The sequence below is a fragment of the Corvus moneduloides genome, chromosome 5 (genome assembly GCF_009650955.1).
Source record: "Corvus moneduloides isolate bCorMon1 chromosome 5, bCorMon1.pri, whole genome shotgun sequence".
In the NCBI taxonomy this organism is placed as follows: domain Eukaryota; kingdom Metazoa; phylum Chordata; class Aves; order Passeriformes; family Corvidae; genus Corvus; species Corvus moneduloides.
Window position 1 is genome coordinate 1,391,761 of NC_045480.1, and position 71,114 is coordinate 1,462,874.

Genomic DNA, 71,114 nt, shown 5'->3' on the forward strand with positions numbered 1-71,114 from the left:
CCACCCCATCCCTGTCCTGTCTCATCCATCCCTATCCCATCTCATCCAACTCCATCCTGTTCCATCCATCCCATCCCACACATCCCATCCCATCCCATCCCATCCCATCCCTATCCCATCCCATCCCATCCCATCCCATCCCTATCCTGTGACAATGAGGCCACACTTCAAATCCCAGGAGCAGTTTTGGGTTCTCCAAACAAAGACCTGGAGGTTCTGGAGTGTGTCCAGGGAATGGAACGGAGCTGGGAAAGGGGCTCAGCCTGGAGAAAAGGAGGATCCAAAGGGATCTTTTCCGTCTCTGGAATTCCCTGATGGGAGGGGTCAGCCAGGGGAAGGTTGGGATCTCCGGGAACAAGGGAGAGGATGAGAGGGAACGGCCTCAAGCTGTGCCAGGGAAAGCTTAGGCTGGAAATTAGGGAATATTCCTTCATGGAAAGGGCTGTCCAGCTGTGGCACAGCTGCCCAGGGCAGTGGTGAAGTCCCCATCCCTGGAGGGATTTAAAATCCACATGGAATTTAATCCATATTTTTCCTTTCATCTGGAAAGCACAAGGAAACTTCCAAAGGAGGCTCTTCTGCCCAGGGGAAACTGAGGCACGGTGAGCAAACTTCTCCACATTCCATTCAGCAGAGCTGGAATCCCATGGAATCCCATGGAATCCCATCCTTCTGAGTCCAATTCAATTTTCCAAACCCAGAGCAGACAAAGCCCTCCCAGGATTATCCCAGGAATGCCACCCAAATCCTCTGCTAATTTGCCCCGTAAAGTTCATGGAATGAGGCTTCCTCTGGAAACGTTCCTTGCATCCAGCTGGGTCGGGAACACCTCCCAGAAAATTCTTTTCCCCAGGCTGGTGATTCTGTCCCAGGCAAAGCCTGGATGCAGATTTCATGGAATCCTGGAATGGTTTGGGTGGGAAGGGACCTCAAAGATCTTCCAGTTCCACCCCTGCCATGGGCAGGGACACCTTCCACCATCCCAGGTTTTTCCAAGCTCCATCCTTTTGGTTGGAATCCTGCACCCACATCCCGAGGTCTGCACCACACGTGGCTGAGTTTCCACGAGCTTGGAAGGAATATGAGGAGGGAGATTCTGGATGCCCCTGGATCCCTGGAAATGTCCAAGGCCAGCTTGGATGGGGCTTGGAGCAGCCTGGGATAGTGGGAGGTGTCCCTGCCCATGGATGGGGGTGGAATGGAATCATCTTTAAGGTCCCTTCCAATCCTTAACGTTCCATGATTCCATGACTGCGACATTCCAGAAGAATTCCCAGCCACAACTCATGGAGGTGCTTGGAGATCTCTTCTGGGCTCATCCATGCAAAATGACCGGGTTTGGATTCATTTTCCACCTTCCTCCAGGTCCTTCTGGAGACCTGCTCCATCCTCAGCTCCGTAAGGACAACAGCGGGGACGGATTCCAGGCGGGAGAGGTCGGAGCTCTGGATCATGGAGCTGCTGGAGTGCCCGGAGGATCCCACCACCACTCCGGGCTTCCCACCCTGCTCCCTGTCAGATCCATGACTTTGTTCCTTCCCCTTTGGAAGGCCCTTTGGAATGTCTCAGCCGCTCTCCATCCCCGCATCCACCTCTCCGCGAACATTCCAGCTGCTCTGCTCCTGCTTCCAGGGAAACTCCCATGCGCTGGTGCCCCTGGGAGCAGGGATTTGCCAGAGCAGTAGCTCATGAGAACCTCGGGATTGTCCCAGCCCGGAGCAAACGCGGCCACGGCTACTTATCCGTGGCTGCTGTTTCCCATTACAGCCGCCCGAAAATGAGCGGGATATGAGCTCTGGGATTCCAGCCGGGATTTTAGGCCTCCGGAGCTCGGCTGAGGCTCTGAATTGCTTCCAGCTCCTTCTTCTCTGGACTCGGAGACGATCCCACTCCCGGGCTCTTCCCTTCTCCACTTGTTCCATGCCAGAAAGTTCAAACCAACCCCCAAGTTGTTCCCGTTCCATGAGAGAGGGGAAGACTTTCCCAGATGCTTGGGAATGGTTCTGAAGGTTTCCCGAGGTTTCTCAGGCCAGGAAATGCAGATGAGCTCCATCTCTCCACAGGCTCCCAAACTGGAATTACGCACAACTGGAAGTTCAGGAATACTCAGCATTCCAAAAGAATCCCGTCCTTCCTGGACCTGGGAATGGCTTCATCCCTGTTTAATTAAATTTTAACCTGGCAGCGGACCGGGATTTTTCCAGGGAATTTTGGGAGCCATTAGGAGCTTCTCCTCCTGTATCCCCTTTTTTGGAGCAATGGATGTCCTGGAACACAAGTTCAGAGGGAAAAGCCATCATGGATGAGGTGTCTGGTGACATTCCTTTAATTCGGCATCCAGGAATATTCCAGAAGGGGGAAAGGCCACGTTATTCCACAGGTGGAAATATTCCCGGGAGATCTGTGAGTCCTGAGGATCCCCTGCTAAAATCTCAGGGAAATTTCTCTGATCTGAACATATCCAACATTTTGGACCCTCAGGACAAGGACATGGAGGGGCTGGAGCGTGTCCAGGGAAGGGAGCAGAGCCGGGAAGGGGATCAGCCTGGAGCAAAGGAGGATCCAGAGGGATCCTTTTCCCTCTATCTGGAATTCCCTGACAGGAGGGGGCAACGGGGGGGGGATTTGGGATCTGCTCCCAGGGAACAAGGACAGCATGAGAGGGAACGACCTCAGGCTGTGCCAGGGGAGGCTCAGGGTGGATACTGGGAAAATTCCTTCCTGGAAAGAGCGATTAAACATTGGAACAGCCCAGGGCAGCGGTGAAGTCTCCATCCCTGGAAGTGCCCAACAAACGAGCGGATATGGAAACCCAAAGGGGCTCCAGGAGAGCCGGGAATGTTGCCCTGGAGAAGGGAAGGAGCCAGGGAGAGCTGCGAGCCCCTTGCAGGGCCTAAAGGGGCTCCAGGAGAGCTGCAGAGGGACTGGGGCCAAGGGCTGGAGGGCCAGGAGGCAGGGAATGGCTTCCCAGTGGGAAAGGGGAGCTTGGGCTGGGATGGTGGGAAGGAATTGCTGGCTGGGAGGGTGGGGAGGGGCTGGGCTGGAATTGCCAGAGCAGCTGGGGCTGCCCCTGGATCCCTGGGAATGTCCAAGGCCAGGCTGGACACTGGGGCTTGGATCCACCTGGGATAGTGGGAGGTGTCCCTGCCCATGGAATGGGGTGGCACTGGATCATCTTTCATTCCCTCCCAGCCCAAACCATTCCATGATTCCATGATTATTTCCACCGGGTCTGCACTGCTCCCTCTCCCAATTCCACACGGAACTTGGGAGAAATGCGAAATTCCATTTATTTATGGGACAACTTTGACATGGACACAATTCCCCACCTGTATTCCCTCGTCAGATTCTCCCCCTCCTCATCCCCACTTCCCGTGCCAGCAAAAATCACCTTTATCCCTAAAATCCTACAGTTTTCCCAGCAAAAAGTGGCCAGAGCTTCAGCTGAACTTCAAAAAAATCCAAGATTTATCCCTGTTTATATTGTGGGGAAACAAAGGGCTCTGGATTTTGGATCCTGGAGCATCTCCGAGTGTTTTGTTCCACTCCAAGGTGCTTTGTTTTGCTTTCAGCTCCTTTAATCCTCACAGGGAATTCTTTAAATTCCATGCTGAGACCAGGAATCAGTTTGAAACCGAGAATTCCAGAGGGTTGCGTTATTGTACTTTTAATTTTTTTTTTTTTTTTCCCCAAAAAGGCCTCAGTGCTATCTTTTTTCCCCAGAGGAAAGAATTCCCTGAATTTCTGTATCATTGTAGTGCCAGGAAAAAAAAAAAGGCCCCGATCTCTCCCTGGAAAAATTAACTCCAGATGTGGCTGAACCCCAAGGGGTGTTCCCATTGGATTGTCCTTAGGAAAGCACCTTCTTTCCTGGAATTCCTTCATCTCTGAGTGCACAACATCCTCACTGTCCCAAAAACTCAGGAATGGCTTTTAAAAGAAGGAAAAACGGGATACAAAGTCTTGGAGGCAAAGGCTGGGAATCATGGAATGGTTCAAGTGGGAAGGGACCTTAAATCCCATCCCATTCGCACCCCATCCATGGGCAGGGACACCTCCCACTGTCCCAGCTGGATCCAAGCCCCAGTGTCCAGCCTGGCCTTGGGCATTCCCAGGGATCCAGGGGCAGCCCCAGCTGCTCTGGCAATTCCAGCCCAGCCCCTGCCCACCCTCCCAGCCAGCAATTCCTTCCCAACATCCCAGCCCAAGCTCCCCTTTCCCACTGGGAAGCCATTCCCTGCCTCCTGGCCCTCCAGGCCTTGGCCCCAGTCCCTCTGCAGCTCTCCTGGAGCCCCTTTAGGCCCTGCAAGGGGCTCGCAGCTCTCCCTGGCTCCTTCCCTTCTCCAGGGGAACATTCCCAGCTCTCCCAGCCTGATCCAGAGCAGAGGGGCTCCAGGCCTGGAGCAGCTCCGGGGCCTCCTCTGGGCTCTCTCCAGCAGCTCCACGTCCTTCTGCTCTTGGCCCCAGGGCTGGGGCAGCTCTGCAGGTGGGCTCTCACCTGAGGGGGCCCAGGGACACAATTCCCACCTTTCCTGCTGCCCACACTGCTTTGGGGCAATCCCGGTGGGAAGGCTCAGAAGTTCCTCAGTGGGCAGAGGGAGAAGGTTTGGCAGGGGAGCCGTGAGCTCACAAAACCCTTTTGTCGGGAACGATCCCGGGACAGCCAACGGCTCCCACCCAATCCCTGGGAAAAGCCAGGAGGAGAAGATGCATTAGGATTGAATTATTTTCCTGTCAAAACCTCCCGTTCCTCCAGGTGTGGCCATTCCCCCTTCCCAGAAATCCTGACGGACGGGAAGCCTCTCCCCAGCCAGGCCGATGCTCTTGGAATATAAATATCCCTGGAAAAGAGACAGCCTGAATGTCAACGAGTGGAAATGACCTTTCCCTGCTGAGGCTCCGGGTATCCACTCGAATTTCTGGATCCAAGAACAAATCCAAAGCCTCGTCCTGCCACGGGAAGGTGAATCCAAAGAAGTGTCCAAACTTTGGTAGTGGCACCGAGTCCTGGCTGCAGCTTCCAGCCTGGATTTGCTCCGTGAGACTTGAAGGCACCAGGATTCTGTGTTTGGGTAAGGAAAAGGCCACGGAGCAAAGGGGACTTTGTTTTATCCGTGTTGTTTTTATGGAAAGGGAAGGGAAAAACAGATTAGGGTCGGAAATGAGGGAAGTGGTTATTTCTGGAAGCAGCTCCGTGCCGAGTGTTCCCTCTCCGGGACGGAAGCGGTGTTTTCCCTGCAGGGCTTGGAAAGGAGAAGGGAAAGGGGGGAAAAGGTGCTATCCCAAGGGATTTTCCAGGCCTTTGGGGGTTGGGATTAGATCATCTTTAAGGTGCCTTTCATCCCAAACCGTCCCACGATGCTGGAGGAGATTCCGGAGGGATACAGCAGTGGGAAAGGGAAGGATTCCATGTCCCAGAGTAATTCCAGAGGATGTCACAGGCTCCTTTCCCAGGATCGTTCCAGGGTTGTTGTCAGCATCTCTGGGATAATTCACCTCCAAGGTGGGACCATTCCCTGACAGCTCTTTATCCTTGTATCCCTGTTTGACCATAATTCCTGGAATCATGGAATGGTTTGGCTTGGAAGGGACCTCAAAGATGATCTAATTCCGACCCCAACACCTCCCACTATCCCAGGTTGCTCCAAGCCCTGTCAAGCCTGGCCTTGGACACTCCCAGGGATCCAGAGGCAGCCACAGTCCCATCCTTTTGCAGGAATTCTTCCACCCTTTCCAGTCAGGACTGGGAGGAGGTTCCAATTCCAGCCTCACTGCTGTGGACAATTTTCCTGGGTTTTTCCAGCAGCAGAATAAAATCGGAGCATCCTGGGATAGTGGAAGGTGTCCCTGCCCAAGGGGTGATCCCGAAGATCCCTTCCACAGCATTCCATGATTCCATGTTTCTCTGAACCAGGATCCCAGGAAGTTTCCTAAAAAAAATCAATCCATCAGTGCATCTTCATCTGTCCCCCTTCCTCCTTCCAACTTCCAAACCTTCCCAAAATGGGATAAATGAGCCCCGGGATGCCCAGCCCATGGAATAAACCAGCTGCTGTTTATCTGGGCATCAGGGAAAAATTCCAAGCCCTAAGGAAAGATTTGGCTCTCCCGGATAAACGATTTTCCCCCCCTGCTCTGGAATTGTTTTCACCCCGTTTCAGGGCTGGGTGTGAACCTTGCACCTCATTCAAGGACAAAGGAGAAAAACGTGGAAGAAAAAGCAGGAATTTTTTTTTAAAAAGGGATTTTTTTTCCTAGGGAATTGCTCCAGCAGCGCAGAGCTGTGCTTGGCACGGAGCTGGGCAGAGCTGGCATTCCCAGGACCTCCAGACTGGTCTCCAGGGAATCCTGAATTGTGCTCACAGCTGGGATTAACTCCATCCGGGAATGCTCTGGCAGCCGAGGATCTGCAGGGTCCAGTGAGTCACAATTTCACGGACACGGAGGAGCCCATGGGTGCCAGAAGGTGTCCGGGAGAAGCCCATGGATCACGGATGGTGTCAGGAGGAGCCCAAGAGCTTCTCCTCCTCCCTGGTGCCTGCTTTGGGCAGGCTCTGGAGTCATGGATCGGGATATGAGCATGGAAGTTTGGCAGATCCTTGGTGCTGGTCCAAAATTAATCCAGGGTGGGGATGAACAGCTGGAGCAGCTCTGGGAGGAGGATTTGGGATGTTGTGGATGAGGCTGGAATGGCCCAGCCCAGAACTCCCCATGCCCTGGGCTGATCCCAGCGTGGGCAGCAGGAAAGGTGGGAATTGTGTCCCTGGGCCCCCTCAGGTGAGAGCCCACCTGCAGAGCTGCCCCAGCCCTGGGGCCAAGAGCAGAAGGACGTGGAGCTGCTGGAGAGAGCCCAGAGGAGGCCCCGGAGCTGCTCCAGGCCTGGAGCCCCTCTGCTCTGGATCAGGCTGGGAGAGCTGGGAATGTTGCCCTGGAGAAGGGAAGGAGCCAGGGAGAGCTGCGAGCCCCTTGCAGGGCCTAAAGGGGCTCCAGGAGAGCTGCAGAGGGACTGGGGCCAAGGCCTGGAGGGCCAGGAGGCAGGGAATGGCTTCCCAGTGGGAAAGGGGAGCTTGGGCTGGGATGTTGGGAAGGAATTGCTGGCTGGGAGGGTGGGGAGGGGCTGGGCTGGAATTGCCAGAGCAGCTGGGGCTGCCCCTGGATCCCTGGGAATGTCCAAGGCCGGGTTGGACGCTGGGGCTTGGATCCAGCTGGGATAGTGGGAGGTGTCCCTGCCCACGGAAAGGGTTGGAATAGGATGATCCCTAAGGTCCCTTTCCACCCCAACCATCCCATGATTCCATGACTACGTTGTTGGGGGTTTTTTTTAACGTGATCCCACAGAAAACCAGGCAAAGAAAAATCTAAAAGCCAAAAATTCAGGCAGAATCCAAGAGAGCTCCGGCCTTTCCAGCCCCAGAGCCGGACACAGGGAAAGAAGGAGCTGCTGGAATGTCCCCATTCCCTTCTCCGCCCAGCGAACACAACCATGGGAAAACCAGGGAAAATCCATTTGTGCAATGATCCCAAATCCCAGATTGGATTGCCACTAACCACAGCCACAGGGATGATTTGATGGATTAAGAATTCCCAGGAATACCACAGCTCGAGACCGAGGGATATTTGAGCTGGGGATTAAGGTGGGAGAGCTTCTCTGTCCTGTTAAAGCCCAGTTTAGGAAAGGCTCAGCCTAAAGCCGAGTCTTGCAGGAATGGGAACAATCCCAGCCACCCTGGAGGAGTGATCCCTCCATCCCAAATCCTGCTCCCCAAGGAAATCAGTCCTTAGTGCTGGATTAGACTAAATATGGGATGGGGCTGGGAATGGGTGAATTTTTGTGGATTTTGGGAAGTTTGGAAGATCCCAGTGGGGCAGCCCAAAGCTCCCAGTGGGAGTCAGAGCCCCGTGGGATGAGGAAGAAGAGATTTGTGGGATCAGGATGGAGCAAACATCCCATTCCAAGGGGAGGTCAGCTATGGAAAGCTCCATAAATCTGGGCTCTTCCTATCCCAATCCCAGTCCCAATCCCCGATCCTTCCACTCATCCTCTTCTTCCTCGGCCTGGTGGATGCCACCAGCCAGGAACGGATATCCCAGTGTTGTATCCCATTATCCCACATTTGAGCATTCCCAAGGCACTGCTGAGCTCCATCCCCATTTTCCCAAGAGGGCATTACTTATCCCAGCTCCAGGGCTGTTTCAGGAATAAAATCCCATCAGCTGGAAGTGGCCAGATGAGGTGAGGACCAGGGAATGATGCCGATGGAATTTTGCAGGAGGCAGAAGCCCCATGCTCCTCCCACGCTGGCAGAAATGGGAATTTGCTCGGGATTTTCGGGACTGATGATTGGAGGACTCTCCCAGGTTCCCAGGAAATATCTGGGGAGGGTCAGTCCCATTCCTGAACCATCCCATCCCATCCCATCCCATCCCATCCCATCCCATCCCATCCCACCCCATCCCATCCCATCCCATCCCATCCCATCCCATCCCACCCCACCCCATCCCACCCCATCCCATCCCACCCCATCCAATCCCTGCGTAGGCAGCAGAATCAAGGAATCATGGAATGCTATGGGGTTGGAATGGACCTTAAGGATCATCCAGTCCCAGCTCCCTGTCATGGGCAGGGACAATTCCCACTATCCCAGGTTGCTCCAGGCCATCCAGAAGAAGTTAAGGAAGTTCTAATACAGGCAATGTGATTTCCATGTGGAATTCCCCACCAAAATGGAAAGTATTTGGGATCCTGGGTGTGCCAGAAATTCCCAGAGGTGCTGCACAATCCCTGTCCTTGGAAGTTTTCCAGGTGGGGCTGGATAAATCCCTGAGCAATCCGGTCTTGGAGAAGGACCTGGACCCGACACCTCCTGAGGTTCCTTCCTGTCTGAATTATCCCTGGGAATTCCCAATCCCAGAACAACTCCCCCCTCCACATATCAACCATCCCGACCTGCTGTATCCCACAAATCCAAATACCTCCATCCCAAAAAACAGCGGTGCTTGGCTGCCATTTGCCATTCCCTGCCTTATTCCCTGTGATTTTCCCTTGACATCCAGGAAATTTGGGATAAATTGGATTCACGGTCATGGACAAAGTCTTGCTTTTCCCTCTGGGATTTATCCAGAGCTTTGCTGACCCATCCTTGAGAATTCTGGGATGTGCGAACGCTGCTTTCGCTCCTGATCCAAGAAAAACATCGGACCAAACATCTCCGGCTTCACCATCAGCCATATCCCATTCTTTCATTTTTTCCCATCAAAATCTCCCCCCTGCTCCAGGGAAAATTCGCGCATTCCCAAAAATCCTTCACCACTCTCCCTTCCTTCCATAATCCCTAAGACAGCGAAGCATTTGATCTCTTCCTTTTGGAAAAGCCAAAGGATAAATCCTTGGCACGCAGGGTGGAAAAGCTCCCAATCCAGGTAATCCTATTGTTCCTCCTCTCCCTACCTGCCCCAATCCCAGTGTTTTCCCAGATCCCAGATGTTCCGGGATGAGAGAGGGAAGCTCAGCTCCATGCTGGCAGCTCCAAACCCATCCTTATTAAATTCCCCCACAATCCAAAGTGCCTGGAAAACAAAGCCGTGGATTTACCTGGTTTGGATGTTCTTGGCACGGGATAACGGCCTGGGATTTTCCAACTGAATGGACTCGTTGTAACACCAGGAATTCTGTCTCTTTTTTTTTGGAATGTTCACTGGTTTTCCCGCCTGCCAGATTTCCTGAGTAATGCCAGGGCCCAGAGCCAACTCCCGGCTTGATTGGAGTTCTCCAATCCTCCAGGAAAACGAGACAGAGGTCCCACGTTTCCCTTGGAAGAGGGAAAGCTTCAAAAGGCCCTTTTTGGAGGGATCCGATCCCAATCCTCCAGGAATGACCTCATTCCACTAATGAGGAGTCGGCTCCGGGCTGGATGGAATAAAGGGCTCCTTCTGCCTCTGGATTTTGGAGGTTTAGGGAGAATTGTCCAAACAAGTTCTCCTGGATTCCAGGTTTATCCGTCCTTTTCAAGGACAGTTCTAAAAGGGGAGTCATGGAATCATGGAAAATCCCAGCTTGGGAGGGTTTATTCCAGGTTTATCCATCCTTTTCAAATGACAGCTCTCTGATCATGGAATCACAGAATATCCGGAGCTGGGAGGGATATTCCAGGTTTATTCGTCCTTTTCAAAGGACAGCTCTCTAAAGGGGAGATCATGGAATCCTGGAATGGTTCAGGTGGGAAGGGACCTTAAATCCCATCCCATTCCAGCCCATCCATGGGCAGGGACACCTCCCACCATCCCAGCTGGATCCAAGCCCCAGTGTCCAGCCTGGCCTTGGACATTCCCAGGGATCCAGGAGCAGCCCCAGCTGCTCTGGCAATTCCAGCCCAGCCCCTGCCCACCCTCCCAGCCAGCAATTCCTTCCCAACATCCCAGCCCAAGCTCCCCTTTCCCACTGGGAAGCCATTCCCTGCCTCCTGTCCCTCCAGGCCTTGGCCCCAGTCCCTCTGCAGCTCTCCTGGAGCCCCTTTAGGCCCTGCAAGGGGCTCGCAGCTCTCCCTGGCTCCTTCCCTTCTCCAGGGCAACATTCCCAGCTCTCCCAGCCTGATCCAGAGCAGAGGGGCTCCAGAATCCTGGAATGGTTTGGCTTGGAGGGAACCTTAAATCCCATTCCGTTGCACCCCATCCATGTTCAGGGACACCTCCCACTATCCCGGGTGGATCCAATCCCAATCCCACCCGGCCTTGCAGAGTCCCCACATTCTGATTTGAAAGTTTTATTCCAATTTTTCCTCTTTTTCAGGATAACAAATCCCACTAAAAAGGCCTTTCCTTGCCCACACCACTGCAATTCCCGCTCTCCCTTTTCCTTCGTGGATATCCACCAAATCTGAGCTCATGTTGGATTCATTTCCTCTCTGGATACCTCAGCTCCAAACACTCAGCACAAGAGCGGCACTGACCTTCTCCTGTTGGATCCGGCTTGGATCCCAATACTCTTGGAATATAGCGGCATTGACCTTCTCCTGTTGGATCCGGCTTGGATCCCAATACTCTTGGAATACAGCACTCCGAGGAAAATCCATGTGAAAACCAGGAGTCAAATCCTCTTGGATCTGAGGGCCTTCAAATCTTCCCAGTGCTTCCAACTCCCTCACTTCCAACTGGAGCCAGTTGGAGCAGCCGGAAGTTGTTGAGGCTCTCCTGGGTTTCCAGGAGCTGGGATGAATTCCAAGGGATGCAGACAAAACTCAGGATAAACCCTCAACAGTCCCAGATTCCTGGAAAGTTTTGTCTCCGTGAGAACCCCACAAAATGGAGTCGGGACAGGGAATCATTGATGGATGTCAGAGCTGGAGTCTGGATACCGGAATTGGCAATTCCCGTTCTGTGTGGGAAGGTTTCCCAAGTAAAAGTGCTGGAAAGCTCGGGATGGATGGATTTGGATGGTCTGAAAAGCAGGAGAAGGGTTTTGTTTGGATCCAGCACTCCTGACTGGATCCTGGCTTTGGAGCAGCCCCCTCTGCCCAGCTTGGATCACACCTCTCTCCCAAAGAAAGAATCCATGGATTGAATCCTAGAAAAAAGAGGGAAGTGACTGCTGGATGATCCCATTGTCCCTTCAAGATCCGCCCTTGGAAAAAAGATAAGAAACAATCTCCAAAATCTGGTATTTTGGAGAAGTTTGGATTCAAATCCTGATATTTTGGCTGAATTCCAGTGGTGGAAAATCAAAAGCAGCTTTATGGAAGTAACATAAAAAATTCCTTTTCCCAGGATTTAAGGAGTGGGGTGATGAATTTAAGGATTTTTCATGCAAGGGGTAAATCTTGGGAATTTGGGAGGTTTAGGTTGGGAAAAATGGCAGATCCGGACAATTTACCCCAGCTGGGAAAATCAGACTGGGAATATTTTCCAGTGTCCAGCAATTCCCGAGCCGTAGGGAGCAGAAATTCCACAAAACCAATTCCTCCTCCTGGAATTATCCTTCCTCAAGGCTTAATCCAGGGGATCACAGGATCCAAGGGAAAAGCGAAAGATTTCAAACCCTTGGCTCGCCACCAGCTTCAGCTGGAATTCCCGGGAAACCAGGACATGGATATTCATCCATGGAGCGCTCCTGAACACATTCAGGAATTCCCTGTATCCTTGGGCTGTCCATAAAAAGAGTGGGAAGAGGCTAAAGGGTGGGAGCTGGAGAGGAACCAGGAAAAAGACTGGAGGGCCAGGAGGCAGGGAATGGCTTCCCAGTGGGAAAGGGGAGCTTGGGCTGGGATGGTGGGAAGGAATTGCTGGCTGGGAGGGTGGGGAGGGGCTGGGCTGGAATTGCCAGAGCAGCTGGGGCTGCCCCTGGATCCCTGGGAATGTCCAAGGCCAGGCTGGACACTGGGGCTTGGATCCAGCTGGGATAGCGGGAGGTGTCCCTGCCTGCGGATGGGGTGGGAATGGGATCAGCTTTAAGGTCCCTTCTCATTCCACGATTCCATGAGTTTCCCAAGGAGCGATTCTCCCTCATGGAAGCTCCCTCGCAACTCCGTTCCTACAGGGAATTCCTGCTGGATAAGATGTGGAGAGGGTGGGATGAGCCAATCCTGGCCGGGTTTGGGCAGTTCCTAGGACAAAGGGTCAGACCAGGGAGGCGCTCTGGGAATGCAAAAATCCCGTTTTCCAGTGGGATTTTCCTTGAACTCCAGTGCCTAGAAAATCCTTTGGCTGTGACATCCGAGGGAATCTCATGGAGAAAAGATTGGGAGCCCGAGGGGACGGAGTTTCCTTGGAAAGCCCATCGCGGGCGTGGTTACAGCACTGCTCACACACATGGAATATTCCCAGCTATCCGTGAGCTCTCCCAGCACATCCCGGAAAGGAAAATCCCTCAGAGCTTCCCATTGGGAAGTTTCCCTAATGCCAAACTCAGCCAGCTTGGATCTGGCCATGGATTCCACTCTGAGCTGCGGCTGTGGTTGGGAAGCGCTGCCTGAGGCTGCTCCTGGAATGTCCCTCTGGAATTTGGGATGCCGAATTCCAGCCTGTCCCAACACAAACATTCCACACAGAGCTTCCCACACCGCCATTCCCTGGCACATAGACACGGTCCGTACCTTCCAGAATCATTCCAACCACCAGGATACCCGAGGGGCCAGCCCAGCATTCCCAGTGCCCGTGGGATGGTATGGAAAAGTCTGTGGGGCATCCCTGGAATGGGATGTGGGACACATTCCCAGGGATTTGGGGTCAGACAGGGCAGGGAGATCCCAGGAGCCCAATTGCTCCCTAAACCAGGGAACAGCTCCGAGCAAACAGCTCCAGCTCGGAGCTGCTTCCCTGGATGGAAATATTTGTCAGAATACCCTGAGGGAACAACAGCCACTCTCCAAAGGCAGGGATCAGCGGAGACCCTCGGCTGCTCCCGGAGAAATCCGGGTTTAGCCCTGGATTTTCCTGTTTAAAGGAAAACACCTGATCCCAGCCTGCTCCATCCTGAGCCCCGAATTCCCTCTGGGAATTGTTTTCCTTCCTCTGTGTCTGTCTTGGTCTCCATCCCTGTGCTGGGATGCAGATCCCAGAAAATCCTGGATGCTTGTGCTACTCTGGGAATGTGGAGTGGCTCCGGGAAGGGAAGGGAAGGGAAGGGAAGGGAAGGGAAGGGAAGGGAAGGGAAGGGAAGGGAAGGGAACGGATTTTGAACTCCATGGTTTTTAGGGCCTTTTCCAACCTAACCAGTCCCATCATTCCATGGATCTCTGATTTCAGGCTGTGCACTTGGATCATCAGATTTCTAGGAATAAGTCAGGGCTTTGCTGGGAAAAGCTCTGGATCTGGAATGTGTTCCCTGCGCTGAGGTCAAGGTTGAGGAGCCGGAGTTTCATCCCTGATTTTTAGAAGCAGGAAAAATTCTCCCGAGTTTTATTTCATGGGAAATGCATCCGAGGAGAGATTGTTAAGAACAAGGAAAAGAAAAGAGAATCGAAAATAATAAATAATTTATGGAAATGTGGGAACAACCCATTGGGATGACGAATCCGGCTGCTCCCAGGGAACACTCCCGCTTTTCCAAGAATATGGATTTCAGAGAAAAATGGATAAATTTCCATTAAAAAAAAGACTTCTGGATGCCCTCCTGTCTCATCCCGCCCGGATCCGTGCTTGGCTCAGCCTATGGATCATCAGGCACTGAGTCACCTCCTTATGGATGCGGGATGAGGTCCTGGGGGGGAGAGAATTCCTGCTGGGAGCTGGATTTTTGGGATGCTGATGTCGGAGACTGAGTCAGAGCCGCTCCGGGCCCATCTGGTTATGATTTTGGGAATGGCAAAGATCGGAAGAATCCCTGGCAGGGAAAGGCGGGAGGATTCCCAGTGGGAATAGGGGCTGGGAGGGCGATTGGGATCCATATGGGAAACGCCGGGATAGAGGGAAGATTCTCTTTTCCTGCTTCCCCCCCTCCATTCCCTCCTTAAATGGGTGAGAAATTCCTGGAAGCCACTCCAGCCTTATGGTGGTTCCAGCAGGAATTCTGGGCTTGTGGTGCTTCCCTGGATTTTCTCCATTCAGGGATGAATCTGGAGCCTTCTTATGGAGACCAGCATTCCCAGTGGGAATCCTGGCTGGATAAATGCTGCCATCCTTGGATTACACAAAAACATTGGATTTGTGCCTTGGAGAGGAGTTTCAGGATGGAGCTTGGATCCCAAATCCTGGCAAAAACCTCAAGTGTGGCCAAAGGAAAAACAGGGATGAGTCAGAGGTGGGAATGCCACATCCCATTCCCACTGGGATGACAGGGAAGAGAATCCCCCAATCCCATGACATTCCAAAGGATTTCCAGGTCCTTTGGGCTGTTCCCAGGAACAACACTCACCTCGTATCCTCTTCCGGAGAGCGGTGACGGAAGTTCCGGCATTCCCAAAAATCCCTTGGCTCGGAGCTTTCCCAAGGAGCCAATTCCATGCAGCAGCTGCTGAGGGATATTGGATTCTTTGGCTCCAAGGCTGGGAATAACCCACAGGAAAAGGGTGGATGGAATTTGGGATGGGCTCAGAGGGACACGGGGCCTCTTGGACACCAAAATTTGGGATTGAAACGAGCTGAAAATCCCGTTTTTTTCCTTGGAGATCACAGGGAATTGGTAATTTTGGAAGATTCAAGGAACGTCTCTTATTTTTTATTCCCTGTTCCTTTTTTTCCTGTTTTTTCCCAGGTTTTATCCATGCAGCTCATTCCGAGCAGATGTTTTGACGCCGTCAAGCTCCAGGCTTTGGATGCTCCGGATGAATTCCCATCCGGGTGATCCAAGGCTGCTGGAGCCTGGCAAGGTCCCACTCTGGAGCCGGATGGAGAACATTCCCTCCCGGAGGTGCCAGACTTGGATCAGCCTCCCTCTTCCCTAGGGCTTTCCCAAGAAAACTCCTGGAGCAGGGAATCTCTCCGAAGGGATTTCCCAGAGCCTGGTTTTCCCTGGATTCAGCAGGATGGGATGAAGACACTTGGAAAGGTTTGTTCCCACGAGAGAAGTGTCCCTGTCCATGGAGGGCTTGGAATTATATTGTCCCTGAAGTCCCTTCCAAGCCAAACCATTCCAGGATTCCATGGACTCTCCCACGTTTCTGCTCCATGGAATTCCCACAGCCAGAGCATCTCCAGGGAAATGCTGGAGAATCCCAATGAAGCTGGAAAGGGAATTGTGCCATTAGGATTTTCCTTAGGGAGGTTTTCCATAGCATCAATCTCTGGGAATTCTCTTTCCAACACCAGACCGAAAGGGAGAGGCTGAGATCTCCGGACAACATTCCCGAATCCTGTCTTTTATAGGGAGCATCATTTCCTATTCCTTCACAAAATTCCGAAGCTCTTCTCCATCCGTAGTTATTCCGCTGTCACATTCCCTGTGGGAAAACACCATTGAATGGATTCATCCAAAATTCCAGTCCCTTGTCCCCTCAGTCCCTCTGTACTTAGGGAATCCCAGAATTCCCGACTGGTTTGGTGGGAAAGGACCTTGATCCAATTCCCTCCCACTATCCCAGGTTTATCCAACCTGGCCTTGGACACTCCCAAGGATCCAGGGGCAGCCCCAGCTTCTCTGGGAATTCCATCCCAGGGAAGAATTTATTCCCTCTACTTGTCCTGAATTCCAAGGAAACCCCTTCATTATGGATCCCGATTAAAAGGGGGAAGAAATCCCAGCGAGGAAATTCCAAAGCAGGATAAGGAGGTGGACTGGAAAAAAGAACGGGAAAAGAAAGCACAAAATCTTGGAAAAAAACCCAAAAAACGCTGGAGAAAGAGGACCTGAAACAACTCCGAAAAATAACCTGGAAGGATTTGGGATTTGGGATTTGGGAATTACAGGAGAAGGATCAGCTGGGAGCAAATGGAGCAGGAACAAGGCGTTGTCCACCCCCTGGAATTCCATGTCCCCGGAATGGGGGTGACACCCAGGCCAGGCACCAAACATTCCCTGGCAGTTGTTATTCCTTGGAAAATGGGATTTGTGACACAAATGATGGGATTTGTTTTCCCTGAAACCCGGCTGCGTTTTTCCTTTCCTTCTTTAATGGATTTATGGATTCAAAGGTCGGAAATTCCTCCTTTGACCTTTAATTTATGGATTTTAATTATGGATGGATCATTTATTGTGCTCTCGGGATTTGGGGTTGGAGAAATCCTTTGGCAGGCAGGGATCCCACAAATTCTCAGGGAGAAAAACTCAGGGATTTAAGGAATTGTTTTATGAGGCATTGGAATTCCCTGCGGATGATTTTGGAATATGGTCCTATGGAGGGAAAAGGAGGCCTAAGAGGGAATTTGGGACTTCCCAACCTGATTTTCTGGCCTAAATCATGGATAAGGGTGTCAGCCATTCCCGAGGAATGGAGACTCCGAGGTCATGGAAGATGCTGATTTTAAGGGAATTTAGGGAATGATCCCATCCCACCCATTTTAATCCATTTTAATATGGATGGGCCAATCCCGTCACTCTTCCCACATCCCACATTCCCTGTGCCACAAATCCCATGGAAAAATGACGTTGGAGCCTCTCCCGGCCATCCCAACGCTTGTGGTGGAACAGTCAGGAACGGTGATGAGGAAAAATCAGCAAAAAAACCCCAATCCTGGAAATCCTGGAAGTGAAACGTTTCCCTGTGGAGAGACAAAGTCAGGAATGGGAAGGAGGAAAAGAGGGAAGGCGGGAGGGAAGAGAGGAGGGAAAAGAATCGATTATCCAAAGTCACCTTCAAAGAGATTCCAGAATCCAGGAATTGCTGTGGATCTGGCTGGAATTTGATGGAAGTACCAATCCCCCGATCCCACAAGAGCTGTTCCCACTTTTTCCTCAGTTTGCTGTGGAGGAGGGCTGGAGGCAAGGCTGGGAGAGCCGGGAATGTTGCCCTGGAGAAGGGAAGGAGCCAGGGAGAGCTGCGAGCCCCTTGCAGGGCCTAAAGGGGCTCCAGGAGAGCTGCAGAGGGACTGGGGCCAAGGGCTGGAGGGCCAGGAGGCAGGGAATGGCTTCCCAGTGGGAAAGGGGAGCTTGGGCTGGGATGTTGGGAAGGAATTGCTGGCTGGGAGGGTGGGGAGGGGCTGGGCTGGAATTGCCAGAGCAGCTGGGGCTGCCCCTGGATCCCTGGGAATGTCCAAGGCCAGGCTGGACACTGGGGCTTGGAGCCACCTGGGATGGTGGGAGGTGGGATAGGGATAGGGGGTGGGAATGGAGGGAATTCCCAGGTCCCTTCCCCCCAAACCATTCCGTGATTCCTGGGACACACCTTCAGGATGCAGAGGATTCTCCTCTGGGCACGGGATCATCCTCACCACCCAATTTTTCCCTGGATAAGAGAATCCCTTTTCCCAATTGCCCTGGCCCAGCTGAGACACCCAGGAATGACAATCCCAGTGGGAAAGGGAACATCCCCCACTCCCTCCCCAATCCCAATAATTCTGGGTTTGAATTTGGGAGTGGGCGTGGGGGATCCTTATCCAAAAAAACAAACAAGGAATAGCCCAGTCATTCTTCGGGAATGCTGGAAAAGGGACAAGTATTAACCTGAGAGCTGCTGGAATCCTGGGATTTCTTCCCACTGCCTCATCCCAGTTTTCTTCCCATTCTCCCAATCCCAGCTCAGCTGTTCCCTGCAACCTCGAGGTGAATCAGAGCTCCTCCCCTTAAATCCATAGGAACGGGGAGCTCCCACTTTTCCAGATATTTTCTCCTCCTCCGGCGCGTGTGAATCCAGCTCCAACCCCACCGCTCCCAAATCCAGGCAAATCCATCCAATCCCAGCTCCTTTTGGGCGGTCTCCCAAAAATTCCGGAGCTTTTGCAAGCGCCTTCGTCAGGGAGAAAAAATTTCCTGGAAACCTCAGCGAGCCGGGGAAAAGCGGGATCGGGATGGGGGTTGGGAAGAGAGGGGAGGAGGGAGAGCGGTCAAGGCCGGGGCAGGAGTTCATGGAGTTGGAGCTTTTGTGGGAATGTTTTGTTTTTTCTGGATTAGGCTGCGGATTCCTGAAGGAAAACACGCTGGAGTTAAGCTCGGCTCAAATCAGGAGGGGGAGAAGGGATTTGCGTCGGGATGGAAAGGAGGGAAAGGATTTGGGAGTGGGGAAAAGTCGGGATTGAGGCCGAGGGAGACAAATCCCGGTGGTTTTACTGCCCTGGAATCAAAAATGATGGATTGTAGCCCCAAAAATTCCCACAGAGAGGGAGGATCTCAGGGCAGGAGCAGCAGCCCCGCTCCAGGAATTTCTGGATGCAGGAGGATCCTGTTATCCCAGCTCCCAGAAAATCCTTGGAATACAGGAGGGGCTCCTCTCCAGGGATCTCTGGATACTGCTGGGTTATCCCAGCTTCCAGAAGATCCTTGGGATACAGGACCAGCCCCACTCCAGGGATCTCTGGATCCTGCCAGGCTCTCCCAGCTCCCAGAAAATCCTTGGGATCCAGGAGCAGGTCCCACATCCAGCATTTTGGAAGCTTTTCCAAGCTACGAGCCTGAGGGAAGGCCAGCTGGAATTGTCCTGGAATTGTCCTGGAAATCCTGACACGTCTGGGGCTGAGGGAGGAGGGAAAATCCTCCTTCTCTAAATTCCTGAAAATCCATTTGTGATCCCAAAAAACCCTTGTGGGCTCATCCCCTCCCTGCCTCCCGGGAATGGCAGGAAAGTGTCAGAAAAAAGGGAATAAAGGAATGGAATTCGTGGGCAGGCCTGGAGAACTCATGGAAGCAGGAATATCAGCAGGGTTGGGAATACGTGAAGGAATCACCTGGAGTTCATCCCAGTGATCGCACGGCCACTTCCATGGACCCAAAGGCCACATCCATGATCCCAAAGGTTTCTTCCATGATCCCAAAGGTTTCTCCATGGTCACTCGGATTGAAAAGGTGGGACAAGATGAGGAGCCCTCCGGTCAAAGGATTCCACGGAAAATTCCCTGGAAAACAAAGACCTGGGCCATTTCCATGCTGTATTCCCGATTCCATCTGCCCTCCCTTTGCCTCTCCTTCTTTTTTCCAATCCTTCCTCCTCCTTTCCCAAGGTTTTTCCTGGCCATTCTCCCTGTGGATCATGGGGGAGTTTGCTTTTCCTTATTTTTCCCTTTTTTTTTTTATAATGGATTTTAAAATCCAGAGGAATCCCTGTTTGGGAATGGGGAGGTAACGGACGAGGCCTGGAGCAACTGCTGGGACGGAGTTTGGATACTCTGTGGGATTTTCCCTCTGGGAATCATGGATGACTCCTTCCAAGACATCCAGGAACATGAACCTCCCCCCTCCAAATCCAGGGATCTGCGCTCATCCAGTGGCTGTTCCAGAGGGTGGGATCCAGGTTAAATCCACCAGGATGGAGGCTGGGAAGGGAGATATCCACAGGAGGAATCCTGCAAAGATCCCTTGGGAATTCCGGCCTCTCACCTTGGTTTCCATCAATCCTGACGGATTTGAACAGTTCCTCCCAGCTAAGCGAGGTCAGCCTGGGTTTTCAGGGAAGGAATTCGAGGAACGGGAAGGGGAAAGCGGAATCTGTGCTGGAATGGGAAAAGTCTGGGTGGTCGAGCAGCATTGGCCGAAGGAGAACATCCAAGGTGTCCAAGGTGTCCCTGGGCTTCCAAAGTGCTTTTCCCAAAATTATTTGTCCCTCTGTCCCTCCTGAAAGCCCCCAGGATGGATTTGGGATGTTGGAATTATATTTGTTATATTCAGGGAATCCTGGAATGGTTTGGGATGGAAGGGACCTTAAATCCCATCCATTCCCATCCCCATTCCATGGGCAGGGACACCTCCCACTATCCCAGCTGGATCCAAGCCCCAGTGTCCAGCCCGGCCTTGGACATTCCCAGGGATCCAGGGGCAGCCCCAGCTGCTCTGGCAATTCCAGCCCAGCCCCTCCCCACCCTCCCAGCCAGCAATTCCTTCCCAACATCCCAGCCCAAGCTCCCCTTTCCCACTGGGAAGCCATTCCCTGCCTCCTGGCCCTCCAGCCCTTGGCCCCAGTCCCTCTGCAGCTCTCCTGGAGCCCCTTTAGGCCCTGCAAGGGGCTCGCAGCTCTCCCTGGCTCCTTCCCTTCTCCAGGGCAACATTCCCAGCTCTCCCAGCCTGATCCAGAGCAGAGGGGCTCCAGAATCCCTTGGAAGATCTCCATGGCCTCCTCTGGATTTGCTCCAGCAGATCCACATCACATCCTTCTGCTGTCAGGATAACTCCAAACAATGGATCAGTGGCACTGAGCTCTCCCTGGCACCTGGAGCAGCATCCAGGTGGGAATTCCCAGCACATGGGGAATCCCCAGCCCTGTTTAACCCCTCCCAGTCCCTCCCATCCCCCACTCAACCCAGCACAGGTGACCTGGAATCTCTTTGGGAATAAAACTCCCTCCTCTCCCTGCCTGGAATTCTTCCCACCAGGAATTCCCAATCCGTGTTTCCCTGGGGTTTGCTCTGTCCCTAGGTCCTGCCCTCTCCCTGGAAGTTGGGATCCTGCAGGGAAGGAAAGGAATTGTTCCATTTTTCACATATTCCCAATTCCTGCCCTCGCACGCTCCGAGGCAGCCGCAGCTCCAGGATCCCGGAGTGTTTATTTAGGAGCGAGAAGCCTGAAATCCGACGCTGTCTCCACAAAAATCCTCCAATCCCTTGAACAACGGTCCCTGTTTATCAGCACGGATCCCTTTGTTTTCCTGCTTTTCCTCCAGGGATGCAACAGCCGCTCCTGAGGAATTCGCTCTCCGAGCCAGAGGTTGGATTTTGGGAGCGTTGAAAATCCACGGAGGTTGTTGGGGTTATTTCCACGTTTACAGGGAGCACATTCCGGCCCCATGGGAAACATTCCATCCATCCTGGCCTCTCCAGGGGGTGACTCATCCCTGCTGGAGTTCGTGTCCGAAGCGGGGCAGAAATGGAACTCGGGATCGAGGATGGGAAGCAAGAACGTGGATTTTTAGTCCTGCATTCCCAGATTTCCTGCAGAGCCCTCAGCTCTTCTCCTGATCCTATTGGGAGAAGCTCCACCTTCCATGGGAAATGAGGAGCCCCTTGGGAATTCTGTTGGCATCTTCATCCTGGTGTGCCCAAAAAAGAGTGGATGCACTTCCAGGGCCTAAAGGGGCTCCAGGAGAGCTGGGAATGTTGCCCTGGAGAAGGGAAGGAGCCAGGGAGAGCTGCGAGCCCCTTGCAGGGCCTAAAGGGGCTCCAGGAGAGCTGCAGAGGGACTGGGGCCAAGGGCTGGAGGGCCAGGAGGCAGGGAATGGCTTCCCAGTGGGAAAGGGGAGCTTGGGCTGGGATGGTGGGAAGGAATTGCTGGCTGGGAGGGTGGGGAGGGGCTGGGCTGGAATTGCCAGAGCAGCTGGGGCTGCCCCTGGATCCCTGGGAATGTCCAAGGCCAGGCTGGACACTGGGGCTTGGATCCACCTGGGATGGTGGGATTTGTCCCTACCCATGGAATGGGGGTGGTCCTTAAGATCCCTCCCATCCCAACCCATTCCATGCTCTATCACGGACACCATTCCTCATCCCTGGAGGGGAAAAATTCCTCCAGGAAAAATTCCTTCACTCAAAGAGTGGTCAAGCACCGGAACAAACCTGGAATCACCATCCCTGGAAGTGTCCAGGTGGATATTTCAGGATACGGATTTGCAGATGTAGTGGTGTTTGCTCAAAGGTTGGATTTGATGGATTTGGAGACCTTTTCCAACTTTATCCTAAAATTCCTAAGCTTTGGCACTCCAGCTCTTCCAGAGCAGCATTTTAAGGGACAACACTCTGGAAAAATGGGAGCAATCGGCAATTCCAAATAAACAACAAAATAATTCCTTCCTATGAGTAAAATCCGAGTAAAATTCCCAAGCTTTTAAGACATTTTAAGGATTGAGGCTCTGGATTCCACAGGGAAAATCCAGCAAGTCCAGCAGAAAGGGGGGAAAAGAGCCACAAATTCAGGGATGGAATTCCAAGTCCTAGAAATAGATTATCCAAACCACTGGGAGGCCTAAGACACAGGGATGATCCTCTGGGAAGGACACAATTCCAGGTGGCCTCTCAGAGACTTTTCCAGGGATATTTTCTCAATTCCTACAGCAGGAAGGAAGCTGAGGAGCTGAGCAGCAGGAATTCCAAGGATCTGGGATATGGGAATGGAGGCATGATGTCACAGGATGGAGTTTCTGTGTTTTTTGTGGATCCAAAGGAATTCTGACATCACAAATGGAATAAAAACTGGGCTAAAAGGGCGGCAAAGTCAAACGAATCCCAAAATTCCCGTTTCCTTTCTTTTCCCTGGATTAAGCCACCCCTGGGTCATCACGAGCTGTGCTTTGTTACCCAAATCCATTTTATAGGATTTCTCTTCCCAGTTTTTTTTGAAAGGACACAGAGCCCTAAATCCACAAGATGTCAACTAATCCCTGTCCCAGCCCCGGAGCGGAAAAATTCCCTCGGTGTCCCAGGGGTCGTGACCTTGTTTATAAATCCCGGGATAGAACAGCAGCTGCTGACTCATTCCCAACATGACTCATCCCAAACCCCGGATCCTTCCCCTCTGGCTCTTCCCGGCCTCCCTCCAGGGTTTTTTTTTGGCTGCTTAACCTCACTCCAGCCCCTGGCATTTTGGGACCGTGCCCTTGGAATTGCGGCGCAGTTTTCCAGCCTGGTTCTCCTGCTGGCGGAGTTTGTTTTGGAGAAGATTCCCGGTCAGTGCCACCTGCAAATCCCTCACTGAAATTCCTGGTTTTTTATGGAGGTCATGAGTGGAGATGGGGGAATATAAGAGGGATGTGGAGGTGTTGGAGCGAATCCAGAGGAGGCCTCGGAGTTGCTCCGAGGGTTGGAGCTCCCCTGCTCTGGAGGCCAGCTGGGAAAGCTGGGAATGTTCCCCTGGAGAAGGGAATTCCCAGAAGTGTCCAAGGCCATCTTGGAATGGGATTCTCCACCAAGAGGTGCCTGAGGGCTCAGGGAATCCGTGGAAGGAGGGCACGGAGTCACCTCAGCAGGGAAAAGTCATTCCAGGATGAAAGAATTCCATGACAAAATCCATCAGGGTGGCAACAAACCTGGTCCACGGATTTGTCCAACAAAATCTTCCTACAGCCTCTGAATCAGCCACGGGGAGCTGGATTTCTGTGGGAATAGCAGAGGGAATTTTGTAAGACAGGGAACAACAGAATGGCCTAAATTGTTGAGATTAGGAGGAGTTCGATTTAAAATGAAAAAGGAGGAGAAAAGGGGGAAAAAAGGAGGAAAAAAAGAGGGGGGAAAAAAAAAGGAGAAAAACAAAAATGAGGGAGAAAAAGGAAAAAAGAGGGGAGGAAGGAGCCGGGAAATAGGGAGGGGCGGAAAAGGAGGGGGAAAATCCAGGAAGAGTCGGGAGAACATCCCAGAACGGCTGCACCTCCCAGTGCTGAGTTTAAGCTTTTGGGATGAGGTTTCCTCATCCCAAAAAGTTGGGCCCAAATTCCAGCTGAAACCACTGGGAAAAAAAAATTGCCGGATCCAACAATTGGAGCAAGAAAAAATGGGAAAGGCGTTATCCAGGTGCAGCTCCCAGCCTGGAAGTGGTTTGGATTTAAATCTTCCTGATTTGGGGTTTTTGATGAGCCCTGGGGCTCTCTTCCCGCTCTGATCCTATGGAAAATCCCGACTATCCCAGAATTCTGTCCCTGTTTCAGAGGTTGTGGCATTTCCTTCCAGCATCTCTTCCCAAATTTTATTCCTCATTTCCCAAATCCTACAAATGGATTCCCACCCAAACTGGCAGAACGGGAACTCTGACACAACCAGGAGCAGCTGGAAAAGCTCGGAATTCCCAAACAGGGAAAACAAAGATACATCCCTGGCTGGGGCAGGCTGCCCTTCCCAGAATTTCCATGAAAAATACCGGAAAAGATCCCAGCTTCCAGCATCCGGGTCTGATTCCACATTCCTTATGGATTTTCCAGGAGAGGTAGGACAGGTAGGAGTGTCCGAACTTGGGGATTCCTGGAATTTTTGCCTTTAAATCCCGTTTTCAGCTGTCAAAAATGAAGCATCCACCCCCATGGAATGCAGGGCGTATTCCATAGTTTGGAATTCCCTGGATTCTTCAGCCAGACAAAGGCTGAGGGGGGTGTGAATTTCTTATTTTATCCATGGAAAATTATTCTGGGAATCTTTTCCCTTCGGAATGCTGGAATTGGACTTGGAACTGTCTCCATATCCTCAGGTACTCTGGAATGCTCCAACTGGGACGTTTCCTTAGGAATAATATCCTAAAAATCCCTCAAGTCCCATGGGAATGTCCCTGTGCTCCTTCCCTTGGATCTAAGACGCAACCAGGAATTCGGGAATTGCCTGGAATTCGGAACCAGACTCAGGTGAGTTACCTCCATCTCAGTTCCAGGGATTCCAGCTCCTTTTCCCACCCCTTTTCCCTAAAAACTGGAGTTTCTCAATTCCCGATGTCTTGGAGAAGCAAACCTGCGGCTCAGGTTGACATCCAAGCATGGGAAAAGGCTGGAATGTCAGGGATTTACCAGTTTTGGACACTTTCCTTGGCATTTTGGGGGTGATCCCATCTTTCACCGCTCCCTGTCTCAGCTTTCCCCGGGATGGCTCCTCAGGGGATGTCGGGAATAGCTGGAATGTGGGAATTTCTAGCCCAGAGCGGAATTGTTTCTGCCTTGGTGGGACTTCCTGGCTCCCGTTAAATCCCTCCTCTTCTCCAAAGGAATTTTTAGGGAGAAGCACCACAGGATCCATCGGAGCTGTGGAATGAACGATGGAATTCCACCTTGGAATTGCCATGAGGCACCAAAATGGGGAATTTTCTCTCTCCAAGGGAAAACCAAAAGCACTTGGAGAGGGAAAAAAGGTGGATGAGCTCTCCCTCCTCAGCTCCAGCACGTCAGGCTTGGATTTAAGGAGCAGCCAGAGGGAATTTGGCCTGGAATTCCGACTCAATGGAGCAATTTTATGGATTTAGGCACCTCGGATGAACAACCCAGGAAGGGATACCCTCAATTTGGCCATTCCCAAAAAACCAGGAATTCTCTGCTCCATGGGAGACATCATTCCAAGATATCCCCAGGAGCTCCCTGGCTCCATCCAGCGGCAAAAGCTCCCGGCTCAACCTTTTTCCCTTCTCCACCCCACTGACCTTTAAGAACAATTCCAAAGCCGAGCATTTTTCCAAGCCCTCTCATCCCAAAAAATCTGAGCCTCCAACACCAGCGCCGCCGGCATCTGCCAGGATCGACTTCCAAGTCTTTTTATGGCTTCATAAAGTGGGGATCAGGGGGATTTTTCCACAGCAGTTGAGGAGAAGGAGACTTTCTCCACTTCTTTTCTTTCGGAATTTCGGTTCTTTCGTTTAGGGAAGGAGGATAAAAATAACCCCTGGATTTAGGGGGTTTTTTTCCCTAAAAAACAGAGCGGGATTTGTTGGTGAATCCCATAAAATTTTTGTTCCTCTCCTTCCCTCTCCCGAGCACTTTCCAGCTCTAATTTTATCCAGATGCTTTTCCTACTAAAACCCTTCCCTTTGGAGTTTCCCTATCTCCCACCCCCACAGCTCCCAGGACCTTTTTTCCTTGATATCTCTCCCATTTTTCCGGCTATTCCTGAAGGTCTTGGGACTCTTCCTGATGTCTCTCCCTCCTCGCTTTCCCAGCTTGGAATGTTATCTGGATTATCGTTGTCTCTTCGGTTAATAATTATTAATATATTAACATGAATATATTAGTATTAATAATTAAATAATAATACTTATAATTAATTAATAATTAAGTGATCCAGCCCAAATTAATGGCAAAGCCAAGCCAAGAAAAGTGGGAATGAGTTGTGTCCACTGCCTGTTCCCAAATCCAGCTGGAGGAAAAGGGATTTATTCGGAATTAAAGTGGGAAAAAGGCAGCAACAAATTCAGGGAATGAAATTATGGAAGCACTGGATGTTTTTTCCCAAGGGCCACATCTCCAGCTCCAGATGGATCCTGCGCATCTCCATGGATCGCTGGGCTCCAGTGGCCACGTATGGAATTCTTTGCCATGCTGGGAACACAAAGAATCCTGGAATTAGGAGCAGCTTCGCTCCAGTCAAATTCCAGCCCCTGCCAAGCAGGATCAAGAGCAGGTCCAAGGCCGGGAAGAGACCGGGATTTGGGAATGGCACATTCCGTATCTCTTTCCTTGTGTCCAGCACCTTGTGGATCATCACCTGCACAATAAAGATGCCGGATGTTCCTTAATTTTCCATGCCAGAGCCGAATCCAAGGATCGGACATCCTGCCATGGACAGCTGTGTTTCCTGGGAAATGGGAAAGGAAAAGAGCATTCGAGTATTCCCAGCCCTAATTCCAAGATGCTGCTCCCGATGCCTTGACAGGAGTTCAGGATAAGGCTCAGTTCCCTGAAACTGGATATTGAATTCCATTTGGGATGTCATGGAATACCCAAAGCTGCGGTTGGATAGGAGAAAAAAGCCGAGGAAAACCCTTTCCCTTCTGGAAAGGCCACGGAAGGTCAGTGGGAATCAGAATCAGGGAATGGTTTGGGTTGGAAGGGTCCTTAAAGCCCATCTGGATCCAACTCCAGGGACACTTTCCCATATCCCAGGGTGCTCCAAGCCCTGTCCAATCTTGCCTTGAACACTTCCCGGGATACAGGGGCAGCCACGGCTTTTCTGGGAATGGGGAAATGGCTGTAGACGACATTCCCTTCCCTGGGAAATCCATCCCAGGATAGAGTGGCCTTTCCAGGAAAATCCACATTCTCCATGAGGGAAGACCATTCCTTGTTTCTCAGTTCTACACTGGAATGGGATCTGAGACTGCTCCAAGATTTTGGGATTTCAGGTGAAGCTCAGTGGGAACAAACCCAGCTAAGGTCAAGGGAACCCTCTGGAATGGAACAATCCCTTTTCCATGCACACACCTGGTCATGGAGCAGAAAACTGGGATTGGGGAAGGACATGAATGGGGCTTGGAGAAACCTGGGATAGTGGGCGGTGTCCCTGCACATGGATGGATTGGGAATGGGATGGGATTCCAGGTCCTTTCCCACCCAAAGCATTCCAGCATTCTGGAGCCCCTCTGCTCTGGATCAGGCTGGGAGAGCTGGGAATGTTGCCCTGGAGAAGGGAAGGAGCCAGGGAGAGCTGCGAGCCCCTTGCAGGGCCTAAAGGGGCTCCAGGAGAGCTGCAGAGGGACTGGGGCCAAGGCCTGGAGGGCCAGGAGGCAGGGAATGGCTTCCCAGTGGGAAAGGGGAGCTTGGGCTGGGATGTTGGGAAGGAATTGCTGGCTGGGAGGGTGGTCAGGGGCTGGGCTGGAATTGCCAGAGCAGCTGGGGCTGCCCCTGGATCCCTGGGAATGTCCAAGGCCAGGCTGGACACTGGGGCTTGGATCCAGCTGGGATGGTGGGAGGTTTCCCTGCCCATGGATGGGGTGGGAATGGGATGAGCTTTAAGGTCCATCCCAACCCATTCCATGATTCTGTGAGTGCAGGAGCCGGGATTGGGAAGAAGCTGAACATTGGGAACACAGGAAAATCCATCGGAGAAGCTCCCTGGGAAGAGTTGGAACATTCAACTCCAGGCAGGACAGCAATTCCCAACTCCTACCGCAGCCCAGCAAGGAACGGCCATTCCCAGTCCAGGAGAGGGCCTGGAGCTTAAATTCAGCATCAGGTCCAACCTCTCCGGAATGGATGCATTCCTTAAACGATCCGGGCCATTCCCGTGGAATATTTCAGGTTCCCCACATGGCTTCTGGAAGCCGTGGCTGCTGACTCATCCCGAAAAGATTCCCACTTCCATCATTTTTCACGGCACTCGTGTCCCTTCAACTCAAACGTGAGCCGTCCCTGCGGCATTAAATCCGCCCGGGATTGGGAATGTCAACAACAACACGGAGCGCCTGGGATTCATTTTGCCCTTGGAATCATGCGGGATCCGTGGCGGGATTTCAGTTGGAAAAGCTCCGGCTTCCTTTCCCTCCCTGCCTGACTCACTGCTCCCGTCCCTCCTGACCTTTTCCTTGTGCAACCGTCCGAGTGCCACCAAAAACCAGCTGGGATTCCAACTTTTCCAAGGGGGATCCGGGAGGAGCTCCTGGAAATGCACGAACCATCCTGGGGAAAGAGGAGGATGAGCAACGATCCTAAAAAAAGATGATGGATTCCGATTTAATTCTGCTCCCGAAGAATGAAAGGAAAAGAAAATTAGACCTCGCTCCGCAGGCACGGTGGAAAATCTGGGAAGGATTTTTTTTCTTCCCTGATTTATTCCTTATGTTTCTGTTCCCTGGTTCCTTTTTCATGGATTTAGGAAAAAAAAAGAACAGGGAAGCGAGAGGGAATAAAAAGGTCATTTTGGGGACACGAACTGTCAGGGACAGGGAAGTAAAATCTCCCATTTCCAGCAGCAGATTCCCGATCCTATAAATAATCCCCATTTCTGCTTCTTCCCTCTGTCCCCTTCCAAATCCATGGTGGAAAAACAGCGCCTGCACCATTCCTGGGGGTTTTTTTGGGATGAAATGGGGTGGTTTTATTTAATGCCATGTCTTTGTCCAAAGCTGCTTCCCAAATGGGGTTAAAATTCCAAGTGGAGAGCGGGATGAGTGGGAATGAGGGGGGAAGGGATGGTGGGAAGCGCTGCTCTTCCCGAAGGAGATAAGGCATGGACAGGAACCCCATGCCAGGTGTTGGGAATATCAGGAATGAAGAATTCCTGCAGGGAGGAAGGGAGAACCGGAGCATCCTTAGGAAAAAAAAACACCGGGAGAGGGCTGAGGATTGATAGACAAAGGAATGAGCTGGAAATTCCAGAGGGAGGGAAAAAGGGCCTGGACACCTCTGCTTATCCCTGGAATTTCTCTGAATGAGGAGCTACGGAATGACCTTTACTAGGCAGTTTTAGGGACGCTCCAAGAATTCCAGCATTGGGAACCTGTGGAGCAACTCAAGGATTCGAAGGGAATGAACCAACAGCCTGTGCCAATATTTTTCCTTTAAAATCCATTCAAATCCCGAGTTTTTCCTGCTCCGGAAGCCAGGTTGGGAGGGAACAGTTATTTCCTCCCGTTCTTCCCAACGCTCCCTGCAATCCAGCCATGGGAATGTGCTTTTCCTTAATATAATGGGAATATCCACACAGATTCAGGGATCCTTTTTTCCCTGGATCCCGGAGTCAGCTCAGTCCTGCTCTGGATCCTCACATCCCATTCCATGAATTATTCCAGGGAAAAGCAAATCAAGCTATATCCACTGTGGAATACGCTTGGAATCCTAAAAATAAGGAGATTGTGCCCTCATATGGTGAAAGGAGTGATGGAATTTTTTCGGGAAGAGGTGAAGGATTCCAGGTCAGGAATTGTTTATGCTCATCCCTCAATTGCCCTCAGCGGAGGCTATTAAATATTCCCGGAGTTTACTTTCCTTCCTTCATCCTGGGATTTACCCCTCCTTGGGATGGTTTGAAAAGCTTCAAGGAGGCCATGGAGGGATAAATAAATAACGGAGCTGCGATGGAGTGGAAAGGACGGAGGGGGGTTGGAATTAACTCCAAGCGGGATGGGACGGGGTTTACTCCCACCAAAGGAGGCCTGGCCAGGGCTAAAATCCCTGGAAGTGTCCAAGGCCAGGCTGGACACTGGATCTTGGAGCAGCCTGGGATAGTGGGAGGTGTCCCTGCCCATGGAATGGGGTGGGAATGGGATGGGATTTAAAGTCCTTTCCCACCCAAAGCATTCCAGCATTCTGGAGCCCCTCTGCTCTAGAGGCAGGCTGGGAGAGCTGGGAATGTTGCCCTGGAGAAGGGAAGGAGCCAGGGAGAGCTGCGAGCCCCTTGCAGGGCCTAAAGGGGCTCCAGGAGAGCTGCAGAGGGACTGGGGCCAAGGGCTGGAGGGCCAGGAGGCAGGGAATGGCTTCCCAGTGGGAAAGGGGAGCTTGGGCTGGGATGTTGGGAAGGAATTGCTGGCTGGGAGGGTGGGGAGGGGCTGGGCTGGAATTGCCAGAGCAGCTGGGGCTGCCCCTGGATCCCTGGGAATGCCCAAGGCCAGGCTGGACACTGGGGCTTGGATCCAGCTGGGACGGTGGGAGGTGTCCCTGTCCATGGATGGGGTGGGAATGGGATGGGATTTAAGGTCCCTTCCCACTCGAACCATTCCATAAATCCAGGATTCAATGAACTCAAAGAATCTTTTTTATATATCTCCAGATGTTATCATTCCATGGAATTTGATTTAGGGGGAACCACAACTGGGATTAAGGTTCAGACCGGAGATGTTTAGTCCAGAGCTTGGAGAGCTGAGGAAAAACAGGATAATGGGATTCAAACACATGGAATTCATCTCCAAAGGGAGAAGCCACCTCTTTTCCCTGTTGGCTCCGAGTGGATGAAGAATTCCTTCTTTTAATCCCAGAAAAGCAGGATAAGGTTTGATAGGAAAACAGAAACCTGGAGGATTTAGGGATAAGGATGCACCTAAAAGGATTTTCCCAGGATTTTTATTGATATGCCAGGCAGAAATCTGTCAGGAATTCCTGACCTGTCCCTGAACTCGCATCCAAGCAGGGAAAGGGATGAGGAAATCCCTTACAGCCCCACATTCCTTGGATATAATATTCCCACAGAATTCCTGCCCTTCCACTATCCCAGAAAGGTCCTGGGGACAGCCCCCTCTTTCCCAGGAATTCTCCGCCATCCCCTTGAACTTTGGGAAGGAATCCAACATCCCAACTGACACATCCCTGGTGGAATTCACATTTTCCCACCTGGATCATTCCTGAAGGTCTCTCCCTCTCCGTCTCCCTCCGGCATCCGGGAAGATTCTGAAGGGGGTCAGGGCAGTGGTGCAATTCCATCCACAAAATCCTTCTTTTCCAGCTTTAATGGCAGCCTGACCTTGCCAGGGAAGCTCTTTGGAATGTCGGGAGTGTTGAATTTATTAAGGACATTTGTCCCGGCCGGATCCGGGTGTTTCCATTTAAATTCATCCCTGTTTTCTTGATCCAAAGGAATTCCATCCCTCCTCTTGACTCACAAGGAAAACTTCTTCGTATCCATCATGGGACCCGGAAATAAGGAGAGTGACAAATTCCTATGGACTGAAAGGACCTTGGAAAACGGTTCTGGCTTGGGAAAATCAGCTTTTTTCCAGCAAATTCCATGAAAATTTGTTCCTGCTGCTGCTGCAGTTTGGGAATTTTCTGTGAGTAAGAAATCCAGGATTCCCGGCTTGTGATCCAGGTACTCCCAAGGGTCCATCAGCAACTTCTGTGGGATAGAAAATATTCCTAAGTGGAATTTATGGGATTTATGGACAGGGTCCTCTGTCCCAGCTCCCTGCTCCAGCAGGGTCATCCCAGAACCATCCCAGGATTGTGTCCGGATGGCTCTGGAATATCCCCAGGGAGGAGACTCCACCCCCTCTTCGGGATCTGTTCCAAGGAGTTCTTCCTCCTGTCCAGGCAGAACTTCCTGGGATCAGTTCCTGCCTGTTCCTCGTGTCCCACAGAGCAGATCCTGGTCCGTGCTCCGACTCTTTCCCTTTGGATCCTGACACACAAGGATGAGGTTCCCTCTCAGCGCCTCTTCCCTGGAAGAGCTGGTTTGGGATCAAAAAGCCACCAAAGCTCCTCAAAAATTTTTTCCCTCATATTCCCCCATCCTAGAAAATCAGAGAGCCACGGAATCATGGAATGGTTGGGTTGGGAAGAGATCCTTAAATCCCACCCCATCCATGGGCAGGGACAGCTCCCACTATCCCAGCTGGATCCAAGCCCCAGTGTCCAGCCTGGCCTGGGACATTCCCAGGGATCCAGGGGCAGCCCCAGCTGCTCTGGCAATTCCAGCCCAGCCCCTCCCCACCCTCCCAGCCAGCAATTCCTTCCCAACATCCCAGCCCAAGCTCCCCTTTCCCACTGGGAAGCCATTCCCTGCCTCCTGGCCCTCCAGGCCTTGGCCCCAGTCCCTCTGCAGCTCTCCTGGAGCCCCTTTAGGCCCTGGAACTTCCCGGTTTGGTCACTCCAAAACTTTTCTTCACCAGGCTGAACAATCCCAATCCATACTGGGAATTTTTTTTGTTGTCAATTCCCAAAATCCCTCCCAATTCCATAGGATTTTATTCCAGACTCGGAATCCTGGTCCCTGTGGCATTGATAGCTACTGTCCCCCCCAAAAAAAAGGTTTAAAAACAATCCCAAAAATTCTCTTACTGGAAACCCAACAACTCCTTTTGTACTGGTTTATACTGGTTTATACTGGAGGTTCTTCCTCTGGTGGTGACCCCAAGAATCCTTGGATAAATATCCCATTATCCAGGTAGTTGGATGCTCCTTGCAGAGAGAGCCGGAACTCAAGACTGAAAATTTGGGAATGAGGAGAATGACGGGAAAAAAGTCCCAATTTCCCTTCAAGCTGTGACAAGGACATTCCCAGCGCTTCCCAACAGGGAAATTCCATGGGGATACAAGGCATCTGTTGGGGTTTAAGGAGCTGGTCCATAAAAAGGCAGAGCCAAAATTCCAGAATTCAGGAGCTCCTAAATCCCTTTCCAAAGGCTTTGGAAATTGATCGATGAGGAGGAGTCAGGGTGGAGCCTAAAGTGAGGGAAGAAGGTTCTCCGAGTCTCCCCAAAATTCCTGCTTTTATTTGGAGGTGCTTGGAGAGGCCCAGTGGGATGGATGTTGTCCCAAAAACTGCCTGGAATTGCTGCAGCATCCAGGGAAAGGGTGGAATGACAGAAATCCGTGGGATGCTGCACTCTCCTCATCAAACCCACATGAAAAGCAGGATCTGGGTTGGTTTTTTTTTCTCCAAGAGGGAAACTCCAGAAGGGAAATGGAATCCCTGGAGCTGACATCACTCCCCATCCGGATGAATTTATCAGCTCCCACTCCAGCCTGATGCAAACTACATGGAATCAGCACTTCCCAACCCTCCAGGAGGAACCGGTCGGATCCCATTGTCCCGAGCAGATCCGTGATGGGATTTAACAGCATTTAGGGAAGCACATCCATCTCCCAACCCTGTGGAATTCTCCTCCAGGATTCAGCTGCCACAAAATCTGGGAAGCCACGAGCTCGTTTTCTTTTAAACTTGTTTTTTTTGTAATTCCCAACATTTTTCATTTGCCAGGGCACAACTTCATCCCACATTTTTCCAACACCTCTTCCTTGGAGTTTTCCTCAGGTGACTGGCAAAGGCGGATATTCCCTTTCCTGGGAAGAATGGGAATGTTCTTGGAGACAGGGAAAGAGGGATTTGCCTCGTGTCCATCAGGAATTTCCGTATCTTCCACCTCAATCAATGCTAATAAATAAACAATAATCACGGAATAAATGGGATAAATGGGAACATCTCCTTCCAATGGCAAAGGAGAATATTCCCGCCGGTTTGCTCCCAGTTGGGAATGCCGGTGACGGATCGAAGGTGACAGGTCACCCCCTAATGACCTCCTCTCCCATGGTTTTCCCAAATCCATCCGTCCCGCAGGAACAACTTCTGGGCCAGTGCTCCTTGAACTTCAGGAATTCCCAGTGCTCGATTCCTCACCGGGACACGGAGTTAAATTGGGACCCATGCTGGGATCCTGCCTAATCCCATCTCCCAGAGGGAAGAACTCATCCTGAACCACATTCCCACTGTGCCGTGGTGTTGGGTGAGATGAAATTCCCCTTTTCCACCTCCACACCTGCCTCCAGGACTGGGATTCGGAGCGTTCCCGGAACGATCCCAAATCCTGGCAGAGTTGCACATTGTGAAGCCACCCCTGAGTAACCCTTAGGGACCCCTGGGGGGACGCTCGCTCCGTGGGGACATTCCCGGCCATCCGTTAGGAAGGAGGGAATGATGGATTATTGAGCACGGAATTCCGGGAGCCGGAGGTCAGGGGCGGTTCAGGATCCCGGGATATCCTATTCCCGGTTTTCTCGCTTCCCCGCTCACCTCTGATGTATTGAAGCAAATGACGCTGGATGAACTTTGACCCCTTGTTATCCAACTGGGAAAATGCCAAGGGAAAAAGGGTGGGAGAGGAAACTCTGAGAGAAAAAGGGGAAAAGGGGAAAAAAGAAAAAAAGGGGGGGAAAAGGTGGGGAAAGGGAAAAAAAGGAAAAAAGGGGGAAAAGAGAAAAAAGGGGGGAAAAGAGGGGGAAAGGGGAAAAGGGGGGAAAGGGGGAAAAAGGGAAAAAGGGGAAGGGGGAAGAAAAAAAAGGGAAAAAAGGGATGGGGAAAGGGAAAAAGGGGAAAAAGGGGAAGGGGGGGAAGAAAAAAAAAGGGAAAAAAAGGATGGGGAAAGGGAAAAAAGGGGAAAAAGGGGGGGAAAAGGGAAAAAAGAGAAAAGGGGAAAAAAGCGGGAAAAGGGGGAAAAGGAGGGGGAAGAAAAAAGGGATAAAAGGGATGGGGAAAGGGAAAAAAGGGGAAAAAAGGGGGGAAGGGAAAAAAGGGGAAAAAAGGGGGGAAGGGAAAAAAGGGGAAAAGGGGGGAAAATGGGAAAAAGGGGAAAAAAGGGGGAAAAGGGGGGAAAGAAGAAGAAGGCGTGGGGAAAGGGAAAAAAGGGGAGAAAGGGAAAAGGGGGAAAAGGGGAGAAAAGGGGGGAAAAGGAGAAAAGGGGGAAAGGGAAAAGGGGAAAAGGGGGGAAAAAGGGAAAAATAGGAATAATAAGGGAAAAAAGGGGAAAAAACAGGAGAAAAGGGGGGGAAAGGGAAAGAAGGAGAAAAAGGGGAAAAAGGTAAAAAAAAGGAAAAAAGGAAAAAATGGAAAAATAGGGAAAAATGGGGGAAAAAAGGTAAAAGAGTGGAAATAAGGGAAACAAATGGGGGAAAAAAGGGAAAAAAGGGGGAAAGGGGTAAGAAAAGGGGGAAGAAAAGTGGGGAATAAAGGGCTGGAAGAAATGGGAATGGGGATTCCACCCCCTGTGCCAGGCCTGGAGAGCCTTTTCCACGAGGGAACTTCTCCCAGTATCCAACCTAATCCTCTGGAGCAACCTGAGGCTCCTGAACTTCCAGACTCCATGGAGGGACGAAATCCCAAAGCTCCAAGCTTTTTTCCATTGACAGTGACAACGATCCCGGAATTTTGGGAAAGCTGATGACGGAAAATAGGGAAAACAGGAGCAGTTTCGGGGAAGGGGCTGGATGCAGCACATGGAATTATGGAGGTTGGAAAGATGGAATGGGATCCTGGGATCCTGTCTTTTCTGGGAGCATAAAATCATGGAATTATGGAATGGTTGGGTTGGAAAGGGATCTTAAATCCCATCTAATTCCAACCCCATCCATGGGCAGGGATGGCTCCCACTATCCCAGGTGGATCCAAGCCCCAGTGTCCAGCCTGGCCTTGGACATTCCCAGGGATCCAGGGGCAGCCCCAGCTGCTCTGGCAATTCCAGCCCAGCCCCTGCCCACCCTCCCAGCCAGCAATTCCTTCCCAAGATCTGATTGAAGGATTAGTGCTGATGCTCCTTCTCCACGTAAAAACTTGGATTTGGGATAGGGATCCCAGACCCCTTTTTTCCAGGACCGTGCACTGCACAAGTCACTCCCAAATCCCAGGATCCCTGAATGGTTTGGGTAGGAAAGGATCTTTGGGATCAGCTCATCCCTGGAAATCAAACCTCTCCCAGAGTTTTCCTGCCCTCCCCTCTGCCTGGACGTTTTCCAGGATTTCCCATTAACTCCCACATTCCCATGGGATTTCTCTCCGTGGCGCTTCCCATCCCTTTATTCCCGTGCCAACACCGCCCTTTGGCTCCAATTCCCGCCTCCCCTTTGGAGAATTATTCCCAGATGGATTTTTACTCCCCGCTGATGTCACCTCTGAATTCCAGACCCTCCCATCCCTCCAGCTCTGCTCCATGATTCCCTCAGCTCCAGCATTCCCAGTTTGGATTGGGATCCATCCCCTCATTCCCACTTTTCCACCATGAGCAGGGACAATTCCCACTACCCCAGGTTGCTCCATCCTGGCTTAAACAATTCCAGGGATGAGGCAGCCACAGAATTTCTGGGAAAGCTCTGCCAGACCCTTCCCACCCTCTTAATTAAAGGTGATTTGCATATTGTAATTAACCAGGAGCTAATTAAGAGGTGATCCAATTAATTTTGGATCAATTAATTATCCACTCCCCAGAAAAATCAACGAGAAGATTCGGCACCTCCGGAGTGTGGGATAAAAAGGGGATTTTCCATGGATTTTACGATTTATTGAAGGATTTTAGGATCTATTGAAGGAATTCTGAATTCCTTAATTTTAATTAATTATAATTCAAATTACAAATTGCAGGAATCACACCCCAAACAGCCAAACCCATGGAAAACCAGCTGGAATTAGGGAATTTGTCAGGATATTCCCAAATTTTGAGTAAATTCCGGCTTAAACCACAACAGTGTCAAAGCCCCAAATTGGAACTAAACCCCGCTGAGTAAAACTCCACTGAAACCCGGCAGGAAAATCCAGGTTTTAGAGGGATTTCTTTGGATTTGGGATGGGAAAAATATCCTGGAAGTTCATCAAAGGCTCCATTTATTTCCGGATTTTATAAGATCCAAACAAAACTAATTAAAAAGAGGTATAAAATTAAGGATTTTCCCAGTCTGGAGCCCAGGAATGGCTTAAATTTGGGTTCAACTCAGCACCAACCAATCCTGGCCTAAATTTAGGATTTCTGATGGATGCTGGAATAAAAAAATACGGAACTCATAAATTTAGGAATACAAAATTCTCCCTTACCTTGGAATATTATTATCAATTTATGAACTTTGCTTCCCCCCCAAAAAAAACCACAGGAAAATCCAACAACAAGGCTGGCAACGCCCTAAAATTCCAGGAAAAGCCGGGATTGGGCTGTTCTGCTGGCAGGGATTAGAGGGAAAGGGAATTCTCTTGGAATTGACTTCATGCCAAGGAGTTCAGGACCTTTTTATCCACCTCATTGGATTATCCACGGGAAGTTTTCCGGCTCATTAATTCCATTGAGGGAGTCAAATGGGATTTGTGGCAACTTTAACCTCCCTCAGCCAGGGAATTTTGGGCACCGGAGATCTCCGGGCTTTCGGAATGGTCCCTGCAAAGATTTGGGGGAAAAAACTCTTATTTTTGCTTGATTTTATCCCTGATTATCACTGAGGATTTCCCTTCTGTTTTAGGGATATTTGAGGACTCGGAGTGATTCCTTTGAGCTTTGATGGGAATTCTTCAAGCGTTGGTGGTATCAAGAGTATGGGAAATGTGGCTAAAAATAGGGAAAAGCTTGGGATGACAGGTGGGAGAGGAAAATTTGGGAAAGAAGCAAATCAAAGGAGCAGGAGATGCCCTTAAATGGGATTTAATTAATTAAGGCCCTTCGTTAGTGATAATTAATTCTCTTGAAGGCGAAATCCTCATGGGCAGGGACAAATCCCACTATCCCAGGCTGCTCCAAGCCCCAGTGTCCAGCCTGGCCTTGGACATTCCCAGGGATCCAGGGGCAGCCCCAGCTGCTCTGGCAATTCCAGCCCAGCCCCTCCCCACCCTCCCAGCCAGCAATTCCTTCCCACCATCCCAGCCCAAGCTCCCCTTTCCCACTGGGAAGCCATTCCCTGCCTCCTGGCCCTCCAGGCCTTGGCCCCAGTCCCTCTGCAGCTCTCCTGGAGCCCCTTTAGGCCCTGCAAGGGGCTCGCAGCTCTCCCTGGCTCCTTCCCTTCTCCAGGGCAACATTTCCGGCATTCCCAGTCTGGCTCCAGAGCAGAGGGGCACTTACTCTCTGTGGATTCATCTCAAATTCCAACCGGACTCTTCCACACCTGCCCAGGCTGGGCTCAACCCTGTGCCTGGGCCAGGCTTTGGACAAGATTCCCATGGAACACAGCTGTGCTGGGATGAGTTTTATGGGATCTCTGTCCATCCCACTGCGCACATTCCCAGGATCCACCCAAGCCTTAACTGGGAGCTGCTGGCCCCAGCCCATCCCAACCCTTCCCAGAGTGGCCATTCCCTCATCCTGCACCCTTTTTATGGGAATGGCTGCATCCCATGTGTGGGGTGGGAAGCCCTCGTCCTGTTCCTGACATATCCCAGCCGGCCAAATGAAGGGAGCGGGAATTTTGCGCCTCGGGAATGTCGGGAGCAGCTGGGCTTCGTTACGGATCCGGCGCTGTCTGGTTTGAGTTCACACCTTGGGAATTGGGCCGGGCTCGGCTCTCACCTCATCAGCCGGGTTGGGATCAGGTTCCCAGTGGCCTGGAAAAAATATGGGAATGGGATAAAGGTTTTATGGTGCTTCTGCTTTGTGCGAATGGCTTTAAAGGGAACGAGGGCAGGGATAGATGGGATTTTGGGAAGGAGAAGCTGTGGCTGCCCCTGGATCCCTGGCAGTGTCCAAGGCCAAGCTGGACATTGGGGCTTGGAGCAACTGGGATGGTGGGAGGTGTCCCTGCACATGGATGGAGTGAGAATGGGATGGGATTTAAGGTCCCTCCCAACCCAAACCATTCCGGGATTCTGGAGCCCCTCTGGATCAGGCTGGGAGAGCTGGGAATGTTTCCCTGGAGAAGGGAAGGAGCCAGGGAGAGCTGCGAGCCCCTTGCAGGGCCTAAAGGGGCTCCAGGAGAGCTGCAGAGGGACTGGGGCCAAGGCCTGGAGGGCCAGGAGGCAGGGAATGGCTTCCCAGTGGGAAAGGGGAGCTTGGGCTGGGATGTTGGGAAGGAATTGCTGGCTGGGAGGGTGGGCAGGGGCTGGGCTGGAATTGCCAGAGCAGCTGGGGCTGCCCCTGGATCCCTGGGAATGTCCAAGGCCAGGCTGGGATGAACTTGGATCCAGCTGGGATAGTGGGAGCTGTCCCTGCCTGTGGATGTGATCCCTGCTCCTGCAGCAGCTCATCCCCATGGAAAAAAATCCGTTTTCCCTCTGTTTGCTGAGCCAGGAGTGGGAGATGAGAGCCGTAAAATACCGATCCAATCTCGGCACCTGTGTGCTCCTGGCACCTCCGGCTCCTGGATTTTAATGATACAAACCCGGCTTGGTTATAACGATAAACCTGGTTTTTAAGGAGAAACCCTGGTTGTTAATGATATAAAGCTGGTTTTAAATTATTTACCCTGGTTTTAATAATGATAAACCTCATTTTTAAGGATAACACTTGGTTTTTATCGTGATAAAACCGGTTTTAAATGACGAAATCTGGTTTTAATAATGTTAAACCTGGTTTTAAATGATAAACCCAGTTTTTATAACAATAAACCTGGTTTTCAAGGATAAACCTGGTTTTTAATGCTAAACCCTGGGCTTTAGTGATATAAACCTCATTTTTAATAACCATAAGCCTGGTTTTTAAGGATAAACCATGGTTTTTATCATGGTAAACATGGGTTTTAATAATACAAACCTGGTTTTTAATGACAAACCCAGGTTTTATAACACTAAACCTGGTTTTTAAGGATAACACCTGGTTTTTATCATAATAAACCTGGTTTTAAACGAAAAAACCTGGTTTTAAATTATAAACCCGGCTTTAAACGATAAAATCTGGCTTTAATAATGATGAACCTGGTTTTAACTGATAAACCCAGTTTTTATGACAATAAACCTGGTTTTTAACGATAATTCCGCCTATCCAACCGCGCTCAGCCTCTCAGCGTGCAGCACAACCTCCAGCTGGGATTGAAGGAAAAGGAATTCCTGAATCCCGGAATTTTTAAGCTTGGAAAAGTCCTCTGGGATCATCAAATCCAACGCTGTCCTCAAGTGCCACTTCCAGAGGGTTTTTTTCCCTCTTCCAGGGATTTTAACCTTGCAGGGGATCCCTGAAGGCTCCCAGGGAATGGTTGGATATCCCAATAATTAACAGGGATAGTTAACACCACAGATTCCCAGCTCCTGGGGAAGGGAAAAGTGGGAATGTGTGGAAAACAGCCAAGGGAAAAGGCGGATTAAACCCAGCTCCACTCAGGATTTAGGTCTGGCTTAGTCCAGACAACTCCGGTTTTACTTTAATTAAATCTCAGACAACTCCAGCCTTTAATTCCTGTCATCCTTTCCCTCTCCCTCAGAAGTCTGGAAAAATCCTGGAATTTTCTTCCCAGGCTCCGCTGTCTCCTTCCTGCTCCTGTCCCGGTCTCTTCCATAAAATGCTGGAATTCCAGAGGGTGCTGGATGCTGGAGTCCCTCCCATCATGGGCCTCAGGGTGCTGTCACTGCCTCTGGAATCTGCCTGTGGAATCTCCCAGCCGAGGCTGCGCCAGGCACAGGCGGAGCTGCCGTGGGATTCCCATCCCTCTTTTCAGATAGGATTGGGATTTTATACCGCGCCAGCGCCGGAGCGGAGGGAAAGTCATGGGAAAGGGAAAATCGTGGAGATGTACAGGGGTGGGATGAGGATGGGAAAAGGGATCCCAACAAATTCCCCTGAGATGGATTTCTGGGAAACAAAAGGCATCAGGGGCTGGAAAAGAGGGAAAACAGGGATTGTGTACCTTGTGTGTCCAGCACAGACACTGGGAGCAGTTAAAATACAGCAGGGAAAAGCGGGATAAGTAGGAATGACCGGGAGCCTGGTGATTCCCTGGAACATCTCCTGGGATGAGGTGCTGCTGTGTCCAGGTGCTCCGGGATCCAGGGAAACGGGAAAGGGAAGGAAATCGGAGCTCGCCTCCCTTCCTTACCCTGAGGAATTGGTTCAGATTTCCAGGAGAGGTTGGGGACTTTCCATCCCTGGAAGTGTAAATAGAATTCCATGGAATCATGTAATGCTTTGGGTGGGATGGGAGCTGAAAGCTCATCCCAGATCCATGGGCAGGGACACCTCCCACTATCCCAGCTGGATCCAAGCCCCAGTGTCCAGCCTGGCCTTGGGCATTCCCAGGGATCCAGGGGCAGCCCCAGCTGCTCTGGCAATTCCAGCCCAGCCCCTCCCCACCCTCCCAGCCAGCAATTCCTTCCCAACATCCCAGCCCAAGCTCCCCTTTCCCACTGGGAAGCCATTCCCTGCCTCCTGGCCCTCCAGGCCTTGGCCCCAGTCCCTCTGCAGCTCTCCTGGAGCCCCTTTAGGCCCTGCAAGGGGCTCGCAGCTCTCCCTGGCTCCTTCCCTTCTCCAGGGAACATTCCCAGCTCTCCCAGCCTGATCCAGAGCAGAGGGGCTCCAGAATGCTGGAATGGTTTGGGTTGGGAGGGACCTTAAATCCCATCCAGTGCCACTCCATCCATGGGCAGGGACACCTCCCACTATCCCAGGCTGCTCCAACCTGGCCTTGGACACTTCCAGGGATGGGGAATCCCCGTTTCTCCAGGTGACCAACGCTGAGCCAACCAGGATGAGCCAACACCACACCGATCCCGAAGTTCCTCCCTTTCCCAAGAAAGTTTGGGAAAGAAAAAGAATTCTTTAAAGTTCTCCAGCTCGGAGCTGCCTTGGAGTTGTTTTCCCTTTTTCCCTGAATTTCAATGAGGAGCCGCCGCTGCCGTAAATCCAAGCTTGGAGTGGCAGAGCCGTAAAATATTTTGATGAAACGCCATCCTAGAAATCCGATTTATCCCGATGATTTGTGGAGCCTGACTATCCCAACCCTTTGGAGCGCAGTAAAGTTCCGTGAGATGCGGGAATTTATGGCTCTCTCCGTTGCCGGGGTTGTTAATAACGTTCCGGGAGGCTGGAGTGGAATATTCCAGGGATACGGACGGCTCAGGAATGGGAGGGATGAGGAGTTTCTTAATTCTGGGAAGAGCAAAGGCAACCTGGGAATGTTCACAGGAACAGATTGAAGTCTTCTATTTTTCAGGAAGCTCCCAGAATCTATGGAGTTACTCCCCATGGCTGAATTTTGGGAATTTTTTCCTGGAGTTTCGGATATTTGAGATGGGGTGCGAAGCTGGGAATGCAACGGGGGATTTCAACATTCCCTGAGAAGATGGAGGGCGGGGATAGGTGGGATGTTGGGAAGGAATTCCCGGCTGGGAGGGTGGGGAGGGGCTGGGCTGGAATTGCCAGAGCAGCTGGGGCTGCCCCTGGATCCCTGGGAATGTCCAAGGCCAGGCTGGACACTGGGGCTTGGATCCAGCTGTGATGGTGGAATTCTTCCCTGGGTGGGAATGGGATGGGAATTAAGGTCCCTTCCCACCCAACCCATCCCATGACTCCATGAGTCCCTCCTGTCATTTTCCTTCATTTCCACAGGATTTTGGCCCTTCCGGATCCCTGGATTTCTGTTGCTCCTGTGAAATCGTCCCCATCCCACTCCAGCCTCAGCACCACCCTCAATCCGTGGAAAAGATCTTCACTCCGGGTTTCATGGAACACTGGAATCCTAAAACCAGGGAACGGTTTGGCTTGGAAGGGGCCTTAAAACTTCTCCTTGGTTTGTCCCAAGTTTTCAAGGATATTCCATGGAATAAACACAATTTACCTGAGTCCTTAATCCCAAATTATCCACACCTGGGCATGAAAGGGATGGGAATTCTGATTTTTATCCCGATAAAATCCTGGCCACTTCCAAATCTTGGGGTTTCTCCTGGTGAGGGAATTCAGGCGAGCTTTTGTGGGAATAAAAGGCATTTCCCTGATCCCAAATCATCCACGTTGGGGCATGAATCTGATGAGAATTCTGAGTTTTATCCCAATAAAAATGCTTGGAAATTCCAAATCCTGGGGTTTCTCCCAGTGAGGGAATTCCCGAAAACATTTTTTAGGAAGAAACCGCATCAGTCTCGTGGCTGCTGCATTCACATGGAATCGGAATTCCTGATTTTCTGGGTGGTTTCTCCTACGGGAAAAATTCCCAAGGCTGGCAGGGGGAAGAGCCGTATCCATTCAGGAATAACAGGAACAAAATTCCCTCCTTGGGAAGTATCCTGGTGTGGGAAAGGGCGTTTTCCTGGGATGCGGAGCTCGCCAGGCTGTCAGTCAGCTGCAGCTCTGAATTCCCACATAAAACGCTTGGAATGTTTTGAGGAGAGCCATAATCCTTGGAAAAATGATGGCCTCAGACACCTTACACCTGTAATGGGATAAAAGCTCTCAGCTCCAGCCTGCGGCTGCTTTCCAGGAATAAATCACCCCAACCCCTCCTTCCAGGAATTCCGGGATCAGCCTGGAGCCATAAATTAGGAGCAAGTGGGAATAGCTCTGGTCGCAGCTGCCGGGGCAGGCTTTGGATGTGGGAAACATCCCGGAGAGGTTGGAATTTTCATGGATCCTCCTCTTCCCGCTCCAGACTTACACAGGAGCTGCTCCTACTCTGTATTCCCAGATTTCTCTGCAGAGCATTTGTCCCACTCAACCCCCTGGGGGTGTTCCCAGATCCATAAATCCCCTGGGAATGCCTGGGAAGTGTTCAGCCCATTCCCTTTACGGTGGAGATGGGAAAACACTTCCAGCCTTTCTTTTTCCCCCCTGGAATGTTAGGAGGGGGTTTGGAGTAACTGGCACTGCGGGCTTGGAATGAACGGAGATTCCATGTCCAGAAATTCCCAGAATTGCTCGTTTTTTATTATTATTTACTATTGTTGATATTACTATTGTTATTATTGTTATGATTGTTATTATTAATAATTATTCTGTTGATTAATAATTATTAATTATTATAGTTATTATTTCTTGGATTTAATTCTTTTTAATAATAATGTTAATAGAATCTCTGGTTTGGGTTGGAAAGCTCATCCCATTCCATGGGCAGGGACAGCTCCCACCATCCCAGCTGGATCCAAGCCCCAGTGTCCAGCCTGGCCTTGGGCATTCCCAGGGATCCAGGGGCAGCCCCAGCTGCTCTGGCAATTCCAGCCCAGCCCCTGCCCACCCTCCCAGCCAGCAATTCCTTCCCAACATCCCAGCCCAAGCTCCCCTTTCCCACTGGGAAGCCATTCCCTGCCTCCTGGCCCTCCAGGCCTTGGCCCCAGTCCCTCTGCAGCTCTCCTGGAGCCCCTTTAGGCCCTGCAAGGGGCTCGCAGCTCTCCCTGGCTCCTTCCCTTCTCCAGGGCAACATTCCCAGCTCTCCCAGCCTGATCCAGAGCAGAGGGGCTCCAGAATGCTGGAATGGTTTGGGTTGGGAGGGACCTTAAATCCCATCCCATTCCCACCCCATCCATGGGCAGGGACACCGCCCACTATCCCAGGTTGCTCCAAGCCCCAATGTCCAGCTTGGCCTTGGACATTCCCAGGCATGAGGAATCCACAATTTCTCTGGGAATTCCTTTGCCAACACTCCCAGCCAGGAATTCCTTCATCCCCTCTCCTCTCCAGTGGAGCGGGAGCAGAGCAGCCCCTTGGAGCAGCTCTCCCACCTTCCCACGGTTTCCAGGAACACCCTGGCTCCGATACCTTCATCCCCTTGGAACGAGGAGGTGCCGGAGCAGACAGGGAGCTGCTGTTCCTAGGGAAACAATTCCAGCCGTGTCTCCAGGCACATTTGGCCTCGGCACTGAAGGCTCCATTAGATTCCTGGAGAAAGTCACAGGAATTCCGTGTGTTCTTCCCGCCAATTCCATAGTGACCACGCCTGGAATTTTATTTTTACCTTTACGAGGAACAGGGCACCGGGAAATCCGGAGCAGCCCCATGGATACAGGATCTGCTTCTCTTGGCATTCCCACAAAATTCCATCAATCCCAAAAAAGTCTCTCCATCAGCAAAACCAGGGCAGGATGAGCCAAAATTCCCTCCTCTCTCCCAGATTCCAGGGTTGGTGTTCCCTTGTCCAGCTCAGATTTGCCTCTTGATGCCGTGAGATCCTCCCATCCCTTCCTTCCATCCAGATTTCTGGAATAACCATTCCCAGGCCAGCTGTGAATCCCTGGAAAGCAGCTGTTTGCACCCCTGGATCCTGCTTGGAAGAGGAGCTCTAATCCAGCTGAAATTCCTGCTGGAAAGATTGGAAAAGCCACAACATTTTTACCCACATGGATTCCTGAATGTTCGGGATGTGAGGTGTCCCAAAATTCTGGGAATGTGGTTGCCACAGCATCCCAGGAGTGAGATGGGAACAGGGAAATTAGAGGGGAATATTCCATCATAGAAAAGAACAGGTTGTGGTCCCAGGGAGATCTTGGAATGCTGAGGGGAATGGGAAAGGTGGGAAAGGGGAGATTGCAGCTCCCACCTGCAGGAAAACTGGGAAGGATGGCTTAAAAATGGGGATATTCCTGGGAAACAGCTGGGAAAGCAGCAGGACACGGGATTGACATCAGGGCTGGGATTCGTCACTCCAAATGAGAACATTCTGGGAAGGAATCCCTGGGCAGGTTTGACTCCTCACATTCGATATTCCTGCTGCTCTCCATGGATCAGGAATGGGCACAGATCCCATTAACCAGGAATGTGCCTGGATCCTCCTGTTCTCTCCTGGATCAGGGATGGGCAGAGATCCCGCTGTTATTCCATGGATCAGGGATGGGCAAAGATCCCACTGTTCCATGGATCAGGGATGGGCACAGATCCCATTAACCAGGAATGTGCCTGGATCCTCCTGTTCTCTCCTGGATCAGGGATGGGCAGAGATCCCGCTGTTCCATGGATGAGGTATGGGCACAGATCCCACTGTTCCATGGATCAGGAATGGGCACAGATCCCGCTGTTATTCCATGGATCAGGGATGGGCACAGATCCCACTGTTCCATGGATCAGGGATGGGCCCAGATCCCGCTGCTATTCCATGGATCAGGGATGGGCCCAGATCCTGCTGTTATTCCATGGATCAGGGATGGGCACAGATCCCGCTGTTCCATGGATCAGGAATGTGCCCAGATCCCGCTGCTATTCCATGGATCAGGGATGGGCACAGATCCCACTGCTATTCCATGGATCAGGGATGGGCACAGATCCCGCTCTTCTCCCATGCATCCCACACCTGCCCACTCCCCTGTTCCATGTGATCCCGGGATTTTCCCCAGCCTGTCCCCAGATGAGCCAATTAAACGGAAAACTCCACTTTTCCCATTAATTCTCCAACCTGACACCCGGCCTGGCAAAAGATGGGATTTCCCCCACCCCTTCCTGCCCTTCCCTTTCCCAAGGCCTTTCCAGGCCCTCATCCCGCTCGTCCTGGGCGATCCCGAGGGCTCCCTGTGCGTTCGCCTGGTCCCCATTAAATCCCAACCTTGGCTCGGCTCATTAGGGAATGAGGGCTGGAATTACTTAAGTTCACGGAGTGGTTCAATCCCACGTCCCTGGCTGCACGATCCGCAGAAAAGCGGGGATGTTTTTCCCGCCCGGATACACCAGACACTGCTGGATTTCAGACTCTCACACTCCAAGGATGTGTCTGAAATTGGGAGGAATCCCTGGATCCCTGAATTTATCTGTCACAAAGCCTTGGATTGGGTTGGTGATTCCATTTGGGAATTGGGTGATCCCAACCAGTCATTCCAGAGGCTCATGGCATCAACCACGGCTGGGAATGTGAGGAACTGGTGGGAGCAGAGCTCATGGGAACACTGGGATCCGTGGAAAGTCACATTATCCCACGGCTCTGTCTGTCCCACATGGAAAACCAAGGGAAGCGGGAGCTCTGCTAAGATAAAAGAGTAGCTGCTCCCAAGCAGGAGGCTCCAGGGATGAGGAATGATGTCCATGACGTCATCATGGAGTCATGGAGTGGGTTGGGGTGGAAAGGATCTGAAGGATCATCCCATTCCTATCCCATTCCATGGGCAGGGACACCTCCCACTATCCCAGGCTGCTCCAAGCCCCAGTGTCCAGCCTGGCCTTGGGCATTCCCAGGGATCCAGGGGCAGCCCCAGCTGCTCTGGCAATTCCAGCCCAGCCCCTCCCCACCCTCCCAGCCAGCAATTCCTTCCCAACATCCCAGCCCAAGCTCCCCTTTCCCACTGGGAAGCCATTCCCTGCCTCCTGGCCCTCCAGGCCTTGGCCCCAGTCCCTCTGCAGCTCTCCTGGAGCCCCTTTAGGCCCTGCAAGGGGCTCAGAGCTCTCCCTGCCTCCTTCCCTTCTCCAGGGCAACATTCCCAGCTCTCCCAGCCTGATCCAGAGCAGAGGGGCTCCAGAATCCCTTGGAAGATCTCCATGGCCTCCTCTGGACTCTCTCCAGCAGCTCCACATCCTCTGGAAGTTGGGATCTGGGGGCTGGAGCAGCTCTGCAGGTGGGGTCTCACCTGAGCAGGGCACAATTCCTGTTTTCCTGCGGATCGTGCAGCCAGGGATGTGGGATTGAACCACTCCGTGAACTTAAGTAATTCCAGCCCTCATTCCCTAATGAGCCGAGCCAAGGTTGGGATTTAATGGGGACCAGGCGAACGCACAGGGAGCCCTCGGGATCGCCCAGGACGAGCGGGATGAGGGCCTGGAAAGGCCTTGGGAAAGGGAAGGGCAGGAAGGGGTGGGGGAAATCCCATCTTTTGCCAGGCCGGGTGTCAGGTTGGAGAATTAATGGGAAAAGTGGAGTTTTCCGTTTAATTGGCTCATCTGGGGACAGGCTGGGGAAAATCCCGGGATCGCATGGAACAGGGGAGTGGGCAGGTGTGGGATGCATGGGAGAAGAGCGGGATCTGTGCCCATCCCTGATCCATGGGAGAACATCAGGATCTGAGCCCATTCCTGATCCATGGAGAACAGCAGGACCCTGTCACATCCCTGATCCATGGAACAGCAGGATCTGTGCCCATCCCTGATCCAGGGAATACCAGGATCTGCACAGCTCTGTAGGTGGGGTCTCACCTGAGAGGGACAGAGGGATGGAATTCCCACCTTTCCTGCTGCCCACGCCGCGGGATCATCCCAGGACTCCAGCTGTGAATTCTCATGGCTGTGTCGTGCCATCAATCCCGTGATTAAAATTCCCCCTTTTCCAACTCCAAATGTGTCAGCGCAAGGCAGCCCCATGGGATTTGGGATTTATGAGGTGTCGAAAACCTCCTGGTTCCCATTGTCCGGATAATCCATAAAATGCTCCGACACTCCAAGGGAATTCTGCAGCCTGTCCATATTCCTGCAGGCCAGATGCTTCCCGAGGAATCAAAGGGCTGTAGGAAGACCAGGAATTGTTTTTTCTGGATGGGGTTGGAGCGTCTGGGATGTGGTTTGGATACAAACAGGGTGAGGAAAATAAAGGGTTTTATAAATGCTGGAAAAGAAATCCTTAAAAATAGGAATTGATTTGATCCACTTTTCGATGATTTTGGAATTTTGGATATTTTAGATGTGGATCCAGGTGTTGAAAATCTGGGAAATAAAAGGAAAAAATCCAATTTTATAGGGAGAAAATGGAATTCTTTGTTCAGCCACCACCGGCCTGGGGATGATCCCACAGGGCCTGAACTCCTCCCAAGATTTTCCTCTAAAATGAAGGATCTCAGGTGTTTCCTTCTGGGAAAAGCACCCCCAATCCAGCAAAAACATCCTGGTGGATCCTGCTTCTCTTGTGAACTCTCCAGCAGTTTTAAGAATCATGGAATGCTTTGGGTTGGAAGGGATTTTAAGGATCATCCCATTCCCACCCCATCCATGGGCAGGGACACCTCCCACTATCCCAGGTGGATCCAAGCCCCAGTGTCCAGCCTGGCCTTGGGCACTGCCAGGGATCCAGGGGCAGCCCCAGCTGCTCTGGCAATTCCAGCCTAGCCAGGAATTCCTTCCCAAGATCCCATCTATCCCTACTTCCTTTCTATTTAAATCCATTGATCACAAGAGGAGCTCATTGGCTCCCTCCTGGCAAGGGCTCCCTGATGGATCCGTTTTCCATCCCCACCAATCATCCAGTGTTTTCTAGGAACAACAGCGCTGCGGAATTCCGGGACATCCACCAGCCACAGGTCTCTGAGGAATTTTTTGGCACGGACCAACGAGCAAGCCACTCATCCTGTGGATTCCTTGATGGTTCCTTAATTCCTGTGGAACTCAGGGAGATTTGGGAGATTTGGGAGTGAATCCCCCATGATCCCGCTTTACCATGTCCCATTCCAAAGGAAACATTGGAAGACTTCTCCAGAAAGGGAAGGGAAACTGAGGCACAGATGGATATGGGCCAACTTCTCTTGGAGATGTGGGATCCTGTTCTCCCATGGCTCTGGGATTGGATTTCTCAGAAGTCCTGGGAGATTGTGGTGGAGAATCCAAGATCGGATTCATCTCCATCCCTCCAGATCTCCAGGAGAAACCTCCAGGCTCCCCTGGAGTCACCCCTGTGGCAGGGTTGGAATGGGGTCTTTCCATCCCTTCCATCCCAAACCATTCCATGATTCCATGTCCACTGATAGTGCTCCTTCTCCAGGGGGCTGGGAATGGTGAATGGATCAAATCTCCCAAGAAAGTGAGGATAATTCATTCCTGTTCCCTCAGGAGCCACAATTCCCGGTGTTCCCAAACTCCCCCTGTTCTTTAGGATCTCCAGGGATCCTCCATGACAAATTGGAACTCTTGGATGAACAAATCCCTCTTTTTTTACCTTTTTCCTGCTTTTTTTTCAGTGCTAAAGACGAAAGATTTCAAATCCAACAACATTTTGTCAAAATTCCTCTGGAAATCACTCCTGACCTTTTCACGGAGAACTGCGGTTTCAGCTTTCCGGGAAGAGAGCTCCCATTAAGGATTTAACTCCATTTCCTAATAAATCCTTGGCAGGACACGGCCGCTTTTGGCCCCTTTTGTCCGTCGGGGCCGATTATTCCTGACTCGGGAATGAATCATTGGAATTGGCAAACAGGAATCGCTCCGTGGCCAACAGATTTTTCCACTCGGTAGCAGCAAGCGCTTGTAAATTCCTCCTTAAAATTCCCATTAAAGCATCTCCAAACGGAGGCTCTGCCGTAAATTTTCCTCCCTTTTGGACTCCTGGTGGCCTTCCCGCCTCGGGAAAAAGGGATTTTCCTCATCCTTAACTCCTTTTTTCCAGCTTTTATTTAAGGAATTAATGAGTTTTGGTGTCTTGACCATCTCCCTTTTATGGGATTAAATAATTCCTTGAGATGGAGCCTTCCTGTCTTCCGGATCCTGGCTAATTCCAGGAGCAATTAGACTTGGAGCAGACCTGACTCCTTGGGAGTCTCCACTTGCCAACGGCTCCCAAAAGTCATTTTCCTGGGAAGACGAGGGAAAACCTTGGACTCGGCTCCTGCAAGGGGCAAATTTCCCTGAATTCTCCAAGTGAGGCAGAAAAAAATCAGGAGCCAGCCCTGACTTTCCTCCTCCTTCTCCTTCTTAAATCATTGGGAGACTCCTGGGATCCGTTCCCGCCTTTTACCAGGAGCTGGTGTGGAGTTGTTTGGGATTTTTCCTGGGAAGAGTACGGATAAAACCAGGATATTTTTGCATTTTCATGGAATCAAGGCCTTTTCCGCTCCTCATCCCACCAGGAAAGAGGCTGGGAAGGAGACGGGGGGACATAGCTTGGAATGTCGATCCTAACTAATCCCAGGAATATTCCAGTCCATGCCGAGCAGATAAACCTGTGGGAAGAAGAAGGAAAAGGGAAAACACTTGGAATGATGGCGTTTGTCTTCCCAAGGAGCCTGGTTTTCCTGGGAATGCTGAACATGTCACTGGCATGGGAATGGGGGAGGAATTCCTTGGTTTTCTTTGCTCCTGTGGCTTTTCCTTTCCCTATTAAATCTTCATCCCAAGCCATGAGGTTTCCCACTTTTCCCTCCCTATTCCCCGATCCCAGCCGGAAATGGGAATGAGGATCTATGTGGGGCTGAGTTTGTTTTCCAGAGAGTTTTCCAAGCCTCCACTGTGTCTTCCCGAGCTCTTTATCCATGGAGCAGCCTCCAAGGACTGGGAAATTCTCTCCAGGTGGAAAACACAATCCCAAAGTCCTTTGGGATCCAGGTCCAACTCCTTCCATGTCCAGAAGAACTGAAGGGCTTTCATTACGAAATCCCAGAATATTCCAATCTGGGAAGGAGCCACTGGAGGATAACACGGAGTGAACCCATCCTGAACCTCATTACAGGTTTGGAAAAGTTGGGATAAACTTCTCCCACTCCACGTTTTCTTTCCACCTCAACTCCTTCCACTTCAGGACATCCCAGCCAATCCATGGGCCAAAATCCTGGGAAAGAAAAACAACAAAATAAGAAATGCATCCCAAAAAAAACCCCGCCCACGGATGAAGCCTCTTCTCTCCCAGGAATTCCTGGAGCAGCTGGAAGCTGATTCACGGGGAATGAAAATCTACGGATCGAGGAGGTTAAATAAACACCACCCATGTTCTGGTTTGGCTGCCAAATCCAAGGAATACAATGGAAGAGTTCATCTTCCCATTTTTTTACGGCTGTTTACCAAATTATGATCCCTCTAAATTGCCCCTTTTTCCCAGAAATTTGTAATTCTGCTCCAAAATAATAAGAGCGAGCATGGATCAGGATCAGGATCTGGATTGGGATCAGGATCTGGAGCTGGAGCTGGACCTAGATTGGCATCTGCACATGGACCTGGATCTGGATCAGGATCTGGATCAGGACCTGGATCTAGATCTGAACCAGGACCTGGATCGGGACCTGGTTCTGGATCTGGATTGGGACCTGGATCTGGACCCAGACCTGGATCTGGATCAGGATCTGGGACACGATCAGGGTCTGGATCTGGACCTGAATCTGGTGGGAAGCCCCCCTCATGGAATGTGGTTGTTGGTAAGGTGGGAATCTTGTCCAGGCCGTTTTTTGGGATCATCAGGGAGAAAGGGGCATTTCCAAAGGGTGGAAGTTCTAATCCACAGATCCATGGGTAGCTGAGGTCTGATGGAGGGATTCCCGTTGTTTATCTGTGGATAATTTGGATATTCCCATGGGAATCAGCTTCCTTGGCAAGGATACCCTGGCTGCAGACATCCCGAGCAGAAAACCCAGTCCAAGACCTCTCCAGGCTTTGGAATTTCCCAGGGAGGTTTGGAGTCCTCATCCCTGGAGGTGTCCAAGGAATTCCTGGATATGGCACTCAGGGACAAGGTGGAGATTGATCCCAGCTTGGATTTGATGATCGTGAAGAGCTTTTCCAACCTCAAGGATTCCATGATTCCATGAAATTGGATTCCTTTTGGGAGGATGTGGATTGCAACCCAAATCTCCCTGATGGGCTTGGAAGCCACAGAATGGAAGGAAAACGGGCCCAAAACATTCCCTGCGAACAGAGGTTTCCACAAAATCCACGGATATTTAATTCCGAAGAACTGGCCCTTGTGCCAAAGGATTTGCTGGTGTTACACAATCTCTGACCGGAGTTCTCCGGGTTTCCAGGTTATCCCAGAATCCTGGAATGGTTTGAGTGGGCAGGGAATTTAAATCCCATCCCATTCCCACCCCATCCATGGGCAGGGACACCTCCCACTATCCCAGGTGGATCCAAGCCCCAATGTCCAGCCTGGCCTGGGACATTCCCAGGGATGGAGCAGCCATTTCCACACTGGTTTAAATCTCTCCAAGAATGGTGATCCCACAACTTTCCTGGGCTGGAAAATCTCCCTGCAGGGGATGGATCCAGCTCAGCTGCTCCAGTTCAAAATCCCTCCCGTCATCAACTCCAATTTTCCAGTGTTTTCCCAAATTTTCTCGTTTAAGCCACCGGTTAAACCCAAACCTTATCCAAAGGGCCCGGTTCAGGCACGGAACAAGAAGACCTACACTTTTCCAGAGGGAATGTTCTCCAAAAGCATCCAGGATTCTGGAGGTGACTCACCATCCGCAGGATCTCTGGTGCATCATTCACACCTCCCAAAAAACGTGAGGGAATGGCGGGATTGAGAAAGATTTTCTGGAAATAGTGGATTGCACAGATGAAAAAAGGATGATCCTTAAAAAACCTGACCTGTCCTTTTTTTATCGATTAATCAGTCCAGAAAATTCCCAGGATTTGCAAAAGAGCACTTGGAAACAGCATCTCCAGCGGGCCACTGTATCCATTGTCCCACCTGGAGAAGGGAAGGAGGCAGGGAGAGCTGCGAGCCCCTTGCAGGGCCTAAAGGGGCTCCAGGAGAGCTGCAGAGGGACTGGGGCCAAGGCCTGGAGGGACAGGAGGCAGGGAATGGCTTCCCAGTGGGAAAGGGGAGCTTGGGCTGGGATGTTGGGAAGGAATTGCTGGCTGGGAGGGTGGGGAGGGGCTGGGCTGGAATTGCCAGAGCAGCTGGGGCTGCCCCTGGATCCCTGGGAATGTCCAAGGTTGGACACTGGGGCTTGGATCCACCTGGGACAGTGGGAGGTGTCCCTGCCCATGGAATGGGATGGCACTGGATGGGATTTAAAGTCTTTCCAACCCAAACCATTCCATGATTCCTTGGATTCTACTGGGATAAGCACTGCCCAGTGTGACCCTGTTTGTTCTCCACAGTCCAATCCCACTCTCCAAAATCCAATCCCATTCTCCAAAGTCCCATCCCGCTCTCCAGAAGTTTTCCCCCCTCTCCTGACCATTTCCCCCTTTCCATTTCTTTCCCTTCCTATGGATTTCTCTCCCTAATTTATTCCCCCCCTGGTTGTTTTCCAGCCGTGTTTATCCAGAGGGAACAGCTCCACCTCTTCCCTCCCCTGCACCACAAATGAATCAGACACTTTGTTCCCGGGAATGCTCAAGGGAGCAGCAGGACATTATTTTGGGATTGTTTATCCGTCGGATCAGCAGGTCCAGCTGGAAACCCATCCCGATTGTTGGGAGGTTTTTTGGGATTGTTGCTTTTTTATCCCTGCTGGAAACAAATCTGGTTGTTATTAATCCTCCCCAATCCCAGGATTTCAGCAGGGCTGGGATGGCTCTGTTGCATCCCAGAAACTGTGGGAAGAGGTTGGATCATGGGGATGGAAGTGAGATCCTGGCTCTGAGAGTTTTTAAGTAGCTCAGCTCCTTAAAGCTCCTTGTTCTCCATGGAGAAAGTCAATTTTGGCCATGATGATCCCAGTGGGAATATTTACTCCAGATATTCCCGCCCACCTGAGTTCAACTTCTCTTCATCCTTCCAAATTCCAGGAAAACAAAGGGAATATTTATGGTACAATAAAACCTGGAGATAAAGAATAAAGAATTAATTTGGTTTTTATCCGCACAGATTTTTGCCCTCTTTTCCAATTATTTTCTTCTTTCCATTGGCTGTAAAATATCATGGAATTGGAGATTCATGGAAAGGTTCAGGTGGGAAAATCCCATCCAGTTCCATGGGCAGGGACAATTTCCACTACCCCAGGTTTCTCCAAACCCAGTTTTGATGGAGAACCCAAACTTGGGAGACACCGGAATCCCTGTCCAGGCTGCCTTGGTGTCAGTCCATCGGGATCTAATCCCGATCCATTGGGATTCTCCTCATCGGAGGATTTAACGGGATTACAGGCGTCTCTGATTCCTTGTTTGGAGACGGTGCAGAGGAATCTGATTTTTGGGATTTAGGAAAATGGTCTGTTCCTGGAGCTGCATGGATGGGAAGGGAAGGGAAGGGAAGGGAAGGGAAGGGAAGGGAAGGGAAGGGAAGGGAAGGGAAGGGAAGGGAAGGATTAGGGAATTAGGTGTGGAAGCCACTGGGCCCTCCAGTGACCACATTCCAACAATCTCCAAGTTTTTCCACCTTCCACCTCTTTCCATGTTTTCCCACCTTCCAACTATTTCCTTATTTTCCCACCTTTCAATTCTTTCCTTGTTTTCCCACCTTCCAACCATCCCCTTGTTTTCCCACATTCCCACCATCTCCGTGTTTAACCACGGCTATAAACTGGATGTTCCTAACCCAATTTTTTAATGTTTTCCTAGGATTTTTCCTTCCCTAAAAAGACATCCAAAACCACCTCTCCCAGGAGGATTTAGGAGACATTTTCATCCCTAAAATTCTGGGAGAAATGCGGATGGAGAAGGGAAGATGAGGATGGAAAAGTGGCTATATCCTCAATTTCCCTTTTCCATAAAATCTGCAAAATCCAGAGGTTTGTGTCCATCCTGGAGTCATTAAATCCATTGTGGAATACAAGTGGCCACTCCCTGGTGCTTCCAGCAGACACATCCCATAATCCCAAAGGATTTCCAGCTGAAACGAAGCTTTGTCTTGGAAAAAGGGCCCGGAGCCGCTGGCTCCGAGCACTAAATCCCAACACTTAGCTGGAAAAGTCCCTCTCCCGCCTCTTCCAAGAAAAACAAACCTTTGGAATGTGCTCGTTTATCATCGGCAATTACGGATGGGAGCGATCCAAAGGAACGGCTCTCCTGGGAATGAGGGAAGGAGGGAGGTAGGGAAGGCTCTCCCAGAAGTGTGAATCCGGCACCGTGCTGGTCTTGGAGATCCTGCCTGGATTTGGGAGGCTCCCTAGGACCAGGATCAGGCTCTGGAAGGGGCGTGGATGGATCCCAAGGCTGCCAGGATCAGGCTTTCCCTGGAGAAATATTCCAAGACCGGAGTTCATGGCATCTCCGGCTTCCTCTCCCTTTATTTCTCAGAGTTTGGATGGGATTGAATTCCATCCAGGGAATCATTAAGGCTGGAAAAACTTCCAAGATCATCAAATCCAAAGGGACACGGAGAGAGGTGCGCCCGACTATTGGGATGCTCTTTCCGAATTCCATGTGCCAGGTTCGGGGTCCAGGCAGGGCCCTGCAATTGGGAATTCCCTAAAAACAGCCAACTGAGCTCCAGGATGGAATGGGAGCAACATTCCCATCCCAGGGCTTTGCCAGCCCCGCTTCCCTGTGACGTGGTTTAACAGGGAATGGTTGGGAATGGCTCCAGGAGAATTCCAGGAAGAGAGCAGACGGAGAAATTCTGGATTTCAGCAGTTCCTGAAGATCCGGCTGGCTCTGTTCTCCTGGAATTGCTCCCATGGTGCTCCTGGAAGAGTTTTCCACCCCCACCGGAGCTTGGGCTCCTCCCTGTCTTCCAGGAAATCTTAGCTGCTCCATGTGGGAACACCTGGAATAACCTGCAGGGTGTGGAAACGACGTCACACCTCCAAAGGAGTTTTTCCATGTGGGAATGTGTGGAGAAAGTTCCTGGGAATGCCTTTTCCCATCCTCCGTGCCTGCTCCTCCTCCCTTCCCAACACCTTGGGAAAGTCAGGAAAACTGTCACGGGAACAAGGCAGGCTTGGAATTTCTTTCCCAGCCTTTTCATGTCTCTGGGAGAGGCTTGACAGCCAGAAAGGAGAAAGTGTTGGATTTAGACCAGGAAAAGTAGGATACACCTTAAAGGGCTCAACACCCACCATTCCAAGAAAACCCCTGGATCAACTCCGCATCCATGAATCCTCCAAGGAATTTCTTCCTCTCTGTTGTGTCCATGGGATAAATCCCACCAGGAGCGCATCCAGGAGGGAATTCCTTGCCAAGCACAGCTTCCCAAGTCTGCTCCATCGGGAATGTTTGGGATGAGCGACCTCATTAATCCCAATTCCCTCCAAGATTCCCATTGGAACTCCACATCCAGGATCAGGCGCCAGCTTCCCTAATCCTGGCTCTTTTCCCGCCTGCCCTGCTGGGCCAAGGCACATTCGGAGCCGGCCTGGTGGGAATTTTTGGAAGAGCCAATTTTCCATTGGCAACCGCTGCATCCATGAATCCCAAATATTTTGTGGATGTAGCTCCGTTTCCACTAAATTCTCCACAAAAATTGTCCAAACCTATCTCCCCACCTTGAATTTGCCATTCCAACTTTTCCCTTACTTTTAGGATTGCCTACGAGCTCATTCCCACTTTTTGTAGTTTTGTAGGGATTTTTGACTTCTAGAAATTCCTTAAATTTTTCATTTTCTGGTGTTATTTTGACGGAAAACATTCCCATCTTTTTAAAATAATATCTCCAGGATTGCCCAAATCCAATGTTATCACATCCAAACATTCCCACCGTAATTAAATCCAACAACCCCACACTGTCCACAAGGAATATTCGGCTATTCCCAATCCATTCTGCCCGGTTTATGAACTGAACCCGCTACACCATGGAAAAATAAAATAAAATGAAATAAAATGAAATAAAATGAAATGAAATAAAATGAAATGAAATAAAATAAAATAAAATAAAATCCAAAATTAAATTAGTTTTTTAAAATAAAATAGAACAAAATAAATAAATAAAATAATAAAATAAAATAAAATAAAATAAAAACCAAAATTAAATTAATTTTTAAACTAAAATAAAAAATAAAAACGTAAAATAAAATAAAATAGAAAATTAAATTAAATTAATTTTTTTAAATAAAAACCAAAACAAAATAAAATTAAAAAGCAAAATTAAATTTAATTTAATTTTAAAAATAAATTAAAAAACACAATGAGATGAGATGAGATAAAATAAAATAAAATAAAATAAAAACTCCCAGTTTATAAGGCAGCTTCCAGCAACTTCCAGTCCCTGGAAAAATGGTTTAATCCATGTTTTTCCAAACAATTATGCCACATTTAACGGATCTTTGTCTTTTTTTCCGCAGGAAAAGGAATTGGAGTTGTCCATGAGCAGCTCCCAAACTCCAAGGCCATGCAAACCTTTCCAAAAGTTGGGAAATTAAGGAAGTTCCATCAGCAAGGAGGAAAACTGGGATATGGGGAGGGAAGACGAGGCACAATCCCATGAACCCAAAGGATTTTAGGGCAGGGATAAAACAGGACAAGGAATTCTTAATCCGCCACCAGCGGAGAGGAGCAGGAAGCAAAGGACACATCCAGGGAGCTGCCAGTTCCTCCTGGATTTTCCGTGCCAGAGACATCCAAACAAAATCCAAGTCCTGTGCTAATGGGGCTCTTTCCCATAATTTCAGAGGGAAAAAAGAAAGGGAAACCTCAGTACTCCTCTGGATGTCAGAGCCGGGCCTGAGGGAGCCAAAACAAATGGATTGGGATAACAGAGGGATCATTGTTCCCGTGATCCCGCTGTTTTCCGATGGGTGGTTTGGAGGGGAAGGTGGCGTTAATGGCATCATCCTTTGAAGGGATTTGGGATGTCACCTCCTGGTCACCCTCCCCCAGCCCAGGGCACAGGCATTTGTCATGGAAAAATCTTGGAAAAGGTCCCAAGCTGGAGAAAAATCCGGCAAAATTCCTGTTTTATTTGAATAGGGGGAAAACAGAGCTGGAGTTGCTGTTCTGGCACCCACTGGGCACTTCCATGTCCCAAAATCTCCCGGAATTTCCTCGAGGAATACAATCCCAATTTGGATTTTGGAGGTAAAATTCCTGTCTGGAATTAAATTAATTTATCCCCATCTTGGTTAAAATGGAATCAAAATTCCTTCTCCATCCACAGGTCCCCAAGCCCGGAAAGGCAACAAGAAGTTAATTCTTTTCAGCGCTTTTGTTGGAATTTGGGATGAAGAAAAGTCCCTTTGGAAGACAAATTGGCTCGGGAGAGTCTTCCAGGAAAAAGACGATCCCGGTGGGATTGATAAGTGTCCGGAATGTCCATCAGGAATGTGATGTCAGTGACAAAATCCCGATAGTGGGAAATTTGGAGAGGAAACTTGAAAGAGTGGGAAAGGGGCCAAAAACCGCAGGAGCACCAGGGTCAGTGTGGAAATGCCTCCAGAATGGGATGTTCTGCGCGGAATCCAGCGGGAACATGGACAAATCCCATAAAACGGAGAGATTAAAAAAGGGGATTTCACATCAAAGGCCTGGATGGGACAGAGACGGAAACAGCGGAGTGTCCTGGGATTGCTGTCGGGACCGAGCCTTTCCGAGCACAAAGCTGCAAATCCCAAAAAACAAACCGAAATTTGGGATGAAACATAAAGATGGAGCAAACAGTGACAAAGTGGGGAAGAGGAAAGTCATGGAGCAAAGCCACAGATATTCCCAGAGAAACTGGGGCTGAACCATCCCGGGAAGTGTCCAAGGCCAGGTTGGACATTGGGGCTTGGATCCACCTGGGATAGTGGGAGCGGGGTGGGAATGGGATGGGATTTCAGGTCGCTTCCAATCCAAAGCATTCCAGGATTCTGGAGCCCCTCTGCTCTGGATCAGGCTGGGAGAGCTGGGAATGTTGCCCTGGAGAAGGGAAGGAGGCAGGGAGAGCTGCGAGCCCCTTGCAGGGCCTAAAGGGGCTCCAGGAGAGCTGCAGAGGGACTGGGGCCAAGGCCTGGAGGGCCAGGAGGCAGGGAATGGCTTCCCAGTGGGAAAGGGGAGCTTGGGCTGGGATGTTGGGAAGGAATTGCTGGCTGGGAGGGTGGGGAGGGGCTGGGCTGGAATTGCCAGAGCAGCTGGGGCTGCCCCTGGATCCCTGGGAATGTCCAAGGCCAGGCTGGACACTGGGGCTTGGATCCACCTGGGACAGTGGGAGGTGTCCCTGTCTGGAATCGGATTTCTCTGGGAGGAAATTCCATGGATTTGAAACCTGGTTTTGTTCTCAAGTTCAGGAACACCCAAACAAACCTGGAATTATTTGGGGCCCAAAAACTCCCTGCAAATCACAACCAAATTTATCCATTCCTTTAAAAACAGCTGCTTCATCCAGGATTTGACAGGAACATTTTCCAAGTGGGAAAACAGAAGTTCACACCCCCATGGAAGAGGTGTCGTGTCGTGTCGTGTCGTGTCCTTTCCTTTCCTTTCCTTTCCTTTCCCCTCCAGCCTCATCCTGCCCTTCATGGCCTTGGATGTGGTTTCAGGAATGGGAGGCAGGAGGGATGACGGAGCCGAAAGAAAACACGGACACCGCTGGATTATCCCTATTTTTAGCGGGCGGTTCCGAGCCCGCCACTTCAATGCACATTCCCGATAAGTGAATAATCCCTGGCAGGGCATAAAAATAACTCTGTGGCTCCAACCATAATTACACGGGAACGGCTCCGTAACCTCCGATGTGTCAATCCCGCTAGATCTGGGAAGGACAGGAGGAGAGAGGAAAATGGGTTTCATTTTAATTTCATTTTAAAGTTCAGGGTCTAAAATAGAATGGTTTAATCCTAAAACTACGACTGGAAAACTGCCGGGAATGGGATCAGGAACGTGGTGAGAAATCCTTTGGAACTGGGGGTTCAGGAGGGGCAGACAGAGGTTGGATCCTTTTTTATCCTGCTCTGTTTTCCCCTTCCCAGAAAATATTGGTATTTCTTCAGCTTTGCTTGGATGGGTGTTTTAGGGAATTCTGGTGGAGGAATCCAGAGCTCCTCCTGAGAGCTCCTGACTGGGAAAAATGGACGGACATGTCCCACTTAATCCCTAAATCCGATCTTCCCAATCCCCTGCCTCTAATACCTGGAAAACCCTTTTTTCCCAGCTGGAAAAATCTCTTTTTTGAGGATGGAGTAGGATATCCACAGGGAGAGGAATGTGGAGGATCTGCCCCTGGCGTTCATCCCTCTTTTTAAGGGGGAATCTTCTCCTGCTTCGATTTCCTATGGAGAGGAACCTCAGCCTTGAAGCAGGATCACGGCACACCTGGAACGGGAGCAGGGGTGGGAAAAGGATGGGCTGGCTCACACTTCCAGGGATCCAGGGGCAGCCCCAGCTGCTCTGGCAATTCCAGCCCAGCCCCTCCCCACCCTCCCAGCCAGCAATTCCTTCCCACCATCCCAGCCCAAGCTCCCCTTTCCCACTGGGAAGCCATTCCCTGCCTCCTGGCCCTCCAGCCCTTGGCCCCAGTCCCTCTGCAGCTCTCCTGGAGCCCCTTTAGGCCCTGCAAGGGGCTCGCAGCTCTCCCTGGCTCCTTCCCTTCTCCAGGGCAACATTCCCAGCTCTCCCAGCCTGATCCAGAGCAGAGGGGCTCCACAATCCTGGAATGGTTTGGATGGAAAGGGACCTTAAATCCCATCCAGTGCCACTCCATCCATGGGCAGGGACACCTTTCCCTATCCCAGTTTGCTCCAAGCCTCATCCAGCATGGCCTTGGCTGATCCTAATATTTCCCAGAATGCATAACGTGTCTTTTCCCTTTCAGAATTCCTTGGATGGAATTCCTGCACCCTTCCCAGCCCTGAAACTCAAGCATTGCAGAGAGGCGACCTTACCAAGGACTCAATTTTTCTCCAAAGCCCCATGATCCAGAAATCAGGAGGAAAACCAGGATTTTCATCCCTGGCAGTGCCCAAGGCCAGCTTGGATGGGGCTTGGATCAACCTGGGATAGTGGGAGGTGTCTCTGCCCATGGATGGGCTGGAATGGGATGGGATTTAATTCCCTTCCCACCCAAACCATTCCATGATTCTGTGATTCCGGGACCCCTCTCTAAGCAGGATGAAGGGATAATTCCCAACTTTTTTTCCCACCCTGCCACTGGAAGGTGACGTTCCCACTCCTTCCCCGTTGTGAAACACTTTGGAAAACAGGAGAACAAACTCCAAGTGTTTAAAACTCTGGAGGGTGCAGGAAATCCCCGTGGGAGCCAACATTTGACCAATCCCGGGATTATTAAAGGAAAAACTTTTCCTACTCCGCTCCACGTTGTTGTTGTGCCGCTACTCAACCTTTACTCAACCTTTACTCACACCCTCAGCCTCTCCCAAGAGAATCATTCCCGGGACACATGTAGGCACTTGGAATGGCCACCACAGCCAGGCCACGGAACTCCAGCACCGCCACCCCTTGGAAAAGGTCCGGCCACCACCAGCTCCACCTCAGGATAAAGTCATTCCGAGGTAAAGCTCCAAATAAATCCCAAATATCACAACAAATCCATTTTCACCGGAAGCTCCGTGTCCCCAACAACTTGAAAGGAAGCCACAATTCCCTCTCTTTTTTCTTCCGACCTTTCTCAGGGTTTGGGAAGTGAAATCTCTCCTTGTTCGCTCCGGTTCCTCTTCAGGGATGGATCCACTACGTCGGCACTGGGGAATGTGTTTGTGTTTGCTTGGAATTCTGCCCGGAGCCACCACAAATCCTCTGGGAGGGGGTTCAATCCACGCTCTGGGCTGGGCCTGTCAGCAAATCCATGATTTTTTGGGAAGGGAAACTTCTACTCAGGGTCAGTCTCGGAGCAGGAGGAGGGAGAGGGAATGAAGAGAGAATTCTGGGATTTGCCATCCAATCTGGGGCCATCTTGGCCCCCTCCTTTCCAGGTTTTTCCTGGATGTGTCTCCTCTCATCCTTTCCTCTGGAGCTGGCGTTAGAGCTGTTCCCAGATCCCACACCTCTGGAGAAACCCCAGTGCCATTCCCTGCCCAGAGTCCATGGATAAGAGAATCCCAAGGATAAGACTTTTCTCCAGTTCGTGCTCTTCCCAGCCCAGGAACAGCACCAGGAGCACCAGGGAGGTCTGGATCCCATTAAATGGGATTTTGTCCGGATTGATGATCCTCATTCCCTTTTGTTTCCAGAGGATTGTTTTTCTTTCCCTACTGCCAAAACCACTGGAGGATCATGGAATCATGGAATGCTTTGGGGGGGAAAAGGGATATTAAAGCTCATCCAGGTCCATGGGCAGGGACACCTCCCACCGTCCCAGCTGGATCCAAGCCCCAGTGTCCAGCCTGGCCTTGGACATTCCCAGGGATCCAGGGGCAGCCCCAGCTGCTCTGGCAATTCCAGCCCAGCCCCTCCCCACCCTCCCAGCCAGCAATTCCTTCCCAACATCCCAGCCCAAGCTCCCCTTTCCCACTGGGAAGCCATTCCCTGCCTCCTGGCCCTCCAGGCCTTGGCCCCAGTCCCTCTGCAGCTCTCCTGGAGCCCCTTTAGGCCCTGCAAGGGGCTCGCAGCTCTCCCTGGCTCCTTCCCTTCTCCAGGGAAACATTCCCAGCTCTCCCAGCCTGATCCAGAGCAGAGGGGCTCCAGAATCCTGGAATGCTTTGGCTTGGAGGGAACCTTAAATCCCATCTCATTCCACCCCATCCATGTTCAGGGACACCTCCCACTATCCCAGGTGGATCCAAGCCCCAATGTCCAACCTGGCCTTGGACACTTTAGGTCATCTTCCTTCATTCCAGCTGGGAAGCATGGTGTCCACCATGAATCCAAATGGATCTCGGCCCAGAGCAGCTGTGGCTGCCCCTGGATCCCTGGAAGTGTCCAAGGCCGGGTTGGATGGGGCTTGGAGCCCCCTGGGATGATGGAAGTTGTCCCTGTCCTCCTCGGGTTGGATCTGGATGAGCTTTAAGGTCCCTTTCCACCCAAACCATTCCATGAATCCATGAGAAGCCTCACCGCTGGCACCTTTTATTGGAAAAACCCTGTTACCATTCCCTCTTTGAAGCACTAAGTATTCCCTGCTCCCTTTTTCTCTTGGACCCTCCGGAGCATCCATCAGCACGGAAGGAGGGGCTGGAACAGGAGGGATCTGGCTCAGCATTCCCAAGCCCCAGCGCTGCATTCCCACATTTTTTGGGGGCTGTGTGAGTCTAACAAAGAATAAAGCCTGGCCTCGGCTGTGCTCATTCCCAGATTCCCGATTTTCCTGCACTCTTTAGTGGAGCAGACACAGATCCAAGGCTGGAAATAGAAGCCAGACAAATTCACCCTGGAAGAGAGCACCGTTTTCCCTCATCCAATGGGATAATTAAATCCAGGAATACCTTACCTAAGGCTGGTGTGGATTCTCCTTTCAAATCCAGACGGAATGTGTTCCTAAAGCACAGGGATTCCTGGGATTCCTGGCACAGGAGCCCTGGGAAGGGTCATGTGGGAGGTCAAAGTTCTTTCCTTGTCTTACACTCCATAAATCCAAAATTTCCAATTACAGGAATTGGATCCTTTTCCCTCTGAAAGGCTTCGTTCCTGTCCAGCAGGATTCCTTCAGTCTCTGAATCCAGTTCGGATTTTCCTTTCTCTTTTCCAAGCCCTTTTCCCAACAGGTCCAGGACTTCAGCGCTGCCTCCGGTGCCAGGTCCACTTTCAGCTCCTTTTTCCCTCCCACTTTTCCTTGGAACAACCCTGTTACATTTCCCTCTTGGAAGCACTAATTATTCCCAGCTCCCTTTTTCTGGAAGACCTCCGGAGCATCCATCCATCCATGGACCGTCCGGAGCATCCATGGACATGGAAGTGCTTTGGTTCCTCTAACAGTGAAGGGATCTTCCACACAGAACCTATGGATTTCTTTTGGGCACAGCCACCAGTTCCAGATAAATCTCAGCCATGGGATTAATTCCAAATTCCAATTAATTCCAAAGGATCTTAATTCCTTTTTTTCCCTGATTTTTCCAGCTTGGAATTGCTGGGCAGCTGCAGCCACGTATGGATCGCACCGAGTCTGAAAACAAGGATTTTTTTATCCTTTAAATGATATCTATCCATGGATTTGGGGCCATTCCTCATTCCTGGGATTATGGAAATCCAAAATCCAAAGCCTCGCTTCCATCTCCACCTAAATCCAGTCTCCCCAAGGAGACGGATGGAGACTTTTCCACATTATCTCCATTCATGGAATCATGGAACGGTTTGGGTTGGATGGGACCTTAAAGATCCTTGCCTAAAAACCCCTTGCCATGGGCAGGGACACTTCCCACTGTCCCAAATTGGGATGGATAATCCCTGGTTTTGAGTCCTTCCAGAGGCTGGCTCATCCCTGTTGTGGGAAGGAAGCCAGGAGCTGCTCCTTGGATTCATGGATAAGGAAGAAATTCCAAAAAAAGGGTTGAGGAGGAGGAACTTGACATGGAATGCAGCAGGATGAGGCTCTCCCATCAAACACAGGATGGGACTGAAATTCCTGAGGTTCCAACCCACCCCGGAGCTGTGCTGGAAGGCCGAATCCTGGGAAAACCCAAATTAGTGGCAAAAGTCTTCAGCCCACTGAGGACTTTTACTGTCTCATGGCTCTCCCAAATTCCCTCTGCCCTTCTCCATTCCATGAGAAGCTGTGGCTGCCCCTAGATCCCTGGAAGTGTCCAAGGCCATGGTGGATGGGGTTTGGATCCAGCTGGTGTACGGAATGGTGTCCCTAAACATGGATGGGGTGGGAATGGGATTTAAGGTCCCTTTCATCCCAAATCATTCCAGCATTCTGGAGCCCCTCTGCTCTGGATCAGGCTGGGAGAGCTGGGAATGTTGCCCTGGAGAAGGGAAGGAGCCAGGGAGAGCTGCGAGCCCCTTGCAGGGCCTAAAGGGGCTCCAGGAGAGCTGCAGAGGGACTGGGGCCAAGGCCTGGAGGGCCAGGAGGCAGGGAATGGCTTCCCAGTGGGAAAGGGGAGCTTGGGCTGGGATGTTGGGAAGGAATTGCTGGCTGGGAGGGTGGGGAGGGGCTGGGCTGGAATTGCCAGAGCAGCTGGGGCTGCCCCTGGATCCCTGGGAATGTCCAAGGCCAGGCTGGACACTGGGGCTTGGATCCAGCTGGGATGGTGGGAGTTGTCCCTGGAACTGGATGGGGTAGGAATAGGATGATCCTTAATATTTTTCCAACCCAAACCGTTCCCTGACTTCGTGCCCACCACTGACCCCACAAACCCCAGCCAAGGACGTATCCAGCAGCCGGGAAGCACCAGGAAAAGGGATTCTACTGGGAATGCTCCAAACGGAGCAGTGGGAGCTGCAGGGAATCCCCAGGACAAGAGGGGAAAGGGAAAATATTTCATTCCTTGAGTTATTCCCAATTCTGGCCTGAAAGCAGCACAAACTCTTGGATAAAAGCAGGAATCTCACAGGGCTGCGCCAGGCAGTCGCAGGATGCCATGAAAAGAGCCTTCCTTGGCACGAATTCCAGAGTTTCCAGCCAGAACAGGGAAGCGCAGAGACACGGAAAACAGCCGAGGAAGAGGAAAGAAACAACCAAAAATCTTGGAGCACCCCCGGGAAAGGTCAGGAGGAGACGTGGGATGAAGCACGGGGCCACCTCGGAACATTCCCAGTTCCCGCCCTCCCCGTTCCCCACGGAGCAGCTGGGACGTGCCGCCGGCAGGATCCCGGGAAGGCTTTGATGGAGGTGGTTTCTTTCCCTGCTCCAACGTTCCCACTCCCATCTCCACGTCCCTGGGCCACCCAAACCACGGGATAATTGGATGTGTCAACATCTCCCGCATCCGGTGATGGAAGAGGCTATAAAAAGAAATGTCACTGCTATAAACGCTTTGGGATGAAAAAGAGTTGGAAAAGGACAGGGAATGGGAAGGCCCCGTGCTCCTTTTGGAGGCGTGTCCAGGATCTTAGGGCACAAAAGGTTTGGAAGGAGGGGTTTGGATCTTGATCGCGCCTTCATCCAGCACTTCCAGGGCTTTTTTAGCCTCCATTCCATCACGGAGGATAAGAAAGGTCTGGAATGCACCCTGGAAGTGTCTCCTGGAGATGCCGCATCCATGGGGCTGCTCAGTGATGTCCAGAAATCAGGATGTATCCTGGAATCATGGAATGGTTTGGGTGGGAAGGGACCTTAAAGTTCATCCATTCCCATCCCAGATCCATGGGCAGGGACACTTCCCACTATCCCAGGTGGATCCAAGCCCCAGTGTCCAGCCTGGCCTTGGGCATTCCCAGGGATCCAGGGGCAGCCCCAGCTGCTCTGGCAATTCCAGCCCAGCCCCTCCCCACCCTCCCAGCCAGCAATTCCTTCCCAACATCCCAGCCCAAGCTCCCCTTTCCCACTGGGAAGCCATTCCCTGCCTCCTGGCCCTCCAGGCCTTGGCCCCAGTCCCTCTGCAGCTCTCCTGGAGCCCCTTTAGGCCCTGCAAGGGGCTCGCAGCTCTCCCTGGCTCCTTCCCTTCTCCAGGGCAACATTCCCAGCTCTCCCAGCCTGATCCAGAGCAGAGGGGCTCCAGAATCCTGGAATGCTTTGGATTGGAAGCGACCTTAAATCCCATCCAGTCCCACCCCATTCCATGGGCAGGGACACCTCCCACTGTCCCAGATGGATCCAAGCCCCAAAGTCCAGCCTGGCCTTGGAAACTTCTAGGGATCCAGGGGCAGCCGGTGGGATCAGTGGGATGAAGAGCTGTCAATCAAAGCTGTCACCCGACAGGAACCTCCAACACTCTCCAGGCCCTGAATGTGCTCTTGGCAGAGCAAGATTCCTGAATCTGGGAATTCTCCCAAACATTCATCATCTGGCAGCAAATCAGGGAGGGTGAGAGGCACCAGCAGAGCCTTCCCTGTTCAAGGGACGGATCCCAATCCAACCTGGACACCTACGGACAAGCAGGGATGAACTTCCCTGGGTTTTGCACTGAAAATTCACCCTTTTTCCAGTGCTGAAAAGCCACTGTGCAGACAGCAGTTAACATCACCTCCAATAAAATCCATGGATTTGCTCATGCTCTGAGCCTATTCCCTGCCACTCCAGCCTTCCTGTGGTTTTGGCTGCCCTGGAATTTGGCAGGACCCACAGGCGCACTCAGACACGGAACTGAGCCGTTCCCAGCGCGGCCCTGGGATGACAGGAAAGTGCTTGTGGATTTATTGGACAATTACGGAGACGGGCACGTTGGGAAGGGAGCGGGGAGGTGGCGTCGGTGAGTCAATGGGTGGCAGAATTCCATGTGCCGCTGGAAGAACGAGCGGGAGCAACGGCAGAGACAGAACAAGGCATTGTCCCGGCTCCGGAGGCTCCACACGGCTCCTGGTGCTCTCCTTTAGTTTTTTTCCCAAGGAAAAGGTGTTAACCTGTTCCTGCACCTCTCTTCCAAGTGTTTTCCCATAGGATGGAGTGGTTTTGCCACTTTTCCATGTTTTTCAGAGCATCGTTATCCATGGAGTGTTCATGTGATGTACCTGGTCAGGCACCTCCTGGTTTTTAATGGACCTCAACAATCCTGAACATTCCAGAGCTCCAAGGCGTGGAATTCCAGCGTGATTTGGGGTGGAAATCACTTCCCACTATCCCAGGTGGATCCAGCCTGGCCTTGGGCATTCCCAGGGATCCAGGGGCAGCCCCAGCTGCTCTGGCAATTCCAGCCCAGCCCCTCCCCACCCTCCCAGCCAGCAATTCCTTCCCACCATCCCAGCCCAAGCTCCCCTTTCCCACTGGGAAGCCATTCCCTGCCTCCTGGCCCTCCAGGCCTTGTCCAAAGTGCTTCTCCAAGTCGAGGCATTTTCCACTTTCTGGATACTCTGGAAATGTTGGTTTGCAGTCAGAAGCCAAACTTTTCCTCAGCTCACCTTTGGAATTTTGGGTTCCCGGTGGTGGCTCCGGAGCTCTTTGGTGTTGTAGGCCCATCTGGTTCCTCAGGCAGGCTGCAGCTCTCCAAGGATTTCCATGATCCTGGAATTCCTGTGATGTTCTGTGATGGATCAGAGAGAGGAAAGACATGGAGCAGGCCCCAGAGATGCTCCAAGGGATTCTGGAGCCCCTCTGCTCTGGATCAGGCTGGGAGAGCTGGGAATGTTGCCCTGGAGAAGGGAAGGAGCCAGGGAGAGCTGCGAGCCCCTTGCAGGGCCTAAAGGGGCTCCAGGAGAGCTGCAGAGGGACTGGGGCCAAGGCCTGGAGGGCCAGGAGGCAGGGAATGGCTTCCCAGTGGGAAAGGGGAGCTTGGGCTGGGATGTTGGGAAGGAATTGCTGGCTGGGAGGGTGGGCAGGGGCTGGGCTGGAATTGCCAGAGCAGCTGGGGCTGCCCCTGGATCCCTGGGAATGCCCAAGGCCAGGCTGGACACTGGGGCTTGGATCCAGCTGGGATGGTGGGAGGTGTCCCTGCCCATGGATGGGGTGGGATGGGGTCAGTTTTAAGGTCCCTTCCATCCCAAGGCATTCCATGATTCCACGCCCTCAACAAGAACAAAGGGATGAACATCCCAAAGTCCCTTAGGGGACACAGAGGTGCCACCTCTGTCTGGGAACATCCATTAATTCTGTTTTCTTTGGGATTGGGCTCTTTGTTTGGATCAAAAACCCTTTTAGCTGAAACACAGCTGAACATGACGGATTTTTTTTCCTAGAAATGTTCAGTGGTTGCCGGTGATCCCTCGGCTGCCAGGAGCTGAATTCCGGGCCTGAATTCCCTGTTTCTCACTCTCCAAACACTCCCAGCTCCCGGCTTTTAAAAGGAGTGAAGCCATTTCAGCGGCGGCTCCAAGGAAGGTGCGAATTTGGCATCCCGGGAAAGAAATGGATTCGCTCCCAGTAAATCTCTCCATGGAGCCTTTTCCATGATGCACGGGGCCTTCGGCAAATCCAGGGATTAATCCTCCTGGAGGTGTCTCCTTGGTAAATTCGACTCCAGACAGAACATGGAGAAATAAATTCCCAATTTCTTGTGTTTGGAGTTTTTTATTCTGCTTGGAGATTGTCTCCTCAGTAAAAAGTGGGAATTTTTCCAATGACTTTTTCCTATATAAAACACCTATGGAGACTCTATCCCTGCAAATACTGGTATGGAATTTCTGGCAGAGCTGTGGCTCCCAAAGGGTTGGTGGGAAGTGAGGCTTAGTTCCTGACAAGGATCATGGGGAGGATGTGCAGGAGCAGAGGATCTACCCTGGGAGAAAAAATTATCCCAGCTCTTGGATTGTCCATGGAAAAACATCCATGGGATCATGGAATGGCTTGGGTTGGAAGGGGCCATCAGAAACCATCCGGTCCCACCCAGGGACACCTCCCACTATCCCAGCTGGATCCAAGCCCCAGTGTCCAGCCTGGCCTTGGACATTCCCAGGGATCCAGGGGCAGCCCCAGCTGCTCTGGCAATTCCAGCCCAGCCCCTGCCCACCCTCCCAGCCAGCAATTCCTTCCCAACATCCCAGCCCAAGCTCCCCTTTCCCACTGGGAAGCCATTCCCTGCCTCCTGGCCCTCCAGCCCTTGGCCCCAGTCCCTCTGCAGCTCTCCTGGAGCCCCTTTAGGCCCTGCAAGGGGCTCGCAGCTCTCCCTGGCTCCTTCCCTTCTCCGGGGCAACATTCCCAGCTCTCCCAGCTGCCTCCAGAGCAGAGGGGCTCCAGAATCCCTTGGAATGATTTGGGATGGAAGTGACCTGAAATCCCATCCAGTGCCACTCCATCCATGGGCAGGGACACCTTTCCCTATCCCAGTTGCTCCAAGCCCCAGTGTCCAGCCTGGCCTTGGACACTGCCAGGGATGAGGCAGCCACAGATTTTTTTGGGAAAATTAAGGTGCCATTAAAGGGATTTGGTCAATTCCTTCTTGGAGATCTTCACTTTTCCTTTAAGGTTTATGTTTGGAATCCGTCAGGACCCCCCAGATCTCCTGATACCTCCGGAACGAAGGGAGCTGGATCTAATCCCGACCTTTTTAAGTCAGTCTGGAACAGATTAATCCAACATTCAGCTCATCAATGAACAAAATGTCGAATTCCTGGACTTTTCCCAAACAACAGCTCTGGGGATGCATCCCTTGCTCCAAGACATCCCTGGTTTTGATTTTGTGGGGAAAGGATTGACTGAGATTTCCCAAAAGAGCCCCATTTTTCCTTGTCCTGCTGAAATATCCATCCTTCCAACACCCCTTCCTGCTTTTGATCCCAGCTGGAGCCGGGAAACACCAAAGAAGCCACAAATTGGGATGGGAGGGGGGAGGAAGGGAGCGGGAAAAGGGAATTGAACTTTCCTGAACCACAGCGAACATTCCCAGGATGAGGTCATTTGATGGATCCATCATGGATGTGCCAGCTCTTCCATCATCCCGAAGGGCCGGAAGACATCCACAGCTTCTCTTGGAATCTGGCAAAGGAGGGATGATGAAGTCATGGGATGACGATGGAGACCTTTCCTGCATTTGGGGTTGGAGAAACCTCAAGGATCAAAGCCCCATCCGGGAAATCTCTTCATCCCTGGTTTCCTGAGCTGCTCCTGCCGTTGCCATTCCCAGACAATTCCTTTTCATTAAAACAGACCAGGATTATTTTAAACAGGCTTTTTCCATGGATAAAACGGGATTAACAAGTTTCCATCTCTTTTCCAGGTGTCCCGTGTTCGGCTTGTCCCTTAAATCCGGATCCTGTGATGGATCCTCGTGGAATGTGGAGGTGCCTCAGAACAAAGGGTTCAGCTCAGGCGCTGGTG

The 71,114-nt window shown here is 51.3% G+C and overlaps 1 long non-coding RNA gene across 1 annotated transcript; it reads right to left on the reverse strand.

Moving 5' to 3' along the window:
• Positions 1–18,907: 18,907 nt before the first annotated feature.
• LOC116444466 lies at positions 18,908–28,595 on the reverse strand. The gene is made up of 3 exons (XR_004240329.1): positions 28,471–28,595; positions 23,523–23,589; positions 18,908–19,413 (listed from the first exon to the last, which is right to left on the reverse strand). It is a non-coding gene; the product is annotated as an uncharacterized LOC116444466 (long non-coding RNA).
• Positions 28,596–71,114: the final 42,519 nt, after the last annotated feature.